The sequence below is a fragment of the Sciurus vulgaris genome (genome assembly GCF_902686455.1).
Source record: "Sciurus vulgaris genome assembly, chromosome: 5".
Lineage (NCBI taxonomy): Eukaryota > Metazoa > Chordata > Mammalia > Rodentia > Sciuridae > Sciurus > Sciurus vulgaris.
Genome location: NC_136465.1, coordinates 41,119,458 through 41,191,546, shown reverse-complemented (window position 1 = coordinate 41,191,546; position 72,089 = coordinate 41,119,458).

Below are 72,089 nucleotides of genomic sequence, written 5' to 3'. Positions count from 1 at the left end.
TAATAAATTAGATATCTGAAACTGTTACATGATATTGACTAACATTAGAACATGGTAATGAGGATTGGAAATGTTGGGGTGAGGAATTAACACTTTCAATGGGCTTCTTAGAGTAGGTTTCACTGGTAATATAATATTTGAGCAAAGACTTAAATATTATGCAAGAGTTGGATGTAAAATTTTGTTGAACAGTGTGCCAGGAATCATAATGATTCCCTTTTCAGCTCTCTTAGTGACTTGGCACTGGCCACTGGCAGCAATCATACTCTTAAATGCTGTGTAAAGCTTACCCTGAGCTGGTTTGTGTTTGCTTCTCTAGGTCCATCTTATTCTTTTTCTCATCTGCTTTATATCCAATAATACCAACTGTGTAGTCCATAAACACCAATTTTTTGCCCATTTAATACTATGTTATACTTTTTCTTCAGATTTCGTATGTTCCTTTCCTATGACTACATAATTTTAATCACACTTCATCCCTAACAACTCCCAAAGAGATTATATTTAATGCAGCTCCTTTTATCAATCCATGCCAATCTCTAATATTGCCCTTGTTAACTATGTGATAAATGTGTCTGCATGTATACACACACACATGCACACACACACACACACACACACACACACACACACATATATACACATAAAGAATATGTGCCTTGTACATATTGCCCTTATTAACTAAGTGATAACTGTGTCTGTATGTATACACATACACACACACATATATTTTTAAAGAATATGTGCCTTGTACATACTAGATGCCCAGTGACAATGGTAGATGAATGATTATTATCATTTCTTACCTCCTATAAAGTAAAATAAGATTTCATTTGGACTTTAAGTTGAACTTTTATTACCTACTGTTTCAGGATAAAATTGTAATTATTTTGCCTGTCATGGTCCTCAACTCTTTGATTCTATTTGTCTTTCAAATTGAATATGTGTGTGCGATTTCACTGATCTTTTTAAACATTTTTACTAGGTATCTACCATGCATGAAGCACACATACTTTAAACTTGAGGTAGGGGATGGGATGCATTATATATATACTTTAAATTTATGAATAGAATGGAATTAAGTCTTTCATCAACATAACTTCTATACCCTGATTTCTCAGAGGGTTTTTCTTCTCACAAACACACTATGTGAATTCTAGTCTCCATACTTCCACTTTAATAATCTCACATTCTCCTATGTGTTCTTTTCTGTCTAAATCTTGTCTTGTGACCAACTACAACTATAGCTCCACTTCTTCATTAAAACTGTTTTACTCCCCAAATCCTATGAATTCTCCTTTCTACCTTTTCTCTCATAGCATTAGTGTCTCTAACATCCATTTGATACACATAACTTGGGGGCCTTTTATTATTTGCTATCTGACTTGTGTCTTGCCTTCATGGTCTCCTGAATTTAAGATGTAAGAAGAAAACATTATGTGTTATACTTATCTTACATACTATACTGTCAATAGAGGGAACTTCTGCTGAAGAATCCGGGGTGCTTAATTCTAGAATGAGCTTAAGAGGTCTGTTGGTTATTTGCATTTGGAGATGGTTAATTAAAAAATTAACACTCATTTCCCCAAGACTGTTTAGAATTCATTTCTGTATATATAGAGTACTGAGCAAAATAAATCACTAAAATAAATTCTTAATTTAAGATTCTTACCAGAAGATTCAAAATGAAACAAAGTAAGTGAACATACCTTAATAAAGAGGGTAATAAATGAAAAGACAATGGTCATGGGGGTTTGTTTATATGATCATGGAGAATAACTTCATTTCCTTTCTATGTTTCTTTTCCCTTCTATCTGTTTAGAAGCTCTTAGTTTTAGTTACTCTCTTCTGACTAGTTGCAATTGGTTAGTATTGATTAAGGGCAATACAAACCAAGTAACAAAATAGGAATTTATTCTTGACGTGAAGGTTTTGTAGTTTTTTTCTCTTATGTTCACTCCCCTTTGACAATTCTGAATACTCAGAATTGAAATACTCTGTGTCCTGATTTGCCATAACTTTATTTCATACCAGAATCCCTGCACTAACAATATATAGAAAGAAAAGAAATCAATGAGACATTGTGATACATTTCTCCCAAGAGCAGCATTATTATGTACCATAAACATGTAGAGAAGAACCACTGACCATGAACCCAATGATCTAATTTGCAAGTGACTTTGTTTGAAAAGTTGATACTTTCTATCAACTCTTATTAGAAATCTCAATGTTTTAGAAGTTATGAGAATAACAATAATAAAATTCTTGCCTTGCAAAGTGGACATTGGTAATATTTATTTCATTTCATAAGGGAAAAAATCTTACAATATGTTTTTTCTCAGATAGAAAATTTGTTATTTTTGTCCCTTTACCATTTCCTAATCATTGTAATATGATTGATTTTAATGATCAAATGTTTTAATTCGTTGGTTAATTTTCCTCAAAGTGACATAAGACATTGTGATGTCTGTCTCTTATTGGTTTATTGGCTTTAAGTTTCGATAAGTTAGCCTCAATTTGTTTTAAAGACTTGTATGTCTCCCACGGAATTAGTTCCAGTATTAAGCAGTTAGCCACATGGTATTTTTTGGAGCTTACTCCTTCTTTTGTCCAATACAATTGCACTCACAAAAATAGCAATACCTGAAAAGTTTCCAAGGGAAATGATGTGGCCCAGAGATCAAGTGCAGAAGCTCTCACATGGGTTCTTGTGTAACATGCCTCATCTCATTGTTTACTATCTCTTTGCCTTGCTTTTTATATCTGTAGAGAAAAATGATATGAAGGAGAAATTTCCCATCATATAAAGGAGAATTCCTTAGGGTTAAATGAAACAATATATGTAACCTACTTATGGCTATACCTGATCAATGATAAATGCTGTATGACTTTAACTATTGTTACTATCATAAAAAGATATGATAAAATATTCATCATTTTGACCATATCTGTACCCTGTAGCTCATGAAGATAAAACTATAAAGGAATTCACACTAACATGGTAGTTCCTTATCCAATGAACTAGCATCTGGATTATCTTCATAAACTGTGAAGTTCTTTGTAAAAATAAGAAATAAAGTAACTAGCATTTTAGATGGCAATGTGAGGACATAAATGGTTTTGGAACAACAGGGATAACACAGAAAGACTGAAAGAAAATACACCTATTTCAGTGCCTTCCTTTGTAATGTATTAGAGAATTGAATCTAAGTTAATCTCCATGCGTGATTAACACACCACCTTGGCTGAGCTGAACGAGTGAGTTAGCCCTGCACAAGGGGTAGAGGGAATTGTTGGCTGGATCAACACAACAATGACCAACTAGTTAAGTCTGCTAAGGGGATGGTGCATTTCTGTGAACTGAGGGGACAGGACCATGGAAAGTTCTGGGTGTGAACAGCGTTGGTTGCAAACAGAATAAGAGTGCCTCCGATACCATTCACCTGCTTTGAGGTTGCTTGGCAACCCCTGACCCTACTTAGTGGAGGTTAGACCTGATGCCGGAGATAAAAGGTGTAGGTGCCCAGCTCCACTGTAAACATCTTCAGGTGGTTTTAAAGCCATTTGCAAAGGGCATAACCTGGACTGAGAAACGATGCTTGAGGGGTTTGGATCTACTGTAATTTTAAGTGTTGGTGTAAATAGATGTTCACAGGATGTTCACTGTGATTTCTCTAGTATTTCTATCTAAATCAGAGAACTTACTAGATGCTATCTTAACAAAATAAGTCCCAAGTTTTCTGTTCTGTGACTAATTCAATGAAAAACACAGATATGTTAAAATAGATTGAAAATGCTAATCTAGATCTTATATATATTATTATATTAATATAATCATATAACTTATGATTATATCATACAATCATATATTATATACTATTTTTAAAGTTTTTATAGGCACTCCACATCTGGGGAGATGGCACAAAATGGATTAATTGTTCCTGAAAATTTTTAGACTTCATAAATACCATCAACCTAGAAAAGACAGCTTTCCTACGAAGAACCATTCAAATGCTTTTATAAATGACAAAGCATTTCTTAAGACGCTATTTTCTTCTTCTATTATTCTCCTGTGAGTGACATATATCCAATATTTTAAGTAAACACTGACTTTTAAAGTGTACAATAACATATATGCATAATAAAAGTGTACTAATATAAAATCCTTTCTCATACAAAGCCTGAAAATTTTTATAATTATGCAAAATAATATAGTTAGGTATATTTGAAGTTCATTAAGCAAAATAAATAATTATTACATTTTATATTTATGCATAGAAAAATTGCAGTACGTGGAGACTATATGTATATAGATAACTGATTTTTCATTGCAATGAGTCTTCTCAGAGGGAAATACACTATAAATATAAAGTATTAATGACACAACATGATTTGTATTATGATACAGTATGCATACACAATCGAGTTGAACAAAACAATTTCAACTTTTTATTTTATAGATATATCTTTCTGTATCTAAAGAGAAAGGGTCCTGCCAATTATTTTATATGACTATCATTCTAAAACCTCTCACATTAAGTATTTATGCTTTTGGATTGGTCATCACGTTCTTGTAACATGTAGTCATCTTTAAAATCTGTTCAGAAGCTCTAAAAACAGAAATTATTATTCAAAATTTAAATTATTTGAATTTTAATTTTGTCAAAATGAAGATGTTATGGCCAAATAGAAGTACATGTATATCCTACATGGCCTTTAGTTTAAGAAAGAAAGAAGGAATGAAGAAAAGAAAGAGGTAGGGGGAGGAGAGACAGGACTTGGATCTAGCTAATATGCAAGAGACTTAGATATTTGGTATTTGGTCTCCTAGTTCACCTCAAATTCAAAAATTTCATGAATTTTAAAGGAGATTTGTAAAACTGGAATGTTCCCTATTTCCTCTCCACAAAAACCTTCCGAGAGTAGAGGAAAGGGAAAAATTGTCTAGAGACCCAATATGCATTTTACTATGGATTTAAATCTAATTTCTGTTGTATTCCATCCCACTTATTTCTGAAATTTGTACTTAAACTCAACAAGTATTACATGTCTCTCTTGTACTTGAGCCCAGTTCTTTTTTTTTTTTTTTTTTGCTGTCAATGGATCTTTTCTTTTTTTTTTAATTCATTTATTTACATGTGGTACTGAGGATTGAATCCAGGGCCTCACACATACAAGCGCTCTACAACTGAGCCACAACTCCAGCCCTTGAGCCCAGCTTTTCTTTACCCCTTTCTTTCCTTTCCTCCTTTCATTTATTTTTCCATTCCTTCCCTACCTTTTCTTTCTTGTTTTCACCAAATAGATTCTTTGCATTTCACCAACTGTTTCAACCTTCAACTTAGGAAGCATAGTTTAATCACAACTAATAGCTCTTATTCTTTGCCTACATTTTGATCAAGAACTCCCCATGCCCTCTCTCCCACCCCTATTGCACGGCAGAATTTCTACAATCAAAATATATTTGAAAATAAGTAGGAGAAGATTTCAAATGTCTCACCATAAAAAAAGATAGGTAAGTGAAGTAATAGATATTTTAGTGAACTCCACTTAATCACTCCACACTGTGTGCATATATCAAAATATCACATTGTACCCCACAAATGTATACACTTATCATTTGTCAATTAAAAATAATATTAATAAAAAGAATCCCCAAACAGGAAAAAAAAAAAATCCTCTCACTTGACACATTCTTAGCTCTGATACAAACACTTTCTCTGAGTTCAAAGTTTTGCCAGTGACCATCTAAAACAGTGTTTCCAAAGCTGCCAGGATCAAAGAAAAAATATCTTTTACTAATCTCCCTAAGATTCTATAATGAGAAAACTTTGAAAAAAAACTAATTTGCCCCCCTCCTTCAAGTCTGTGCAGGATTTTTCTCATTGCCATTCTGACCTGTGGTCATTCATTCAACACTGGATTCAGAGCAACGATAAATACAAGAGAGAACCTATTCTATTGTTAGAGTGCTCTAATTATAGAAAAAGGTTTTCTTACATTGTTCTTAAATCGATTTCCTATTTCACAGGAAACCATTTTATCATGGGCACATACTGCTATCATTAAAAAAAATAGATGAATTATAGAGAAAATCAAAAGCACTCTAATATATATGATTTGACATGAACAGGTTTTTGCCAGCAGGAAAGCAATGAAAATGGGATCAAGTCTTCCCAGCAAAGGAAATTAACCAACAGGAGTCTGACAATTGCAGGCTTATTTTAAGGGAGCAGTGATATGTTTTGAAGGTTATTAAGATGTAACCTCCTATTCATCTAGAAACTTAAATGCTTCTCCTTGAGAGAAATTTTTTGGAAAGTTGCAAATTGTTGTTGCCTTAACAGGTGAATTGGCAAAGACTACTGCTGATACCACATGATCTTAATTAGAAAACTCAGTTTAATTTCTAATTAAGACACATAGCAAACAATCTTGCCACCTTGGTGAGCCAATTTAACTTCTCTGAGAATGAATGAAATATAATAAGTTGTAATAAGGAGTGAAGATGATCATTTCATCTTTCATGAAATGATCACGAAAAGGTTAGTTCAATAAATACTTGAAATGTTAAGAAATTTCACATGAAGTCTAGTTAGATATGTCTCTGGTAGAATTCTATTGTCAATTAATTGGAAAAAAAGAAAAACAAGTTAATTGCCAGGTGTGTATCTAAAATGACGTGTTTCTGGAAGTCACATCCACAACTCTTGAAATATGGTTCCAACAGCAGATTTCCGTTTGTCCTAATTAGGTGTGTGTATTTGTTAGGGTGGGAAATAGAGGTAAAGGAATGTGAAAAAAAAAAATTAGTCATTACTTCTTTACACTGGTCAAGTAACACAGAAGAACTAGAGATCAAATTGATGCTTTTGCTTTATGAATTTAAAAGATAGCTGGGTGTGGTGGTACACGCGAGTAATCCCAGCAACTCCGGGGGGTGGGAGGGGCTGGAACAGGAGGATTGCAAGTTCGAGTCTAGCCTCAGCCACTCAGCGAGACCCGCTACAACATAGTGAGAACCTGTCTCGAAATAAAAAATAAAAAGGGCTGGGGATGCAGCTCAGTGGTGGTAAATCTCCCTAGGTTAGGTCCCCAATACCAAATAAAACAAAGACAATGTAGGAAAGTGAGTGAATTATTGAAGGTTTCTGAATTCATCTTAAATAGGAAAGGAATGTATTCAGGGCAGTTGTGTTATTGCATGTTTTGGGTGTAGTTTATTGTATTGAACAAGTCTGTTGTTTGGAAGACACACTAATGTTCTATTTTCTCTTTATATGCAAAGTATTGATAAATATATCCAAGACAATACATTAGAATTTGAAATTTTTCATGGAAGAGAAACATAGGGCCTAGGAAAAAATCAAGCCCTGGTTCTGATTTTTTTTGGGGGGTGGGTACAGGGATTGAACTCAGGGGCACTTGACCACTGATCCCCATCCCCAGCCCTATTTTGTATTTTATTTAGAGACAAGGTCTCACTGAGTTGCTTAGTGCCTAGCTTTTGCTGAGGCTGGCTTTGAACTTAGGATCCTCCTGCCTCAGCCTCCTGATCCACTGGGATTTCAGATGTATGGTCCCTGGTTCCAATATTGACTAGCTACCTACTGTTTATAAAGAAACACTGTCCAAAACATCCTTTGGCTTTTCTTAAAATGAGGTAGTTGTGCAGATGATTACTGAAAGGTGTATCTGGTTTCAACCTTGAAATACTTTGTATACACAAACATAAGATGAAAAGGATTTAAAGGAATTGAACACTAACTTTGCACCAAAGCAGGTTGAATAATTTTATATGGGCATAAAAATTGCTCTTGAGAACATAAAAATACTGACATTTAATAAGTTTTGCCTCTGCTATTTTGATTGCCCTTTGTCAAGTCACCAAACTTGGACTCAGTTTCCTCTTGCTAACTTTCAGGACTGGTGTAAGGATTAATGAGATATTCTGCAGTAACAAAAGTTTATTATGTATCTTGTTTTAGGCATGTTATTTAATTTCGGTGAGGGAGCTGCAGAAATCTGATGAGACTCAAATGTCTAAGTTCCTTTCACATTCAAGGTACCAGAGCAAGAAGAAGGAGGATACAAGGTTCAGTGTAGTTATTCAACAAATGCTGAATAAGTTTCTCATACGTGGCAAGGAAGACAAATCCATAGTAGAATGGTTATGTAAGTGCTCTAAAAGAGATATAAACAATGTGCTCATGGAAGAAAATGAAATCGAATTAAGCCCAGCAATGAATCTCTGAAAAGGTTTTGGTGGGAAATGATATATGAATGCACTCATCAGCAAATACCTGGGCGACTCACCAAAATCGTACTCAGCTGAGCGTGCAAATGAAGAAAATTAATGAGTTCACGGGGATACACATGCATAGGGGATTTTTTTCTGTATTTAATTTTGTAATCCATATGCATAACATAATTGAAATCTTCCAAATAAACTAGGTTTATCTGAGAATCATTGCACATGTTGTATGTTTTAAAACATTTTCTTTTATTTTTTCTTATGATACATAATGTAAGTGAAACATTTTGCTGGGATTTTTTTTTTTGTGGAGGGGATGGCAAAGTTTATAAAATTAACATTTTTTAATTTTTATTGGCCAATTGGGCTGATTTTGCTTTATTTTTAATTGTCAAAAATATATAAAAAATATCAGAAGTTATGAGCTGCAGGTTGCTCTGAATAAGTGAAATGGTATATTTAATTTTCCAGCAATGTTTTTATGATTTTGCTCCTCATTATGTTATTTGAAGCCATTGTATAGCAAATTTCCTTCTATATTTTAAGGAATGTGCTAGGTTGAAAAAATTTGGAATACTTGTCCTTTTAATTAATTTATTTTCATCATTCAAATTTTTAATTCCATGAAATGACCTGTCTTTATTCTTTTTTATTTATTTATTTATTTTACTTGTATATGTACACAATACCTTTATTATCTTTTATTTATTTATTTATATGCAGTGCTGAGGCTCAAACCCAGTGCCTCACACATGCTAGGCAAGTGCTCTACCACTGAGTCACAACCCAGCCCCTGGGTTATTCTTATCTACTCTTTATTCATAATAACAATAATAGCACAGCTATGATCAGATACTATAGATCATCAGAGATAGAACTTCATTTCATTTTCTTGTCTCTTAAATAATACAATTCCACTTCTGAACTCCTTTGAGTGAACTCTAGTACTACCAATCTATAATTTTGCTGATCCAGGATTTTACTTATAAAAATTAGATGGGATACTTCCTATTTGTATTTAAATATATCACCTGTCCAGTTACTTGTGTCAATTTCCTTTCTTGAATTTCTGAAGCAGTCTCTGATGACATTTCACTGCATAAAACCTAAAAATCTCTATCTTTGTTCTAGACTTCATGCCTCATATAGCTCAATTTTGACAACCCTAGATCCAAAATCTCATTTCTGAATGCAGGGTTTGCTTTATATATTGATTTTAAATTTTGATTTCTTTGTGAACATTTATTGAGCACATATTATATGCAGTGCACTTTTGGCCTCTTTCATCTCATTGTACTTTTCAGAAAATTATAGACACATTTCCTCTTAAGTATTTAAATTATGCTTATTTGTTGCTTAAATGGCAGTTCATAAAAAATTAAAGGGAAGTACAATGAATTGAAAATTACAGTAAGTACAAAGAGAAAAGTATTCTGACACTTTCCATTTTGAAATTCACTAGAGGCAGTCTGTCACTATATTCAGTCATTATTTCTTCCAAAATGTGTCTCAAATGTACCTTTCCTCTCAATTCTGACTTCCAAGACTGAAGCCCAGACTTTCATCACTTCATGCTTAAAATACTATAACTCTTCAACTGACTAGTGTGTCCCTATGCATTTCTTTAATCCTTGCTTCCATTGCAATAATCTTCCTACAACACTGAAATTGATCCACCCCTCTGCTCAGGAAACTCCCACACCCTACTTTCTTCTGCATGAAGACCAAAATCTTCACTGTATCATTAATGCTAACTTGTAACCTGGGGCTTTTCTACGAACAAAACTTCATTTTCTAATTTTTCTCAGTCCACATACTCTACTTCTATCAGAATCAGCAAATCATTTTCTTTCCAACTGTGTTGATCAGATGTCTACAGAGAAATATCAACAGCAGCAACAACAACGATACACACACACACACACACACACACACACACACACACACGCAATGAATTATGAGAGATGGCTACATGATCATGGAACCAAGCCAAGTAGTCCCACAATCTGCCATCTGCAAACTGGAGAAAAAAGAAAATCTATGGTGTAAATCAATCCGAGTTCGTAAGCCTGAGCTCTAGGAGAATTGATGTTGTAACTGCCAGCATGACTTAGAACCAGGGAAAAGGGATGGGGAAATCTTGGAGTTGCAAAGCCAACAACCAGAATCTCCAATAACCAAGGACAGGGGAAGATGGATGTCCCAACTCAAGAAGACAAATGAGTCATCCCTCCTTTACCTTTTTCTTGTATTCAGGATTCTCTAAAAATGGAAGAATTGAAGTCCATGTTAAGGAGAACAGATCTTTTATTTATTCTACTGATTCAAATGCTGATCTACTTCAGAAACATCCCTGAAGACACATCCAGACATAATGTTTTGTCAACCATCTTTGTGCCCCTTTCTGAGTTGACATACAAAATTATCACATCAACACGGTTTCTTGCTAAGACCATTCTTTTCAAGCATACTCTTTCTCTCCTGCACCTCCAACCATTGATCCATTCTCTACATCCAAAATTAAATCTCACTTACTTTAATAGCTCCAGCATATCTGAAATATTCTTTCCTTTTCTGAATTCCAATAACTTTTTCAGAAAAATCAAATGCTCATCCATTGTTGAGCATTAAAACTGTTTGTTCCTCCCCTTTCTTACTCTATGACCCAGTGATCTCAGTAATACTAGTATTACAATAATGGATTATATTTCTTTCTTTTCCACCATTTTTGGAAGTCCCTGAGATACACAAAACTGTTAGCTTCCCACTCTCAGTGCACCTCAAATCATACCTGATAGTGACCTATCAAGGTTTGTTTGAAAATTGAACGTCTGCCATGAAAAACATTCTGCTCCTGAAAACTACAAGTAATAAGATCTACCTACTTTGTTCCAAGATTATTTTGAGTTGAAGAAAAGGTAAGGAAATTCTTTGGAATTGGTATCACTATGGAAATATTAAATGACAATATTTTATGATAGCAGTATATGGTTCTATTTAATAGTAGTTTCCTAACTATACACTTTGAGGCTAGAAACTTATTTATTTTGACATAGATTTATTGATTGAATAGAGAATATAACATTAAAAGTCACCTATTTTTATATTAATATATCTGAGTGCTTGTGTTCTATATATTCTGGGACTGAAATAATAAGATCTTTTAAATTCTGTTTCTGGACAACCTGAGCATTTCCATTAATTATAAGAGTTTATCTTATATCCTCTCCCAAAAAGAATGGAACAAAGTAAAATTTAACATAAAAAGTAATTAGGATTTTAACCATCTGGGGTAGATAACAGAGTTAGAGAACTTTTGTTTTAGGAAAATTATTACTTTGACAATAGAAGATATAAGAAAAACTAGGTTTCAATATCAGTTCTACATTCTTACTAACTAGGCAGATGGTCTTGCAAATCACTTAAACCTTCTCAGAATTTCACTTTCTTCTGCTGGAAGATAGAGATATTATTATAATGCTTGCTTCCATATTTATCTCACAGATTAATGTGAATAAAATAAGATAATATATGTTGATGTGTTTATGAATACATCAAAATAAAACTTTAAAAGTTCTTAAAATAAATTTATTTATCTATCCATCTGAATATCTCACACTCTATGCTAACATATGCTTAAGATTATACAATAAAATGTTTTTATAATGATGACTATAAACTATTGATTACTGGAAAACTTTGAGATGGTAAGCACATTGTATGAATCAGCTTTCTGTTACTATGACAAAAACCTGAGAAAAATTTGAAAATGGTAAAAGGTTTATTTTGTCTTACAGTTTCAAGATTTTTATCCATCGCAACGTGACCTTGTTTTGGGCCTGTGTTGGCCCAGCACACCATGGTGGTAGCATGTGACAGAGGAGGCCTATTTACCTCATGGCACTCTTGGAAGCAATAAAAAGCCAGAGTCCCCATATCCCTTTCAGGAGTATGCTCTGGGTGACTTCACTTCCTTTTGCTAGGTCCTTCCTCCTATAGATTCTACCACCTTCTGACAGTGCCACAGCTGGGACCAAATTTAACACCTAGACCTTTGGGAGAGGTTTAAGATCTAAACTATAGTTCATATAAATGTATTTCATTTTGTTCCTGGGTACTTTTAGTGACACACATTAATTTGACTAAATGACAATAGATCATGTTTACAAATCAAAATGCCTTGTACACAGGGACTTTTCTCTCCTAGGTGGATTTGAGGAAGTAAGTCAATGTCAGTTTATTTTTCCCTTGTGTGAATAGGTGTTAGGTGTGAACAAGCCAATGACGTATAATTGTGAACTTTTCACGGAACAATTTTTATAGAAATGAATGACACAAAAGTCATTCCCATGGAAGAGAATAAGAATAGAGTAAAAAAAAAATTAAACACTACAAAAAAATACACAAAGACACAAAGAATATGTTTAAGGTATGAAAACAGAGTGGAATTTAAATTTAAAATTTGTACACATCTCTGGGCAATCAGAATGGGTGGTAGCAGAGCCAACTGTTCTCATAATCTTTTTTTATGTCATTTTTATCAATCTGTACTCCATTAAAGTCTGTATTTCACAGACTTCCTTGCAGCTAAACCTAACTAAAACTAGTGAGACGTTAATGGAAGTGATATTTGCTACTGTCAAGTAATTTCTTAGTCTCTTTAAAGATGTTTGTCCTAAGGGGCTTTTTCTCATTTTCTGGATTAAATTTGATGATGATCAGAGAAATCTTGGAAGCCATTTGTTAAAAATGGAAGAATCGACCCACCAGATCTTTACCACTTCTCTCAGAAATGCTCCATGAGAGGAAGATACATTTCCCTTATATTTTTTGCTCTGATCCTAACAGAAGCTTGCCATCTAACCAAGTTGGCACCTCAAAACTGAAGCCTATTTCTACTATTCCTCAACAAAAGAAAAAAGAAAAAGATGGACGTCTTGGATCTAGAGTAGGTAATTCACCCAAATGGTGATTTAATAGAAGCTACCACGTCTTTTGACATCAGAGTCCATGTGAGAAAATACATGAATACTTCATATACCATTGTAATAAAGAATGCATCATTGGTGCAACCATTATGGAAAGCAGTGTGGAGATTCCTCAGAAAACTTGGAATGGAATCACCATTTGACTCAGCTATCCCACTCCTCAGTTTATAACCAAGGGACTTAAAATCAGCATGCTACAGGGTCATAGCCACATCAATATTTACAGCAGCTCAATTCACAATAGCTAGATTGTGGAACCAACCTAGATGTTCTTCAACAGATGAATGGATAAAGAAACTGTGGCATATATATATACAACAGAATATTATTCAGCCTTAAGGAAGAATAAAATTATGGCATTTGCAAGTAAATGGATGGAGCTGGAAAATATAAGGCTAAGTAAAATGAGCCAATCCCAAAAAACCCAAAGGCCAAATGTTTTCTCTGATATGTGGATACTAATTCACAATAAAGGAGGGACTAGGGAAAAATAGAGGCACTTTGGCTAGAGAGGAGGTATGGAGGTAGGAAGGATATTAGAATGAATCAGAGATTATTACCCTATGTGCATGTATGACTCTAGGACAAGTGTGTTTCTACATCATGTGCAATGAGAAGAATGATAAATTATACTCCATTTATGTAAGATATGTTAAAATGCGTTCTACTGTCATGTATAACTAATTAGAACAAATGAAAAAATAAAGAATGGATCATCAATGCCACTTCTTTCTTTGAACAACACAGCTCTCAATTATTCCTCTTTTACTTTTTTTAATATGTGTCTGCTTTTCTTTTTTTTTTTTTTTTAACAGTTATAGAGTTTATTTTTGCCACATGTAGTTCTGGAAACTGTATAACCTTGTGAACTTAATACTACTAAACTGTACAATTAAAATGGATATATGGTCAACTTTATTTTTTGTAAATTTTACTACAATTTTTAGATAGCTAAAGATAGTAGGCAAATTTTTATTTCTTTTTTTTTTTCTTGTAAACAAATGGGATACATGTTGTTTCTCTGTTTGTACATGGCGTAAAGGCATACCATTTGTGTAATCATAAATTTACATAGAGCAATGTTGTTTGATTCATTCTGTTATTTTTTCCCTTCCCCCCACCTCTCCCACCCCTCTTTACCCTCTATACAGTAGTTCCTTCCTCCATACTTGCCCTCCTCCCTAACCCTAACTCTAACCCTAACCCTTCCCTCCCCCCCATTATGTGTCATCCTCCACTTATTAGTGATATCATTCGTCCTTTGGCTTTTTGAGATTGGCTTATCTCACTTAGCATGATATTCTCCAATTTCATCCATTTGCCTGCAAATGTCATAATTTTATCATTCTTTATGGCTAAGTAATATTCCATTGTATATATATACCACAGTTTCTTTATCCACTCATCAATTGAAGGGCATCTAGGTTGGTTCCACAGTCTGGCTATTGTGAATTGAGCAGCTATGAACATTGATGTGGCTGTATCTCTGTAGTATGCAGATTTTAAGTCCTTTGGGTATAGGCCAAGGAGTGGGATAGCTGGGTCAAATGGTGGTTCCATTCCAAATTTTCTAAGGAATCTCCACACTGCTTTCCAGAGTGGCTGCACTAATTTGCAGCCCCACCAGCAGTGTATGAGTGTACCTTTCTCCCCACATCCTCGCCAACACCTGTTGTTGCTCGTATTCTTGATAATCGCCATTCTAATTGGGGTGAGATGGAATCTTAGGGTGGTTTTGATTTGCATTTCTCTTATTACTAGAGATGTTGAACATTTTTCCATATGTTTGTTGATTGCTTGTAGATCTTCTTCTGTGAAGTGTCTATTCATTTCCTTAGCCCATTTGTTGACTGGACTATTTGAATTCTTGGAGTAGAGTTTTTTGAGTTCTTTATAGATTCTGGAGATTAGTGCTCTATCTGAAGTATGATTGGCAAAGATATTCTCCCACTCTGTAGGCTCTTTCTTCGCATTGCTGATACTTTCCTTTGCTGAGAGAAAGCTTTTTAGTTTGAATCTATCCCAGTGGTTGATTCTAGCTTTTATTTCTTGTGCTATGGGAGTCCTGTTAAGGAAGTCTGGTCCTAGACCAACAAGGTGAAGATTTGGACCTACTTTTTCTTCTATAAGATGCAGGGTCTCTGGTCTGATTCCGAGGTCCTTAATCCATTTTGAGTTTAGTTTCGTGCATGGTGAGAGATATGGGTTTAGTTTCATTCTGTTGCATATGGATTTCCAATTCTCCCAGCACCATTTGTTGAAGAGGCTATCTTTTCTCCATTGCATATTTTTGGCCCCTTTGTCTAGTATGAGAAAATTGTATTTATTTGGGTTTGTGTCCGTGTCCTCTATTCTGTACCATTGATCTACCTTTCTATTTTGGTACCAATACCATGCCGTTTTTGTTACTATTGCTTTGTAGTAGAGTTGAAGATCTGGTATTGCAATACCCCCTGTTTCACTCTTCCTGCGAAGGATTGCTTTAGCTATTCTGGGTTTCTTATTCTTCCAGATGAATTTCATAATTGCTTGCTCTATTTCTGTAAGGTACACAATTGGGATTTTAATTGGAATTGCATTGAATTTGTATAGCACTTTAGGTAGTATGGCCATTTTGACAATATTAATTCTTCCTATCCAAGAACATGGAAGATCTTTCCATCTTCTAAGGTGTTCTTTAATTTCTTTCTTTAGTGTTGTATAGTTCTCATTGTAGAGGTCTTTCACCTCTTTTGTGAGATTGATTCCCAAGTATTTTATTTTTTTCGAGGCTATTTTGAATGGGGTAGTTTTCCTAATTTCTCTTTCTGAAGATTCATCACTTATGTATAAAAATGCGTTGGATTATGGGCATTGATCTTGTAACCTGCTACTTTACTGAATTCACTTATGAGTTCTAAGAGTTTTCTGGTGGAATTTCCAGGTTCCTCTAAATATATAATCATGTCATCAGCGAACAGGGATAGTTTGAGTTCTTCTTTTCCAATTCGTATCCCTTTAATTTCTTTGGTTTGTCTAATTGCTCTGGCTAGAGTCTCAAGAACGATGTTGAATAGAAGTGGTGAAAGAGGGCATCCCTGCCTTGTTCCAGTTTTTAGGGGGAATGCTTTCAGTTTTTCACCATTTAGAATGATATTAGCCATGGGCTTAGCATAAATGGCCTTTACAATGTTAAGGAATGTTCCCACTATCCCTATTTTTTCTAGTGTTTTGAGCATGAAGAGGTGCTGTATTTTATCAAATGCTTTTCTGCATCTATTGAAATAATCATGTGATTCTTGACTTTAAGTCTATTAATATGGTGAATTACGTTTATTGATTTCCTGATGTTGAACCAACCTTGCATCCCTAGGCTGAAACCCACTTGATCATGGTGCACTATCTTTTTAATATGTTTTTGTATGCGATTTGCTAAAATTTTGTTGAGAATTTTTGCGTCGATGTTCATTAAGGATATTGGTCTGAAATTTTCTTTCCTTGATGAGTCTCTGTCTGCTTTAGGTATCAGTGTGATATTGGCTTCATAGAATGAGTTTGGGAGGGTTCCCTCCTCTTCTATTTTATGGAATACTTTGAGAAGTATTGGAATGAGCTCTTCCTTAAAGGTTTTGTAGAACTCAGCTGAGAACCCATCTGGTCCCGGACTTTTCTTTGTTGGTAGGCTTTTGATGACTTCTTCTATTTCAGTACTTGAAATTGGTCTATTTAAATTGTTTATGTCCTCCTCATTCAGTTTAGGCAATTCATATGTCTCTAGAAACCTGTTGATGTCTTCGAAATTTTCTATTTTGTTGGAGTATAGATTTTCAAAATAGCTTCTAATTATGTTTTGTATTTCCATCCTGTCTGTTGTGATATTTCCTTGTTCATTCCGAATTTTAGTGATTTGGGTTTTCTCTTGTCTTCTCTTTGTTAGTGTGGCTAAAGGTTTATCAATTTTGTTTATTTTTTCGAAGAACCAACTATTTATTTTGTCAATTTTTTGTATTGTTTCTTTTGTTTCAATTTCATTGATTTCAGCTCTGAGTTTAACTATTTCCTGTCTTCTACTACTTTGGGTGCTGTTCTGTTCTTCTTTTTCTAGGGCTTTGAGCTGTAGTGTTAGGTTGTTTATTTGTTGAGTTTTACTTCTTTTATTACATGCGCTCCATGAAATAAATTTCCCTCTAAGTACTGCTTTCATAGTGTCCCAGAGATTTTGATATGATGTTTCTTTGTTCTCATTTACCTCTAAGAATTTTTTAATGTCCTTCCTAATATCTTCTGTTATCCATTCATCATATAATAGCATATTGTTTAATCTCCAGATGTTGGAATAGTTTCTGTGTTTTACACTTTCATTTATTTCTAACTTCAATCCATTATGATCTGATAGAATACATGCTAGTGTCTCTATCTTCTTGTACTTGCTAACATTAGCTTTGTGGCATAATATATGGTCTATTTTAGAGAAGGATCCATGTGCTGCTGAGAAGAAAGTGTATTCACTCTTGGTTGGATGGTATATTCTATAAATGTCCGTTAAGTCTAAATTATTGATTGTGTTATTGAGATCTATGGTTTCTTTCTTCAATTTTTGTCTGGAAGATCTGTCCAGTGGTGAGAGCGGCGTGTTAAAATCACCTAGTATTATTGTGTTGTGGTCTATTTGGTTTCTGAAATTGAGAAGGATTTGTTTGACATACATAGATGAGCCACTGTTTGGGGCATAGATGTTTATGATTGTTATATCTTGCTGATTTATGCTTCCCTTAAGCAGTATGAAATGACCTTCTTTATCCCTTCTGACTAACTTTGGCTTGAAGTCCACATTATCGGAAATGAGGATGGATACTCCAGCTTTTTTGCTGAGTCCATGTGAATGGTATGTTTTTCCCCATCCTTTCACCTTTAGTCTATGGGTATCTTTTTCTATGAGGTGAGTCTCTTGCAGGCAACATATTGTTGGATCTTTCTTTTTAATCCAGTCTGCCAGTCTATGTCTTTTGATTGATGAATTCAGGCCATTAACATTCAGGGTTATTATAGAGAAATGATTTGGTTTCCCGGTCATTTGGTTCATTTTTAAAAATTTGTTTATTTATTTGTTTGACACAACTTGTTTCCTCCTTTATTTGACAATTCCTTTAGGATAATTCCTCCCTTTGCTGATTTGCTTCTTTGTTTTTCATCTCTTCCTCATGGAATATTTTGTTGAGAATGTTCTGTAATGCTGGCTTTCTTTTTGTAAATTCTTTTAGCTTTTGTTTATCATGGAAGGATTTTATTTCATCGTCAAATTTGAAGGTAAGTTTTGCTGGGTATAAGATTCTTGGTTGGCATCCATTTTCTTTCAGGGCTTGAAAAATGTTGTTCCAGGACCTTGTAGCTTTTAGGGTCTGGATTGAAAAATCTGCTGATATGCGTATTGGTTTCCCCCTGAATGTAATTTGGTTCTTTTCTCTCACAGCCTTTAAAATTCTGTCTTTATTTTGTATGTTAGGTATTTTCATTATAATGTGCCTTGGTGTGGGTCTGTTGTAATTTTGTGTATTTGGAGTCCTATAAGCCTCTTGAACTTGATTTTCCATTTCATTCTTCAGATTTGGGAAGTTTTCTGATATTATTTCATTGAATAGGTTGTTCATTCCTTTGGCTTGTTTCTCTAGGCCTTCCTCAATCCCAATAATTCTTAAATTTGGCCTTTTCATGATATCCCATAGTTCTTGTAGATTCTGTTCATGATTTCTTACCATCTTCTCTGTTTGTTCAACTTTGTTTTCAAGGTTAAATATTTTGTCTTCAATGTCTGAGGTTCTGTCTTCCAGGTGTTCTATCCTATTGGATATGCTTTCTATGGAGTTCTTAATTTGGTTTATTGTTTCCTTCATGTCAAGGATTTCTGTTTGGTTTTTTTTCAATATCTCTAACTCTTTATTGAAATGATCTTTTGCTTCCTGTATTTGCTCTTTTAACTGTCGATTGGTGCGATCATTCAATGCTTGCATTTGCTCTTTCATCTCATCGTTTGCTTCTCTGATCATTTTAATTATGTACATTCTGAACTCCTTTTCTGTCATTTCTTCTGCCATGCTGTCATTGGGTTTTATTGATGTAACATCTAGATTTGTTTGCAGCATTTTCTTTCCTTGTTTTCTCATATTGTTCAGATATCAGTGGACCGCTGAGATATTGCAGATTTCCTCTGTTGATTTACAATGTCCCTGAAGATTTCTATATATATCCCCTCTTAGCCTTCAGTAGGCTGACGTCTTGGAGGAAGTTGATAATGCGGTGCTCCACAAGGAAGCTGCCTCTCTAGGAGTGGTGGCCTTCAGGTGGGGTATATTCCCTGCTAGTGGGCAGAGGTTCCTCCACTTGTTGACCAATGGTCATCCAAAGGGGACCTAGGCTGTGGGCTGAGGCAAGGCCTGTTTGGGCCTGTGACTCTGGTTTTACCGTCCTTGTGGGGAAACCTCACCCAGCAGGGAAGACTCACCCGGTGGGGAGGTCTCGCTGGTCAGTTTCCTCCTAGAGGTTCCCCTCAATTTACAGCTACTGCCTGGGCTGGGCTGCCTTCCTCTGCAAAGTTTCCAGGGGCCCGGCCCTACCTCCTGGGCCTGGGAGCCTCACCCTTCGCAGATGAATCTCCTTAGGCTGCCCCTCCTCAGAGAATCTGCCCGCAGGCCTGGAACCTTCGCTCCGCCCTAAGCCTGTCTCTGTGCGGCTCTTCCACCCAGAAGCCTCCTAGATCCTGGGACCCTGTTCTGCACCTAATCGCCTGGCTGTGTGGCCCCTCCTCTGAGCAGCCACCTGTGGCCCCGAACAATCGCTCTGAGTCCCAGAGACCCGCCACAGGCCTCTTCCTCCAGACAGCCGCCCAGTATGCCGGTGCGGTCACTAGGAGTCCAAGAAACTCACTTCGTGCCTCCTCCTCCCACCAACCACCCGTAGCCCGGGGCAATCAATCACTCCGAGTCGAAGTGACCCTCCCCGTTCCTCCTCCTTCTCCAGATAACCCCCCGGGTGTTCAGGAGCAGTCCCTCTGAGTGGCTCTGAATCCACGTGACCCGCTGCACGGGTCCTCTGGGCACCGCCCGGAGCTCAGGTGCAGCCACTCAAGACCAAGCGTCCCACCAAGCTTCTCCTCCAGGCAGCCCCCCTGTGTTCAGGAGCTGTCACTTTAAGACCAAACAACTCACCACTCGCCTTCTCCTCTGAGCAGCCGCCTGGAGCGCTAATGCAGTCACTGCGAGTCCAAAGGACCCGCCGCGCTCCTTCTCCTCCTTCTCCTACTCCTCCGGGCAGGCCCCGGGGTTCAGAAGTGGTCAGAGTCCAAACAGCTCGCCACGCAGCCCCTTCTCTGGCAACCGCCTGTAGCTCTGGTGTAGTCACCCGAATCCAAGCGGCCGCTCCTCTTCCTCCTCGTCCTCAGGGCAGGCCCCGGTGTTCAGAAGTGTCGTTCTGATTCCAAACAGCTCGCCGCGCAGCTTCTCCTCTGGCAACCGCCTGTAGCTCTGGTGCAGTCTCTCCGAATCCAAGTGGCCACGCTCCTCTCCTCCTCCTCAGGGCAGGCCCCGGTGTCCTGAGTCCACACAGTTCTCCTCGCCACTCTTCCCCTGGGCAGCCGCCGGAGCCCCAGTGGTTGCTCCGAGTCCCAGCGCTGTGCCGAGCGGCCTCCTTTACAGCGCTCCCAGCTGTCCGAGTTCACTGCTCCAGCGGGGGGAGGGGCGTCTCGCCGGCAGTTCTACTTCACAAAGTTTCCTGCATTCCGGGACCCCCGTCCCATCCGGGATGCCCCCCCAGGGGGTGAGAGTCACCTGGCTGCTTTGAGTTGGTCCCAAGCGTCTCAATATCTCCTCTTTTGAATCCTGAGTCCTGGAGCAACATGAAATGCAGCCATCCTCTAGGCCGACATCTTGAAAACCCATGTGTCTGCTTTTAAGTGCAAAATTGAACCATAGATCACAGATTGATTAAAATCGTTTAAGATAGAATAGCTTTACTTCCTGTAGTTACCAGAGAAGCAATCTATGCTGTTTAATAATAACCAAATGATGAATGCCCCTCTGAATCATTAAAAAGAGTGTATTTATTTAGTGAAGTTTGAAATATATGTATTATTTACTTTGTAAAAACTCACAACTCATGGCATATATTACTTTGTATACCAAAAATATAAAACAGAAAATCACCATTTCTCTTCATAGTTGGAAGAGAAAGCAAAGAATCCTGAGTTTTGCATTTACCTGACTTCCCACCCGTTTAGAGTAGCCTCTTCATAGCAAGAAAAGCAGATATTTCCATTGATTATTCTTTTGTCTCTTTGTCTTTTTTTCCCAATTAATGTGGTTAGCCAAGATCCTTCTACCTACTGTTTTTCCAACAACCTATTAGTCAGCATCTTGCTTTGCACTGATTTATGTAATCTATCCAATTGAATGGCTCTGTAGAGGGGGTGAACATAGAATCAATTCACCACTTACCCCAAACCCCAGTAAAATCTAATATAGAGGAGATGGCAGTGTCTGAGGAGAGATGTCACAAATCAAGGTCTACACAATCTATCCAAATTATTTTATAGATAGAGAGTAAAAATATAGGCATAGAATATAATTGCTCCACTTCAGTCCCTAGTACTTCCTCTTTCCCACCTGACTCCCTCTCCTGGTCCCCTTCTATACTCTACTGGCTTTCTTTCCATTTATTTATGGTTTTTTAAATTGGTGTTTTATAGACGTACATAAAGGTGAAACTCACTGTTCTATGCATATATGATTCCACCAAAAGAAATCCCAATATTATGTATCTGCAGAATGCACTAATCAAAACATTATTTAAAAGAATGAATAGGTGAGGAAAATGTGGCATACATACATACATGATGGAGTTTTATTCAGTCACAAAGAAGAAGGAAACTATATATGGAACTTGAGAACATAATGTAAAATGAAATAAGTCAGACACAGAAAGTAGAGAGTTATGTATATTCTCTCATATGTGGAAACTGAAAAGAAAAAAGAGGGAGCAGGGGACAGGTCTCACAAAAATAGCAGAGAGGAAGGAGACAAAGAAAAGGGAAGGGAATGGGGAAATATTGGGGAACAAAATTGACCAAATTATGCTATGTGCATGTATAAATAGGTCACAAAGAATCTCATTACTGAGTATAATTATAATGTACCAATAAAAATTCATCAAAACTATATACACATATAGATACAAAGATATAGGAAGGTAGGCATAGGTATTTATAGAAAGATAGGTAAAGAAATAGGTATAAATATTTACTGTTACTTAAACATATCACTAATATTGGATTGGGATAATGGATGTTCAACATTTTTGATATGGAACTGCTGGCAATAAAAGAAACAGTTCATCTGGAAAAAATCTCATGGACTTAATTACTTGTAGAAATAATTATATATGTGTTTGGAGGGGTGTATACACACTACTAATTCTAAGTCAGCATTTTTACTTTATCAGATATCTCATTCCTCAACCATTCTAGATCAATAAGAGCTTACTCTTTTGCTCACCATGGGTCACTGATCAATATTATTGATCTTAAACTTTGAAATTTTCCTTTCTAACAAGCCATTTTACTTTCCACCTTTTCTACACCTTCATTAGCAACTAACTTGAACTTTGTTCTCTCTGTGAAGTCTGATCCCTTGAGCCAATCTTCTATTTCTGATGTATCCACCTCTGTGTGTCTTCATTTTTCTCCTTAACTTCCATTGGGAGATCCATATTGAGTCTATTTAATTGTCTACTCATTAACGATCCTCTAATCTCTTACCCATTTGACTCTTGCTCTCTGGATTCTAATAAACCCCTACCCTGAACAGTCCTTAGAGTTTCCCCCTCACCCCACTCCTGCCATGACTTTTGGATCATTTTAGCACTGTTGAAGAAAGTAGGGAAGGCAACATGCTCACTCCTCTACAATCTCTACTGCCCATCCTACAGAAATTCCTGCATTACTGTTTCCTGACTCAACATCACATCATCTTCTAAAGGCATTTCAACCCCTTGCTTCTATTTCCTCCTTCTCATGCTGAGATTCCCACCTTTCATCTGTTTATCAACACCACCTCAGATGATATGTGTTGACTCTCCTCTATCAAAGACTTCGCACATCTGAAATCTTACTCTTCCTTTCTCAAAGGAAAAAGAGACAGACATGGTTCCAACACATTTTAGCTCTAAACCCTTTACCTGAACTTGGATGTTAACTCTTTCTTCCTTTCTTGAAAACTCATTCCATTGAGTCACCATTTCCTGTGTTTTCCCTTTCTTTCTGCATTTGTTCTGTCTACAAACATGCTTATGTTTTGTTTTTCCTTCTGAATAAGTCTCTCCTTGTTCTGGCAGTTTCTCAAGGTGACACTTTATCTTGTCTTCTTCCTTCTTGAAAGAGTGGCAGTGGTACTTTCCCCTTAGCCTTTTACTTCATGTAACTCTCTACAGAGCATTTTTCACCACTTTTATTGACTTGCTTGAATATTCGATCGTGGTAACCACATCCCTCTTTCACTCCCTTCTCTGTTCCTTATGCATCAGTCTTAACTTGCAAATATTCCACAGACTTTCTGCACAGAGTGAATGCTATCAAACTCATTTACAGAGTTTATGCTTGAATTTAGGGTGTTTTGTTTTGTTTTGTTTTGTTTTTGTTCTGGAGATGGAATCCATGGCCTCAAGAATGCTTGGCAAGCACTCTACCACTGAGCTTCATCCCCAGCCCAGGCGGTTGAGATATTTCAAAATGCACTCAAACAACCATTATCCCCCCATAATCACGGTCTAAGATCCATCTTCATGTCTTATCCTCTCTGTTTTCATGCTGCCATGACTTGAGATAATCTGGTTTCTTTATCTCAATCCCAGGAGGTCTCTTAACCTCCAAACTCAAATATCCACCACCAACATGGTCAATACAGATATTTAAATATTCTGATCTGAGCAACATAGCCCAAACAAATGTCATTTATGGAGTCCTTGTCTCCAAATTAGGTTTTCATTCTGACTTTCTATTGATAATCACAGCACCGTCTTTTAGCAATTGCCAAAGTAAAACTTATCCTTCGTGACCTTTTCTTGTTTTCTTCCTCTACATTAGTGAGTTAAAATTGTTTCCTTTTGTGGTGACTTTCTTGTAACCTTTCTTCTCTCTCAGTCTCACGACCCATCAAAGTTTTCCTTCTCCTTTTCCTTGACTTGAATGGTGTCCAAACTCCCCAACCAAAGCCCCTGCCTTTAGCCATTCTCTTCCTAACATGCAACTTGAAAGCATGTCTGTGTAGTTTCAATAGAAAGCAAATCTTTCAGATCTCTAAATTCTAGCAGAAATTCACCTTTCCACCTCATTTCCTGTTATTTGTCTATATGTACTTGAATTTTTAAAGGCTTTTGCTCTTTCTCTGCACATATCCCATGAGTGTGTGGTGCCCTTAGTTTTGTTTGTGCTTTTTCTTGCCTAAGATGCCCTCCTCTAAAACATCTGCCCTTTGTGTTCTACACATTCCTTAAAACATTTTTCATCTGCTGGCAAAAGTTCTCCTTTCCTTCTTTGGTTATTTATTTTAGATTTTTGATAATATCGTGCCTTATGGTGATACTTACTCTAGTTCTTGACTGCTCTCTCTCAATCTCTTTGAGTGTAGGGAACTTATCTCTTTATCGTTGCATCCTCTGTAGCACCTAAAACACATATATTGTGTTTTCTCTATATATACACACTTATCTATGTTGAATAGATAATGAATGAATGAATGACAAACCACTTCAAGGGCTGAGAGTGTAGTGCAGTGGTAGAGTCCTTGCCTAGCATGTGGGAGATCCGAGGTTCGATCCCCAGTTCTGCAAAAAAATTATAAAACATTTCAAGTTTTTTGAATAGTATTTTGAAAGATCTTCTTGTAGTGCATTCATATGATCTCTTTTACACTTTATTTGGTGGTTATTATTAAGAATAATCATAAACTGTCTATGCTTCCATTCCACTGTATTTTTCAATTTATGCTTATTTTAAAATTTTATTTTCTTTAGTAGATCTTTTATAAAAAAAACACATATTTTTAACATTTATGGAATTTCTTTGATTCAGTTGTTATTTATGTGTCCTAATACATCCATGTGATTTGATCCCAACCTCCGAAGTGTCTTCTGGGTGAGTTTTCATGAAAACTTCAGGAGGTCACATTCGTGTTTTCTTTTTGCAGTGTAACTGTTTTACAGATGTTTTACTTTTATCAATGAGACACTCTGTAGTATGACTCTTAATTTAAATAAACATAATAAATATACACAGAGAAGTTTGGATAATACTGTCATTTTCTGCCTCAGGAAGAATCCGACTGTGAGAAATTAAAGATGAATCCCTATTAGTAAAAGCACAGTGATCTGCTTTATTCAGCTTGTCAAAAAGTACGTCTGCATGCCCCTCCCATATGACATTCCCAAGATGAACCCTGTTGGCTTTGTTAAGGACCACCAGACATCTGCTCTTAGAACCATTTCCCTGAGTGGCAAGCCCTAGTGTGGACCTTATCTCTTTTGTTTCCTGCTTACTTAAAGGAGGTCCATTCACCAGAAGGTTGGAACCCAAAGGAATTTGATTCTACCCACTTTGCTCCTCATGTATGGCATGGATTTTGACCTTCAATTACACCACACTCTTAATAAAACTACCTACTTCTCTTTGGTGTCAAGGATCGACTTAAAAGGTTTTCTGAGCTAATAGATTAAATTACTCTTTAGGCCAAAGGGCTGTGGTGTGGAATTATTTCTGATGTAAGGAAGAAATAAATTATTAAGAGGATATGAAGGTAATAAATCTTCTTTATAAGTAACACATGAAGTGCTTATTTTATTGCTGAGACTGAAATATTAATATAAGTTTTCTTGAAGGGGCACCTGCACCTAACCCATAATTCTCCATACTGCTAGAAATGTGATAGTTAATGCTCATTGGTCTACTAATATATATTTGATGAAATAGTATTTATATTGCCACCTCTTAGTATACATTTTTTTTAAATCAGGCACTTAATAATTTCAGTGAGTGAAAGAAAAATAATTAAGTTTGTCCAAGTGCTTTCCAGGTTGTTCTTACAGTGAGTGCTTAAGTTCATAAAATCAGTGACATCATAAAATTGTTCTTTTTATAGCGTTCATTTCAATAGAATTTGTCTTGATGTTGGAGAAGAGAATTAGGAAGTATAGGGCTATGAGATGCTCAAGGGGAAGGATTCCGTCTTGCTGCCTGATTTCTCTAGCCCCTGGCACAGCATACAGTAGGCAACCTTAGACATTTATTGAGAAAATTTAACTAGAAAAATCATTTTACAATCAATTTTCAAATATAGAAATTTGGATGTATCAGATATCACTGCAATGTCTCTTAAATTGATTTTCATGTCTGAACTCAGATTACACTTTCAGGCGCAATGGCACACTCCTGTAATCCCAGCAGTTCAGGAGACTGAGGCAGGAGGATCGTGAGTTCAAAGCTAACCTCAGCAAATGTGAGGGGCTAAGAAGCTAAGGGAGACCCTGTCTCTAAATAAAATACTAACTAGGGCTGGGGATGTGGCTCAGTGGTCAAGTGCCCCTGAGTTCAATCCCCAGGACCAATAAATAAATAAATAAATAAAACAAAATGACCTAGATTTGTGTTCCTCTGCAAAAGCTGCTAAGTACTTGGATTTCAGTTTTGGGAATAGGGGGAGATAAAGAGGTATAAAGTACACAGAATGCTTTTAGACATCATATTTTCAACTGAGTCGTGACCAGCACGACCAAACTCTTGGGTCCAGTGAGGGGCAAAGGAAGATTGGAAAATAAAGATTCACAGACACAGATCTTGAAGATTATGCTGGGATCAGGTACAGCCTGCTCTCTGATGGAGATGCAGATCTGAAGAGTTACACCAGCAATCTTTAGTTATATACGTCTCATTATCAGGTTAAAGACTATGCAACCATCATTCTTTGTATTCAGGAAAGTTACAGAAACTAGGACATCTATGTAGCTTTTCCACAGTTGCAATCTACTGTTGCAAAGTGTAATGTTAGGAGCTTTGTGTAGCTCTCAAGAAAGTCCATTGTTTAAAGTTACTGTAAGGCGGGCAGGAACTGGAGAAGCGGAGCTGGTGAAACATTGTGGTTGCCTAGCATAGAATTGAAAAATGGTGGAATAAGACAGACATCATTACCCTATGTACGTGTATGATTACACAGATGGTATGACTCTACATGGTGCACAACCATAGAAATGAAATGATGTATCCCATTTGTGTACAATGAATCAAAATGCAGTCTGTAAAAAATTAAAAAATAAATTAATTTAAAAAAAAAAATTTCTTCCTTCCTGTGAGGTGTGTGCCTGAGATCAAGGTTAGAACTGATAGGGCTCTTGCATACAGCCTCCTCATAAAGGGCACTGCTGCAGCAGCTAGGCATCCTGTGCCCTTGCACAGAAATATTCCCAGGAACCCGGCATGCCATAGCCATGAGGGCATCAGAGACCCCTGATCTCAGTAACTGCTCTCCCCTTCTCCATCACCACTCTCAACACAACTGTCCAGTTTATTTTATAAATGAACATATATATATATATATATATATATACATATAATATATATAAAATCATATCACATTCCACAATACATACGTACATCCTCACCACCTTCTCCCAGCAATTATAATCCACACCAAGTTCTCTTTCCCAGGGTCTTGGTCACTGAGAAAGGTCTAATTCTAATACAGTGTAATACAAAGCACTTTCATTAACTTACCCCATTCAGGAGCAACTCTCAATCCAAAGCTAAATTATGCAAATGAGACTTTGTAAAGAAAAATGTCCTTTTCCTGAAAACTATACTGCATTAAAACACTCCAAGGAATTGGTTTGTAGAAATCAGACTCCTTTGCTGAGTCTTCTAGGTGCACTTCCATCAAGCTCATCCAGGATCTAAGCTCCACTTGTGCTGTTCGATGAAGGAAGGAACTGGCGAATATTTCTGAGAAGTCAGCTTGAGAAGTGATTACCAAGAAGAAAGAATGATTGTGGGGAAGAAACTGTGAACAACGATTTTTATTTATTTGCTTTCTTAAATATCCCTACATAAATCACAATTGATTATTATGAGGGTCAAACTTTAGTAGTGCACATGAATCATGCTGTTTATCTTTTTAAAATATAGATTATTGAGTTCTACAACCATTCTCAGAATGTCCAGTATTAGGGTGCATAAACTAATACTTTAAAACTTCTTAAAATTTTCTTGTGAATAAAACGTTCATAGAGACAGAATTTGAACCTCATTCTTTGACAGTTTGAGGGAAGAAAGAATAGTTCGATGGGATTCAATAAAGTTTAATGGTTTCTAAAATATTTTGATCATTTATGGATATTCTACAATAGACCTTTAATCAAGTAGTGTCTTGAATCTCTGGCCCAAAGTATCTTAAAAATGATTCATGCCCTGACTTATCACACAAACATACATATACAAACACACATCAATATGCAAATCATTATGGAAAATGGAGTAAGTACAAACTCATATTTTGTATGAGTGATTTCTTTAAAAAAATTTTTTTTAGTGGTAGATGGAAACAATATCTTTATTTTATTTATTTATTTATTATTAGGTGGTGCTGAGGATCAAACCCAGTGCCTCCCATGTGCTAGGCAAGCACTCAACACTGAGCTAAAACCTCAGCCCCTGTATGAATGATTTCCAATCACAATTACTTTCTTCAGAAAATTACATTATTTTAATGTTTATCACATATGATGATTTAATGTTGCTCATTAACGATGGGATAATAATGTAATTGCCAACGTTATGTATCTTGGTGTCACTGCTTTAAAGACAGAACTAACTAGTAAAGAGAGAAATCTAAAAATAATGATGGGGATGAAATACATAAAGTATTATTCTGATATTATAATTGAAGGGTACTTATACTTTATAAGTCTATTTTTCCTTCAAATATGAAACTCTTACAGGACTATGAGAAAATTAATGAACTGTCCAAAAAAATTTCCACCTTGACTTTAGATGACTGTATTTCATCAAAAATGGAATAAAAACCAAAGTCTACTCAAAATAGTTTGAGTTTAGACTTAATTTTCATCCCTACAATTGATTACCCTAGATTTTCTTTATCTAATACAGAACTTTGGTGATTATTATAATCGGTATTGTGTGTGAGTTTATGTTGTAATATGTAAGAAAAAAATGTACCATTTTTGATTAGTCAAAATATTTTTGTAGTACAGAAGGTACCTAAATAAACATAGAGAATTTTCAAATATTTTTAATTTATACATTCTGAAGCATCAGAGTTTCTCTTGTGAATAGAAAGGTATTTTTCTTCGAAGGTATTGCCAATTCTCCTGACAACACATGATTTAGAATTTTAATAGTCCATATTTATTGTTTAGAAACACAAAATGACTGCTCCCGTATTTAATTTACTATTTCATTATTATAAATTTTTTTCCTGCTGTTTTCAATGAAAGTGAAATCTAAAAGTAAGTTTCTCACTCCTCCTCACCATCCTTCAGGGAAGAACAAAAAACACCAGCATCAGTTATTTTCTCTTGTGCTTGAGGTTATGTTGGTGCTAGATTATTCAATTAAGCACATCCTGAGGGTACCATCAAAGGAACAGAGACAGAGTGAGAGATAGATACATATACACATAGATAAATTGGTACACAGATACCAATATAGTGATATAGATACGAGGAAAAATTTGATGTGTGGTATCACTAGGGAGTCATTATGAAAAAAATTAGAAGGATGGAAGTGATTGCTTTACACTTGTTTTACAAACCAGCTTAATTCAAAATTTGAGTAAGGGGGAATATCATTTTTTGTTCTAAGATCCTCTATAAGCCTAACTGGGTATGAATATATATATAATGAGAGAACAGCAGAAGCAGAAGGTCCCTCTTCCCCTTCCCCTTCTTCTCTGAAGTTGAGCACAGTGGGGAAGATCACCATCTAACCTTCTTCCTTCCCCCTCCCCTAAAGACTCTCCTTAATCACAGAAGGAAGGCATATCACAGAGCATCCTCAAAAGCATCTGAACAAATGACTTATTAAATTACCTTTAATTTATTACCATTGGATTAGAGAGTTTTGTTGTTGTTGTTGTTGTTGTTGTTCTGAAATCACACTTCAGCACAACTATCCGCAAAAATACACAGAATTTTTTCTCTTTATTTGTTCTTTAATTGTGAAGGCTTTTTTCTTGTTAATCTGTCTTCTGTTAGTGGAGTCCCAGGCACTAATTTTGCGACTGGTGACACAAAGGTATTACTTTCCCTCCCCTACAGGCCAAAGGTCCACATTGACTTTCATGGAATTTTGCTCTACATTATTTCACAGAAATATTTTTTCTCTATTATTGCAAATAATAGGTTTATGATATGAAATTAATTTAAAAATTCAACAACAATAATTTGAATAGATAACAGTGGAAGGCAAGCAGATCTATAGGTAATTAAAATGCAAGGCAGGGTGTAATTTTTTAAGGCTATAATTCTGATACATGTGATTGAAGATTTTATGTAGGAGGAAGCATTTGAGCTGAATGTGTGAAATCTTGACAGCCTGAATTTAAGAGAAAGGCAAAAAGCATAGAAGTGGAAAAATGGAGTATGCTTTAAGAAAAAGACAAGTTGCTTTTTATGCCAGAACTGAATCGTGGCTTGGTAGCATCAAGATGTAAAAAAATAAGGTGAGAGAGAATCATAGATCAAACTAAAAAGTATGCATTCCATTTTGTAGGCATTGTTGACCCATGTGAAATGTTTAGTAAGAGGATGACACGATGAGACCTGTGCTTTAGGAAACAAACTTGTGCATTTTCTAAAAGGGAATAAAGGTAGGAAAATCTTTACAAAGTCAACGCAGTAGCCTGGAAAGGGCCCTCACAGTAAACCAACAGGACACCAAGCACAACACACATATTCTTATCATTGTGTAAGTACTGTACAAGGAAATATATGATCTAAACTAAAACAGGACCTACTAGATAAAAGAATAAAAAAGACTGGAAAGGTATTACAGAGTGTTATTTTTCTATAATTATAACTTAATACCTGAGATAATCAACTTATAAAGAGGAATGTTCACTTTGGCTCACAGTTTGGGAAGTTATAGTCCATGGCTGGTCGTCCACGTAGTTTTGGGCCTATGGAAAAGCAACAGATCATGGCAGAAGTGCATAGCGAAGCCAAATGTCTCACCTCATGGCCTGGAAGCAAAAGAGAGTGAAAAAGAAGGAATTTGAGTCCCATAATCCCCTTGCAGGGTGTTGCCCCATAACCTGAAGACTTCCCACTAGACCTCACCTCTTAAAGGTTTTACTGCCTCCTAATAACACCACCCTGGGGACTAAGCATTCCACACAAGGGCTTTTGGTTCAAAATTCAAACTATTACAAAAAAGATAAAGGATGACACTTTTTGCAAATACTTCACTTCATCGAACCAATCAACAAAAAGTTCCCATGACCTTTTGTTTTTTTAATAGCTATGTTGAGATGTCATCCACATTCTACAAAGTACTTAAATCGTGCAATTAAATGGTTGTTAGTGTATCTAGAGTGCTGTATATCTATCACCATTATCTAACTTTAGAACATTTCATTAACCCCAAAAGATATTTTATATTCACTAGTGGTTACATACTATCCCTACCTACTTCTCCCAGTCATAAGCAACAGCTAACTCAGTCCTTATTTTTCTTGCTTATATTTTCTGTTGAGCTTTAGGCTGGTAGGGTAAACACTAAATCTTTTTTTTTTTTATTGTAAACAAATGGGATACATGTTGTTTCTCTGTTTGTACATGGCGCAAAGGCATACCATTTGTGTAATCATAAATTTACAAAGAGTAATGTTGTTTGATTCATTCTGTTATTTTTCCCTTCCCCCCACCCCTCCCACCCCTCCTTTCCCTCTATACAGTGCTTCCTTCCTCCATACTTGCCCCCTCCCAAACCCTAACTCTAACACTAACACTAACACTTCTCTCCCCCTATTATGTGTCATCATCCACTTATTAGCGATATCATTCGTCCTTTGGCTTTTTGAAATTGGCTTATCTCACTTAGCATGATATTCTCCAATTTCATCCATTTGCCTGCAAATGCCATAATTTTATCATTCTTTATGGCTGAGTAATATTCCATTGTATTTATATACCACAGTTTCTTTATCCACTCATCAATTGAAGGGCATCTAGGTTGGTTCCACAGTCTGGCTATTGTGAATTGAGCAGCTATGAACATTGATGTGGCTGTATCTCTGTAGTATGCTGATGTTAAGTCCTTTGGGTATAGGCCAAGGAGTGGGATAGCTGGGTCAAATGGAGGCTCCATTCCAAGTTTTCTAAGAAATCTCCACACTGCTTTCCAGAGTGGCTGCACTAATTTGCAGCCCCACCAGCAATGTATGAGTGTACCTTTTCCCCCACATCCTCGCCAACACCTATTGTTGCTTATGTTCTTGATAATCGCCATTCTAATTGGGGTGAGATGGAATGTTAGGATGGTTTTGATCTGCATTTCTCTTATTACTAGAGATGTTGAACATTTTTCCATATGTTTGTTGATTGCTTGTAGATCTTCTTCTGTGAAGTGTCTATTCATTTCCTTGGCCCATTTGTCGACTGGATTCTTTGAATTCTTGGAGTAGAGTTTTTTGAGTTCTTTATAGATTCTGGAGATTAGTGCTCTATCTGAAGTATGATTGGCAAAGATATTCTCCCACTCTGTAGGCTCTTTCTTCGCATTGCTGATAGTTTCCTTTGCTGAGAAAAAGCTTTTTAGTTTGAATCTATCCCAGTTATTGATTCTTGCTTTTATTTCTTGTGCTATGGGAGTTCTGTTAAGGAAGTCTGGTCCTAAGCCGACATGTTGAAGATCTGGACCTACTTTTTCTTCTATAATCTGCAGGGTCTCTGGTCTGATTCTCAGGTCCTTAATCCATTTTGAGTTTAGTTTCGTGCATGGTGAGAGATATGGGTTTAGTTTCATTCTGTTGCATATGGATTTCCAATTTTCTCAGCACCATTTGTTGAAGAGGCTATCTTTTCTCCATTGCATATTTTTGGCACCTTTGTCTAGTATGAGAAAATTGTATTTATTTGGGTTTGTGTCCGTGTCCTCTATTCTGTACCATTGATCTACCTTTCTATTTTGGTACCAATACCATGCCGTTTTTGTTACTATTGCTTTGTAGTAGAGTTGAAGATCTGGTATTGCAATACCCCCTGTTTCACTCTTCCTGCTAAGGATTGCTTTAGCTATTTTGGGTTTCTTACCCTTCCAGATGAATTTCATAATTGCTTGCTCTATTTCTGTAAGGTACGTCATTGGGATTTTAATTGGAATTGCATTGAATCTATATAGCACTTTTGGTAGTATGGCCATTTTGACAATATTAATTCTTCCTCTCCAAGAACAAGGAAGATCTTTCCATCTTCTAAGGTGTTCTTTAATTTCTTTTTTTAGTGTTCTGTAGTTCTCATTGTAGAGGTCTTTCACCTTTTTTGTGAGATTGATTCCCAAGTATTTTATTTTTTTCGAGGCTATTGTGAATGGGGTAGATTTCCTAATTTCTCTTTCTGAAGATTCATCACTTATGTATAAAAATGCATTGGATTTATGAGCATTGATCTTGTATCCTGCTACTTTACTAAATTCACTTATGAGTTCTAAGAGTTTTCTGGTGGAATTTCCAGGTTCCTCTAAATATATAATCATGTCATCAGCGAACAGGGATAGTTTGAGTTCTTCTTTTCCAATTCGTATCCCTTTAATTTCTTTGGTTTGTCTAATTGCTCTTGCTAGAGTCTCAAGAATGATGTTGAATACAAGTGATGAAAGAGGGCATCCCTGCCTTGTTCCAGTTTTTAGGGGGAATGCTTTCAGTCTTTCACCATTTAGAATGATATTAGCCATGGGCTTAGCATAAATGGCCTTTACAATGTTAAGGAATTTTCCCACTATCCCTATTTTTTCTAGTGTTTTGAGCATGAAGGGGTGCTGTATTTTATCAAATGCTTTTTCTGCATCGATTGAAATAATCATGTGATTCTTGACTTTAAGTCTATTGATATGGTGAATTACATTTATTGATTTCCTGATGTTGAACCAAACTTGCATCACTGGGATGAAACCCACTTGATCATGGTGCACTATCTTTTTAATATGCTTTTGTATGCGATTTGCTAAAATTTTGTTGAGAATTTTTGCGTTGATGTTCATTAAGGATATTGGTCTGAAATTTTCTTTCCTCGATGTGTCTCTGTCTGGTTTAGGCATCAGGGTGATATTGGCTTCATACAATGAGTTTGGGAGGGTTTCCTCCTCTTCTATTTTATGGAATACTTTGAGAAGTATTGAAATGAGCTCTTCTTTAAAGGTTTTGTAGAACTCAGCTGAGAATCCATCTGGTCCTGGACTTTTCTTTGTTGGTAGGCTTTTGATGACTTCTTCTATTTCAGTACTTGAAATTGGTCTATTTAAATTGTGTATGCCCTCCTCGTTCAGTTTAGGCAATTCATATGTCTCTAGAAACCTGTTGATGTCTTCGAAATTTTCTATTTTGTTGGAGTACAGATTTTCAAAATAGCTTCTAATTATGTTTTGTATTTCAATCCTGTCTATTGTGATATTTCCTTGTTCATTCCGAATTTTAGTGATTTGGGTTTTTCTTGTCTTCTCTTTGTTAGTGTGGCTAAAGGTTTATCAATTTTGTTTATTTTTTAGAAGAACCAACTATTTATTTTGTCAATTTTTTGTATTGTTTCTTTTGTTTCAATTTCGTTGATTTCAGCTCTGAGTTTAACTATTTCCTGTCTTCTATTACTTTTGGTGCTGGTCTGTTCTTCTTTTTCTAGGGCTTTGAGCTGTAGTGTTAGGTTGTTTATTTGTTGAGTTTTACTTCTTTTATTAAATGCGCTCCATGAAATAAATTTCCCTCTAAGTACTGCTTTCATAGTGTCCCAGAGATTTTGATATGATGTTTCTTTGTTCTCATTTACCTCTAAGAATTTTTTAATTTCCTTCCTAATATCTTCTGTTATCCATTCATCATATAATAGCATATTGTTTAATCTCTAGATGTTGGAATAGTTTCTGTGTTTTACTCTTTCATTTATTTCTAACTTCAATCCATTATGATCTGATAGAATACATGCTAGTGTCTCTATCTTCTTGTATTTGCTAACATTAGCTTTGTGGCATAATATATGGTCTATTTTAGAGAAGGATCCATGTGCTGCTGAGAAGAAAGTGTATTCGCTCTTGGTTGGATGGTATATTCTATAAATGTCTGTTAAATCTAAATTATTGATTGTGTTATTGAGATCTATGGTTTCTTTGTTCAATTTTTGTCTGGAGGATCTGTCCAGTGGTGAGAGAGGTGTGTTAAAATCACCTAGTATTATTGTGTTATGGTCTATTTGGTTTCTGAAATTGAGAAGGATTTGTTTGACATACATGGATGAGCCACTGTTTGGGGCATAGATGTTTATGATTGTTATATCTTGCTGATTTATGCTTCCCTTAAGCAGTATGAAATGACCTTCTTTATCCCTTCTGACTAACTTTGGCTTGAAGTCCACATTATCGGAAATGAGGAAGGATACTCCAGCTTTTTTGCTGAGTCCACGTGCATGGTATGTTTTTCCCCATCCTTTCACCTTTAGTCTATGGGTATCTTTTTCTATGAGGTGAGTCTCTTGCAGGCAACATATTGTTGGATCCTTCTTTTTAATCCAATCTGCCAGTCTATGTCTTTTGATTGATGAATTCAGGCCATTAACATTCAGGGTTATTATTGAGATATGATTTGGTTTCCCGGTCATTTGGTTCATTTTTAAAATTTTATTTATTTATTTGTTTGACACAACTTGGTTCCTCCTTTACTTGACAATTCCTTTAGGATAATTCCTCCCTTTGCTGATTTGCTTCTTTGTTTTTCATCTCTTCCTCATGGAATATTTTGCTGAGAATGTTCTGTAATGCTGGCTTTCTTTTTGTAAATTCTTTTAGCTTTTGTTTATCATGGAAAGATTTTATTTCATCATCAAATTTGAAGGTAAGTTTTTCTGGGTATAAGATTCTTGGTTGGCATCCATTTTCTTTCAGGGCTTGAAAAATGTTGTTCCAGGCCCTTCTAGCTTTTAGGGTCTGGATTGAAAAATATGCTGATATCCATATTGGTTTCCCCCGAATGTAATTTGGTTCTTTTCTCTCACAACCTTTAAAATTCTGTCTTCATTTTGTATGTTAGGCATTTTCATTATAATGTGCCTTGGTATGGGTCTGTTGTAATTTTGTGTATTTGGAGTCCTATAAGCCTCTTGAACTTGATTTTCCATTTCATTCTTCAGATTTGGGAAATTTTCTGATACTATTTCATTGAATAGATTGTTCATTCCTTTGGTTTGTTTCTCTAAGCCTTCCTCAATCCCAATAATTCTTAAATTTGGCCTTTTCATGATATCCCATAGTTCTTGTAGATTCTGTTCATGATTTCTTACCATCTTCTCTGTTTGTTCAACTTTGTTTTTAAGGTGAAATATTTTGTCTTCAATATCTGAGGTTCTAAAGAGGCGTGGGAGGGGTAGGGGGAAGGGAAAAAATAACAGAATCAATCAAACAACATTACTGTATGTAAATTTATGATTACACAAATGGTATGCCTTTACGCCATGTACAAACAGAGAAACAACATGTATCCCATTTGTTTACAATAAAAAAAAAAAAAATGTCTGAGGTTCTGTCTTCCAGGTGTTCTATCCTACTGGATATGCTTTCTATGGAGTTCTTAATTTGGTTTATTGTTTCCTTCATATAAAAGATTTCTGTTTGTTTTTTTTTCAATATCTCTAACTCTTTATTGAAATGATCTTTTGCTTCCTGTATTTGCTCTTTTAATTGTCGATTGATGCGATCATTCAATGCCTGCATTTGCTCTTTCATCTCATCGTTTGCTTCCCTGATCATTTTAATTATGTACATTCTGAACTCCTTTTCTGTCATTTCTTCTGTCATGCTGTCATTGGGTTTTATTGATGTAACATCTAGATGTGTTTGCAGCATTTTCTTTCCTTGTTTTCTCCTATTGTTCAGGTATCAGTGGACCGCTGAGATATTGCAGATTTCCTCTATTGACTTACAATGTCCCTGAAGATTTCTATATATATCCCCTCTTAGCCTTCAGCAGGCTGAAGTCTTGGAGGAAGTTGATAATGCGGTGCTCCACAAGGAAGCTGCCTCTCTAGGAGTGGTGGCCTTCAGGTGGGGTATATTCCCTGCTAGTGGGCAGAGGTGCCTCCTCTTGTTGACCAGTGGTCATCCAAAGGGGAACTAGGCTGCGGGCTGAGGCAAGGCCTGTTTGGGCCTGTGTCTCTGCTTTTACCGTCCAAGTGGGGAAACCTCACCCGGCAGGGACGACTCACACGGTCGGGAGGTCTCACTGCTCAGTTCCCCTCCTAGAGGTTCCCCTCAATTTACAGCTACCGCCTGGGCTGGGCTGCCTTCCTCTGCAAAGTTCCCAGGGGCCCAGCCCTACCTCCTGGGCCTGGGAGCCTCACCCTTCGCAGATGAATCTCCTTAGGCTGCCCCTCCTCAGAGAATCTGCCCGCAGTCCTGGAACCTTCGCTCCGCCCCTAAGCGTGTCTCTGTGCGGCTCTTCTACCAAGAAGCCTCCTAGATCCTGGGATCCTGCTCTGCACCTAATCGCCTGGCTATGCGGCCCCTCCTCTGAGCAGCCACCTGGGGCCCCATACAATAGCTCTGAGTCCCAGAGACCCGCCGCACGCCTCTTCCTCCAGACAGCCGCCCAGTATCCCAGTGTGGTCACTAGGAGTCCAAGCAACTCACTGCGTGCCTCCTCCTCCCGCCAACCACCCGTTGCCCTGGGCAATCACTCTGAGTTGAAGTGACCCGCTCCATTCCTTCCCCTCCTCCAGGTAACCCCCTGGGTGTTCAGGAGCAGTTGCTCTGAGTGGCTCTGAATCCACATGACCCGCTGCACGCCTCCTCTGGGCAACCGCCCAGAGCTCTGGTGCGGCCACTCGAGACCAAGCGACCCACCGCGCTTCTCCTCTAGGCAGCCCCCCTGTGTTCAGGAGCTGTCGCTTTAAGTCCAAACAACTCACCAATCGCCTCCTCCTCTGAGCAGCCGCCTGGAGCTCTAATGCAGTCACTGTGAGTCCAAACAACTCGCCATGCTCCTCCTCCTCCTCCTCCTACTCCTCCGGGCAGGCCCCGGTGTTCCGAAGTGGTCTTAGTCCAAACAGCTAGCTGCGCAGGCCCTCCTCTGGCAACCGCCTGTAGCTCTTGTATAGCCACTCCGAATCCAAGCGGCCACGCTCCTCCTCCTCCTCCTCCTCAGGGCAGGCCCCGGTGTCCTGAGTCCACACAGCTCTCCTCGCCGCTCCTCCCCTGGGCAGCCACCAGAGCCCCAGTGGTTGCTCTGAGTCCCAGCGCTGTGCTGAGCGGCCTCCTACTACGCTCCCAGTTGTCCGAGTTCACTGCTCCAGCGGCGGGGAGGGGTGTCTCGCCAACAGCTCTACTTCACAAAGTTCCCTGCATTCTGGGACTACCGTCCCATTCGGGACGCCTCCCCTTTGGGAGAGACTCACCTGGCTGCTTTGAGTTGGTCCCAAGTCCCTCAATATCTCCTCTTTTGAATCCTGAGTCCTGGAGCAACATGAAATGCAGCCACCCTCTAGGCCGCCATCTTGAAACCAACACTAAGTCTTTAATGATAAATATTTGCTTATGTAAAATATTATTTTTGAACTCATTTCCCCTTAACACCTTTTGTCACACACACACACACACACACACACACACACACACACACTCTAGAAGTATATTGGGGCATATCGCCCATACATTCTACTTCTCTTGTACTTGATAGACAATAAAGCTCCTGGTGCCTCTGCAAAGGTCAGAAAAAACGAACTAAGTAGGAACTAAGTGATTCTAGAAGCTTAAAAGTCCCTTACTCTTTCCTATTTCTCTCTGTGTAGATTTTAATACTATCTCTGGAAGGAGGTGATGTAATACTATCTGATGAGGGCAGTACAATTCTGGAAGTCTAGGTACCCTAGGTCCACATCAGATTTTGAGGCATACTTGATTTAGGTATAGAAAACTCAGTCTGGACTAAGTCATACTTCTATTGAAAGTGTGGTGGATCTGGCATGAATCTGCCCAAAGTCCCATTTGAAATTGAGCATACAGATAGTCCCTGCAAAATTCTTCTCTTTTATCGAGGAGGTAAAAACTTTCTGACATTTTCAAGTTGGTGCTTGATCCTAGGGTTTTATGGAGCTTGATTAGATATATTGGTACATATTTTATGATTATAATAGTAATAAGAAAGAAATGGCGAATATCATTGACAGCATCTTTACAAATGAGGAATTTGTTAGGCAAGCCTCGTAGCTGGTTCACAATAATACTCAACCATCTTCCATATGAACTTATCAAGTCAAACTTCTGTCAACCCTCAAAGATTATCTGTTCAAGATTGTTTTTGAGGATTTAAAAAGACAATGAATGGGAACTATGAATGGGAACACACAGTGTAAACATACAGTGATACATCGTGGAAATGTAGTTTTTTCTGTGTAAAGGAGTCCAGATCACCTTGGCCTTACTAACAGGAGAATGATGTCTCATTCTTTGAATTTTTCTGGTGTCAATGAAACTTTTCAATGCACAAAGCACTGTACATCTTACTGAAGCCATTGGGTCTTTATTAGCCCTGGATGGTTCTGAATCAAACCACTAACTCCCTATTCATTCACACTCTTCTCAGGAATGGTAATTTTACATTGGACTTAAATTCTCCAGCTGCAAAAGGCAACTTAATACCAATGCCACTAGTTGCCTTTCTTCTCTGCATATATAGTGAGCTCTTGGTCTATGATTCCCTATATGTGCACAGTCCTTTTATCTAGGTTTCAGAGTCAAAGGATTTTTACAAACATAATTTCATATTACTTTTCTATAGAACTGATTTCTTACAGACATCGAAAATAAATTATTTAGTATTCACACAATATTCATAATCATTAACTGGTTTATGATTATATAAACATATTGACATTTAGCTGGCTTGATATTTAGTTGACTTGTAACAGTGTAGAACTATGGAAACTTCTGGATTTAGTAAGGTCCTTTCACAAATGTTTATCCAGTAATTGAATTGGTTTTATTTATTTGCAGTGTTTGAAGCTGTTCAGTAAAGAAAATTCAGTTGTATTCTCAGATGAATCAACTATTTACAGAACTCCAAGTTCTTAAAGTCTATTATATTTAATGTTAAAATAGCTTAGTCTTTTTGTTTTCTTAAAAAAAATCTAGAAACTGTGTGAACTCCGATGTTTCTTTCAAAGGTTGTAATTTCTTTTATGATAATAGAACCCATTATATTCAGAGCAAGTCATAATTAAAGGTTTTTATATAAGAACTTTTTAAAGAGTCTGTTGTACTATACACACAAAATACTTGATTTTATGCCTACTTAATGTTTCCAATAGTATTAGAAATTAAACAGTTGACTTACATTACTTAGTGTTTCCTTAAAGGGTTCTGAGGGAAATAAAAGCAAATATATATGGAACAATAGGGTTATAGTAGCAGAGTTGTTAACTGTTTTTTTTGTTTGTTTGTTTGTTTGTTTTTTTTTGTGGGGCTGGGGATCGAACCCAGGGCCTTGTGCAAGCAAGTCAAACACTCTACTGACTGAGCTATCGCCCCAGCCCCATTAACTGTTATTGAGTGAACCTTTTCATATATATTTTATAAACCCTGTTTACTTGTCATATGCAAGGTAGAATTTACTTGCATAGTATCAATACCTACAGCTCATAAATATTAAAGTTAAATCCTGATCAACTACACTGCCTGTGATAGCCATAGCATAGAAACTATGAAAGTTGTGTGGTTTGTCTATGATTTCCAGGTAGCTTCATTGAGATTAAGTAGTTTTCCCTAAGCATTAGAAACTAACAAATTTAACCCTGTAAACACAAACTAACATGACTCTGTATATCCTGATTGTCTCTGTGACCACAATTCTGTGCAGGGTCACATTTGCTAAAAGTAGAAATCAGGCCATTGAAGGAACCCTTGGATTGCTTCCAATAGAGAATTCTTACAAAACTGATTGCCAGCAACACTATCTGAAATCTTTCGGAGAAGGTAAGAATGTAAGAAGTAAAGTGAATTTGAACTTAGTTTACTGATATCACATAAGGTAGGCTACCATTCACAAAGTATTATGGACACTGGACTTTATTTTTAGTATGTCACCTCTGTAAGAATGTTTTAAAAGTCCCTATTTTAGAAAACAGTTCATATTTCTTAGAAGCCAGGTCTTTTGATAATATTCCTCATTAGTTCTGCATTTTGTGAGTTAACTGTCATGTCAGACTGTTGCTGTTATTTGTGTGTGTGTGTGTGTGTGTGTGTGTGTGTGTGTGTGTGTGTGTTTTAATTTTAAAATATTTTTGTAGTGGGTATTGAATGCAGAGGTACTTAACCCCTGAACCACATCCCAAAACCTTTTTATTTTTTATCTTGAGACAAGGTCTTGCTAAGTTGCTTGGACATCACTAAGTTGCAAAGGCTGACTTTAAACTTGAGATCCTCCTGCTTCAGCCTCCTATGCCACTGGGATTGCAGGTGTGTGCCACTGCACCCAGCCTGTTATTATGTTTTATGTGATTGGATTATACTATTCATTTCCTTTCTACTATTTCATGCTTGCTTTGTCTTGGAAACATTTCTAAGGATCCTTCCTATCTAATCAATTTTGTTTCTTGATTGCCTCCTCAAAACGATTTCTTCATAAGGTAATATGTGCACTTAATCTTTTCCCTGTGATTTTTTTTTTTCATTTATCTTTTGCTACTCAAAAATTCTTTTCATTTCACTTTGCTAACACAAACCCTCTCTCTTCTTTCGGGTCCATATCATATGAGAAGTCCACTTCTGTTTTAACCACATACCTGTTCAAGACATCAAGACATCAAGAGAGTTAAATGTCATTTTCTGTCATAAGTCAGGAATAGCATTGCTGTGTTTGTTTCTCAAACATTAAGTGAGGTAAGCTAATGGTTTTTATATTCTCAAGTTAAGTAGAAGCTCTAAAAGAAATAATAATTTGCAGTCTTTAATATTCATAAACCTTTAAAATTTTAGGTAATTTCCATTTAAGAAATAAACAAAAAACTCTACTAACTAGCAAAGGATAAAATAGAAGCTATTCATTTTTCTAATAAGCAAAGAAGCACACGTTTATTCCAAATCTGTCCCAGTTTACTCACAAAATGGAAACAAGAGCTCCGCAGCATGCATTTAAATACAAACCAATCATCAGAAAAATGTCCAGAGGAAAGAGACCTTTCCTGTGGCATCACCAGGTTACCAGGAAAGTTTTGCTCTCTATTTCTAAGCACAAAGACTTTGACCCATCTTCATTTTTGAGAAAAGATGGAAATAGCATCTGAAATGGGAAGAAACACTCCAACATATATATTGACTTTCTATGAAATTGCCAAAATTTGTTACGATGACTTCACAAGAACTGGAAATCTCTTTGCCAATAAAATCAGATGTTACCTAGATGACAAGTTTCAAGTCATTTTTTATACTCATTCAACAATTCCCTATCATTAAAGCATCTGCTCTCGTACCTCAAAATATTATTTATCATGCATCTCTGTTAAAAAAAAAAAAAAACACTTTTGCGTGTGCTCTATGTGTAAGCCTCTGACCTCACTGCCCTTAGCACATGCATGTACAGAACAAAGCAAGACCATTATCCACTCCAGATTATGGCTAAACTATAATATCTATAGCAATGTGAGTATATGTTCTTTCAACTTACTTCCTCCAAGGCCTATAGAAAATTGCTAGTTGTATAAGAAAATCATCAAAATTCTTTTTGAATAATTTTTAAAAATGCATGAAAAATACTTTTCTCAGATATGACATATTTTTTATGTTAACTTTTTTTAGAAAGTCACTTAAAATGGCTCTTTTATAATATAATATATTATATTATAATATATTATAGCCAGTTAGATAATCCAACTCCCAGAAATATTTGTAACATAACAATGTCAGCCTGAAAGGAGATGCCTAGAGGTATGCTTTTGACCCTATCTGGTTAAAAATCTTTATTAATGGCTAAGGTAAGGGTGACATTTTCAAAAGCAGAATTTTTGCATGTGACACAAAAATGGAAGTATTAAATATAGCAGGTGATAAAATCATTATCAAAAAAATTCTCTAACTTAATAACATGTCTGATCAAAATGGATAGAAAATATAACAATGATAAAATATTTGACCCTGTTCTTGGGTCTAAGACATGAATTCCAAGTGTTCAACAAAAGATAGTCTAATTCAGAAAACAAACAAACAAAACAAACCTCTATAAAAACGGAATGAATCTGACATAATTTTTCTATGTACAAATATGAATACACAAGAGTTAATCTCACCATTGTGTACATTCACAAGACTGTTATCGTAATTAGAATAGTATATACTCCATGTTTTATAAGCATGTCAAAATAGACTTTACTGTCATGTATAACTAAAAAAGAATGTACAAAAATTTTTAAAAATGTTTTGGTTGCATATCAATTCACCATGAATGAATACAGTCATTTGGTTTTCCCCAAATCGATGGGAGTCAGTAAAAAACTGAAAAGGGCCTCTTAGCATACATAACACTCTACTAGCCTCCCTCTAGACATCATGCTTCTAAAGTGGTATCAAAAAGCAAAAGAATTACAGGAAGCATTAGATGATGGAAACAGGACTTGAAAAACATTGATATAAGAAATTTATAATGTTTAACACTGTAGAGCAGGAACTAAGATCTATAGTGTCTTAAAATATTTATAGATCAACTAGGTAGAATAGTGGTAATTGCATGTGGAATTGTAGATCAAGAGGGAGAAATCTCAGGAATATAGATTTTACTTTGAAAGGCAGGGGAGGGGGCGGGAGAGATCTTAGCGATATGGAATTATGAAATGGAGGACTGACAACCTTAAGAAGTATCATTTCACAGAGCTTGGAGGAATTCACACAAAAAGTTGATGTCCTCTGAGGGAGAGTGGTTAAAAACTTCAAGCATCATTCAAACATTAGTTGGGTGGCTTAACTAGACAAAATGTTAGATCTTATCTAACACTGAAACTTATAGAAGAGCAAATCTTACTTGACAAGATATATTTTTGTTTGTTTGAAATCCCAGTCAAGAGAGATGAATTCCTTATCCATTCTAAGAGAAAATCAAAATTTATATAATGGATAACCGTCTAACTTGTTAAACAAGAAAACTATAGTTTACCTTTATTATTACTATGGCAAAAGTGCAAGTAGCTGCCTTTGAGCAATAGGACTTGTGGTGTAGTACTGAGGGCAACAGTAAATAAGATACTTTTACTGCCATCTATGTAACTTTATTCTGAAGTTGCCATGACAATAATTTCTGAATAAAAAAGTATTGATAAAAATGTCAATAGAAAAGGAGAAATACTGCTGTATTCATATTTTAGTGAGTATCTTATTTCAAAATATTATCTGTAGTACTTAGATTTTTTTTCTTTCTTTCTTTCTTTTTTCCACTTATTCACACTGAACTTCAAATAAACCTGTAGTGTTTCATGTAGATTCAGAACTGGGATATACTCAAATAACATTATGTTTACCTTTTTCCAGAACTTGCGATAGAGGGCCATTGAAGTAGTAAGTGCAAAGAACTAAATGGTTCACTCTCAGACTGCTTTGGCAAACTTGGATTGTTTTAATTTTATCCTGGTTTCCAACAATGCAGCCAAGTTCTGCAAAGAGCAAAAGGGGGTTAAAAAAAAAAAAAGCTGGCTTATGTGCTGTGAAAATAATATAATCATAAACAAAGAAAATTTATTAAGCAATTTACCTCTAGTATATATCACAGTTTCTCCATGGTAATGGGAAATTTTTTCTCAGTCTATGGCATGATTTTTATTCCACTGTTTTGCTTTATGTTACTCAGTAAAACATTATGATTCTGTCTTCTTCTAGTATTATTCAAATCTATTTAGAATGGGTGATAAGTAGATGATAAACAGATAAATATGACAGACGCACACACACGTAGATGCATGCACTCCAATTTGAAAATACCTACTAAATTCTACCATTATAAGTTTATTTTATGAGTTGGACAGTTTTCTGTATTTGGGAGAAACCTATCAAAATATCAATGCCTTTGGGACTGCTAGCACCTTAAGCTAGTATAAAGTACAACTCCATGAGAGATTAAAAGGTTAAAAACATCAGTGAGTTTCAGGCAAAACAGAAAGCTTTTGTGTGTAGGTTTTAAGAGGCTGTAGTTTGGCTTAAGGCATCTGGATAAGTGGAGAGCTAGGGACTGGAACCTGGGAACTAGTCTAGTGAGGACTGAACAAATGGTGACTTTAGTAGTGGCTTTGTCATGAGAGCAGCATGTCAGGTGAAGGGCAGAAGAAAACCATGCAATGTGCATGTAGGGGAGAAAATTCAGAGGATCCCGGCCACAGGAAGTAATAAACATATTTTTCTTTTGGATAGGAACTACCTACCTTATAAAAGGATCCCAATTACATAGACCGGGGTTCAAAACAAAAGTATATCTCACCTGGAAAAAGAAGACGTGTTGATACTTGTTAGAATGGAATCAAGCATGCTGAAAACATGGAAAATGATGAGCCAGAACTATCTCAATTTTTCACAATGTTGGTCCCTGATTATCTATGGTAATGACAATTGAGGAATACTAAAATATGTTACAAACTAGAATGAAATTCATTGTTCTTTGTTACAGGTAAATTTTAATGATGGAGTTAAAATCATAACAAGCTAATGACAATAATAAATATTCATTCAGAGCTGGTTCTAGGACAAGGATACTGTTCATTTATACTTGTTTTCATTTTTTTCACTATTTTTAGTATTTCACATTTTTTCAAATGGACATATTTTCTATAAGCAAGTATGAAACAAATGCCTTCGAAATTGAAAATGTAGTAAGATTTTCTAATAATTGAATGATAAGAATTTCTTATAGGTGTCATTGACCAATGAGAAATTTGCTAGTTTGTTTCATTTATAATATTGCCATAGCATGAAGTTATTCATGTGCTGAAATGTAGCTTTGGAAGAGAGGAAGAAAATATATAGGGAGAAGTAAGTGGGGAGTACAAATTAATAAATACCAAAATTAGCATTTTTGATGGTCACTGTCATTTGATTCATCCATTGAAATACCTGGGATCATTGCTACATAATTAGACAGAATATTAATTTTAACTGGGAAGAGAAGGATAAAGTGGTCTGTGATGGGCTGTGTTTTCTTCAAATGCTAACCAACACATTATGTAGGACATGTGTGAAACCTTCTGTGAAGGACAATGGCTTCAGCACCCAATTAGCAAAATTGATTTGTAGCTTCAATGAAGTCTTTTCTCAACATTTTTGAGTAGAATCCTCCAGTGATCTGGATCCCTAAGTACCATAAAAGTTTAGATAATCTGGAATAAGCAGACTTGGCATGTGTCTGGACATTCACATAATAAGCAGCACAGCAGCCTTAATTCTCCAGAAACCAGAGCTAAAGCAAAGCTTAAGAAAGAGTATTTTTTTGGGAAGTGTGATCTAGGAGGTAGGGGAACAAAATAGGGAAGAAGAGAGAGCAAACCCAAAGGTAGACTTGCAATTCAGGCATAGCTATTGGTAACCAATTTCTCTGTCCTGAGGTGTTTTCTAGCAGGGTACACAGAATGTCTCAAGACTGGAGAAGACATAAGAAAATGTTTATCCAAGTTCTCCCAAGTTCCTTTGGTTAACAATTTCTCCACAGGATTAACTCTCTACACTTCCAGATAGCCTATTCTTGGGCACACAATAGCTCTTCATGACATCTTCCTATGCCAACAGGAAAGTCCAGAATTGGTGAGCAGTGCAAGATTAAAGGTAAGAGTTCATGTGCTACATGAAGTACAACAGAACACTTTGGCTGGTCTGGACTTCTTTTCTGTGGGGTTTACTTAAACTATCATCCCCGAAGTGTGTGAACCAATTTTTCCTTCCTCTTGGACCATAACTGCTGTAATTGTCCATTCATTGTTATTACTGAGCTCAGAAGCAAAAGGAGGTGACCTTGTTAATCATTTTCATTCTATATTTGCACAGTTTCTATCATATAAAAAGAACCTTAATTCCTCATGGTATTTTTGACCCCATTACCTCCTGTGTTAGTCAGCTTTTTGTTGCTGTGATCAAAAAGAACCTGACAAGAACAACTTAGTAGTGAAAAAGTGTATTTGGGGTTCAGGGTTTCAGAGGATCAGTTCATGGTCAGCTGATTCCATTGCTCTGATTCTAAGGTGAGGTAGAACATCCTTGCAGAAGAACATAGTGGAGGAAAGCTGCTCAGTTCATGGCAGTGGGGGAGTAGAGGGAGAGAGCGAGAGAGAGAGAGAAAAAAAAGGGGGGCAAAATACAGGTATAGTTCAAGGCCATGCCCCAGTGATCTCCTTTCTCCAGCCATGCCCCACTTCCCTATAGTTACCATCTAGTAATCTATTCAGATTATTAATTCATCAAAAGGATTAATCCAGTAACTCTCTTCATTGCTTAAAATCCTAACTTCTGAAACTTGCTGCACTGAAGATCAATGGATTTGATGCATTAACTTTGGGGTACAGTCTGAACCCAAACCACAACACCTCTCTAGTATAACTCCTTTATGTGCCTGTGGGTATATTGGTAGGAGAACTACAAAGTAATCAGCTGGCAGTTCCAACTTCAAATTCAATGGAATCCTTTCCACATCCCCTATGGAAGAATTTCTTCCTCGGCAACCATTTTCTCTAATCCAGATTGTGGAAATGGGAAGCACAAATGAATCTACAGGCAACTCACTTATTCGTGATGGTAAGAGGGAACAATTCTACTTTCACCCCATTGTTTTGAGACTTATGTATGCTAGAATTATATTATATAAGGTTTATATAAATATATATATATACACATACACATACATGTATATATATATAACTATATATCAATACATATACATGTATTTATATATTCTTGGCACCATTTGGTAACTGTTAGTTCATAAAATATTTTGCATAAAATAATAGACGAGAGATTTTCAAACATACAGAGCTGCATTCCTGAGCTCCACAATTGCTGAGACATTTTCAAGCTATTTTATCTACCTTTCTAGACGTTACTTCTTTGCCTGTGTGCCTTATGACCATGCACACATTGTCATGCTTCCTTTACTCCTATATGAATCCTGAAGAAACATGTAGAATACCATGGATTCTTTCTTCATCTATTATTTGATCAAAGGGTGTCTCCCCTGAAGCCTTTATAAGCTGAGGAAAAGGTATGGTGCTACCAGGGTGTATATTATAGCTCCAAGACTACTAATGCAAGCAATTCACTTATCCTTTCTGAATCTTCCTATGACCTCTCCCTTTTGGTGTTCATGCCTTGTGTAATTTCCTCCCATTAAGTGCCAATGGAACCTGTTACTGACTTCTAATAGAATATGGCTAATGTGATGGAATGCAACTTACATGATTATGTTCCTCTGTCTTGGTAGGTAACTTGCCATGGAAATTCTCCTTGCTTGCTTGATGAAGCATAAACAATTGTGAGACAGAAATTGCAGGTCACTTCTAGAAAGTACAAGCAATCTCTAGAAGCTGAAGCTAGCCTCCAGCTAGCTAGAAGCTGTGACTCTCTTCCCTACAACTGCACGGAAATGAATTCTTCTAACCATCTGAGTGGATTTGGAAAGTGGATTTTTTCCCCCAGTAATTTTCAGATGATAACAGTCCAGCTGACACCTTGATCCCCTAAGCAGAGGAACTGGTTATCCCACGCCCAGACACTTGAAACTATTCACACTATTCACAGAAACTGAAATAATGTGTGTTGTATGAGACACTAAGTTGGTAGTGATTTGTTAAATAGCAAATAAAAATTAACACAATACATTTTCCATTATGTGATGAATGAATGTTGCAAATTCTCAGTGTCATAAATTTCAGGATCTGAAAATATAGTCAATTCAAAACCAGATCATCTGATTGCATGATCATTTGAAGTTCGATCGTAAAATGCTCACTTTCCTGGGGTGCAGTTACATACTACAGCAGAAATGGCTTATATCCAGAACCCTAGACTACTGTGCTGTCACCCTTATATTTGGGCTTTCAGAGATTCCATATGGCATCATTATATATTATAGATATATTTATCACCATTAAATTTATGGAGTCATATGCCCCATGAAGCACAGCAGATTGTACTACAGTGCCCTCTGTCTATTTAGACCCCATTTAAAACTGGAAGCCTTCCAGATTACCCAATAAGAAATATTATTTCCAACATCCAAAAAGACAGTTGCTATGCTGGTCAGTATAAACTGGGGAAGTACCTAAAAAGGACAGTCTGTCCCCACAAACTTCTCTTGAGACTAGAGCAGACCCAGATACCTTATTCATAGTCACCAACCTATAATCAGGCACGGCAAGATTTTAAAGCCAGGCAGAATCATTGTGGCAGAACCAAACCCAGGCTCCTGTGCCACACTTGTGGTCACCAGGTCTGCTAAGAGGAGCACAGGGCTGGCTAGAGTTAATGTTCACACTGTTGTGGGCTGCTTACTGGTGAGGCGGCCTCATGGTCCCACACTATTATCAAAGAACCTATCCAAAGCTGGACTTCACCTGGACATGGTATTATAGGCCTGTACTTCCAGTGACTCAGGAGACTGAGTCAGAAAGATCACTTCAAGTCCAACCTAGGTAACTTAGTGAGACTCTGTCTCAAAATAAAAAATAAGAAAGAAACCTGATGAGAAAAACGTAGAGAAGGAAAAGTTTATCAGTGCCTATAGTTTCAGTGATCTCAGTCCATGAATGATCGACTCCTTGGGCCCAAGTTGAAGCAAAATATCAAAGTGGAAGCATGTGGCTTAGGAATACAGCTCAGGACATGACAAGGAAGCAGAGCGAGAACTCTTCATACAAACAAACCAAAAAAAAAAAAAAAAATTGCCCCCAGTGACCTGCCTCCTTCAGTCATACCCTTCCTTCCTACCCGTCACCCAGTTAACCCACTCAAGTGGATTAATGCTATGATTCAGTTAAGGCTTTCACACCTCAATTATTCCACTTCTAAACTTTTTTGTGTTGTTTCCTACATGAGTTTTGGGGGGACACCTCACATCTAAACCATAACAGCTGGATTCATAGTAGTAGAAGGTAAATAGGCGAAGGGTTTTTCTCAGCCTCACAGCATACCTCAGTTCCACTGGACCACTAACACCCATCATCAACTTGGGAAAACTCCTGACTCTCCAGGAGGTTTACCTGACACCCTTTACTGATGCTTGTCATCTTACTAGGGCAGCTTTTATCAAGTTTAATAAAGATAATATTATCAATGAATGTAAACACAACACTTGGTCTAATGTCTCGATGACCAAGGTCTCTGTAAAGTATTTTCGGATGGAGAGCAGGAGAGTGGACACAGTCTCCTGAATTTGTACTTCTGCCCTCACATTGTAAATACAATTGATTTTGGAACCTCCTCTCTGATGTAAATTGCTCTTCCCTAGAGGTGACTCGCCTCTGCTCCTCTCACATGGGAATCTTCCCCAGTCTGTGTCTCCAAGCTGCTGCTTTACCTGATAAGCCTTTCCTACTTCTTTCTTCCGCCTTCATGTGGTTCAACCTCTAATCCATTCTGATCCCAAAATACATCATCTTTTTCTTCTCTTAATTTCATATTGTATGTTTAAAACTTATTTCCAAAACTCAAATCATTAATAAAAACAAATTTGGGGCTCTATTTTTTTTTTCCTTGAGGAAAAGGAAACATTAATTTTAAATCACCAGAAAGAGTTGTTCTTAGTTAGCAAAGGAAATGGAAAAATAAAAGAAGGCCAATTTCCAGATTATGCATATTGAACATTCATATTCTGTCATTGATGTTTTAAATATTTTCCTTGAAGACATGCTAGTTTTACAGAATAGAAGTGATTTGAAATTTGGACTCAGGTAGCTCTGGATTTGGCTTGTATGAAGTTTGGGAAAACTTCATAACAATAAGTTATGTCACATAATATCTCTTTTCAGTTATTACAAGGATAAATGATATCTATATAAAAATATATTACATGATAGTCTTCAATGAATTCAAATTTACATCTACTTATACATGTATTCTCAAAGTATATTATAACTAATTATCAAAATTATGCTGCTGTGTACTTGCATTTAAGAAAAAAATATTATTTTCTTAGAGAAATACTTAAATCATCAGGGAAGCTGTAAGTTTAGTACTTTCAGTCTAAAACAGAATCAAATGTGTATGATTTTGTATTTTTCTTATCAGTTAAAATAAGAAAATAAATCAATTAATAAAATAAATCTGTTCACAAGGCTTAGAAACAATACTGAAAAAATATATATCAAATATGACTCCTAGGAAATCATCCCACAGAGTATATCTGCCATAGTCCATCTAAAACATAAGAATTAAAAACAAACAAACAAACAAACAAAAACTACGTACTGTATTTGAAACAAGGAAAATTTAGTGCTGATAATTGTTTGCCAGGGAGATCAATAAGCCATGAAGCCAGTCAAGCTATGAGAGGAAATGCAGAGATCAGGAAGACCTGAAAGGCAGGCTTCCCTTTAGGCTTGCATCTGAAAACAAAGAAATCAAGGTCGGGGTCAACTGGTGGAACAGAAGTTACATTGGATTTTTCTGGAGGGATCCACAGCAAACTATAACAAGTATCTGAGTTTCTCCTTGAGGAAGAGGTCAGAGCAGGATGGACAGGTGAGGAGGTGGGGGTCACCCTTCCTCCTTCCAACACTTGCCAGTGCCCCACAACAGTTGAGCCTAGACTGAAGCTAATTGGCAAAACAGTCTGGGCAATGCAGTGGACTGGGAATGACTTGACAGCAAACACAGTCCCACTCACAATCAAGAAATTCATGCCCAGGGGCAATGTGCAGAGTAGCAGTCCAGATGATGTACATGGGATTGTGTCAGCATGGACGCAGTGAGCTTCTGACTGAAAGTCAATTAATAGATAGTTGAGATTAAAGTTGAAGATATGGATCAATGTTTTGACTTGTTTATGTTGATGTCATAATGTGTTTCCCCAGAAATAAATACTAACACTTGCATTTCACCATGAATTAAATTATAAGGAAAATTAGATCATTCATCTTAATGTTTGGCAGTTAGTATGCAGAGCACTAGGGAAAAAACTTTACTAGCTATTTGTCTTTGAAAAATATATTTTATTGTTGTAAGAACACCTAATATAAAATCTATTCCCTAAATAAATAAATTTTTAAGTATACAACATAGTATTGTTGCCTTAGGTATAGTGTTGTATAAGAGATCTCTAGAATTTATTTACCTTGTTTACTGAAACTCTATGTCCACAGATTAGTAACATTTCATGCAATGGAGACCAGCCCTAGGAAAGTATTTGGAACCATCATGCTGACATGAATAGACCCTGGACTAGATGAATTAACACACACACACACACACACACAGAACACTTAGGTATAAATCAAGGAAATATATACAAGATCTATATGAGAAAACTATGAACTCTGAGGAAGGAAATCCAAGAAATAAATAAATAGAAAGATGTTTCACATTCTCAGATGAACATAGTCAATATTGTCAATTCTTCTCAAATTGAATTATAGATTCAATGAAATTTCAATCAAAATACCAACAAGATATTTTTTTTTGGATATTGAAACACTGCTTGTAAAATATTTTTTAAAAAATCAAAAACTTTATCTATAATAACTACCATAATACTGAGGATGTAGAACTGATATCACCTAACTTTGAGACTTTCAATAAAGCTACAATAATAAAGAGTGTGATACTGGTGAAAGAATAAACACATAGATCAATGGAACAAAATAAGAGTTTAGAAATAGATTCAGGCTTTACACCTATCCATCACCCAATGCACGAGGTTCACCTCACAATCATCTGACAACAGGCAGCAAACTGATCGTGGACCGCCAGTGGAGCACAAGCTGCCTGCAGTTGCCTAGAAGTTCACCGTGACAGTACCTGCAGGTTTGATTACATGTGGCTGCTGCCATTTTGAGACAACAGCCAGGCCCCTGTCTCCAGGACCCTTCAGCCCTACTGATCACTTCCTGCCTCTGGGGCCCTCACATTGACTGCTCCCTGCCACCAGGACCCCCAGACCAACTGACTGCACCCTATCACCAGGACCCAGAGCTGACTGATTGCACCCAGCCTCCAGGATCCTGCAAACACAACAAACACACCCAACCTCCAGGACCCCTGCCTGACCAACCGCATCCTGCCTCCAGGACCTCCAGCTGACCACATCCACCCCTGAGCTGCAGCTCCCCATTTGCAAACACATTTTGAAGCCAGAGCCGCCATCTTGGATAATCCTGGAAGCCTTAGCTCCGATCTTTAGGTGGGGCATATCCTATCCTGAGATGCCTGCTGAATGCTTGAAGCTCATTGTCAGGTACCTCTCATGCATCAGGCTACTGAACACTGGGAGGTTTCATTAGTATATGACTCTTATACTGTAGGTTTTCTTTTTTCTCCTTATTGAAAAAATTTGTTTTTATTTCTTTACTTTTCTTGCTCTCTTTTCCTTTTGTTTACCTGTTCCCTCAGAGTCTCTTTCTCCCTTTTTTGCATGCTAACATCCAATTTCTTTTGATTACACTTTCACCCTTTCTATTATCTAGAACTTCTATATAATCTTTTCTTTCTCATTAACAGCCACATTCTACATCCCTCTGCAAGCTCTTTGTCCTCCTTTAGAAACAGCGGAACTTATTGCAAATCTGTTTGTTTTACCGAAGATAATATTTGAACTCATTCTGTTTATTATGACAATTTTGTTATTATCCTCATAGGGGCTATTTGGTCTAGGATTGCATAGTGTCTGAATTGGGCACAGCTAATATTGATGTCCCCTTAAAGAAAGGGTTTTGGAAACCTATAGGGCCACTATAAGCCTATAGGGGGAAATCTGCAATACCCTAGATCTGCACTGCTAGAGGGGAAGATACTTGAACAGCATGAAAAAACAAGGGAAGAAAATGATCCAAACAAACCTAGATTCCATATTAATAGAATCCAATGACAATATGTTAGAAGAAATATCAGAAAAGGACTTCAGATTATACATGATTAAGATGATTCACAAAGCAAAGGATGACATAAGAGAGCAAATGCAGGCAATGAATGATAATACCAATAAGCTGAAAGAGCACCTACAGGAAGCAAAAGATCATTTCAACAAAGAGATAGAGATTCTCAAAAAAAAAAAATAAATAAATAAATAAAATGGAAATCCTTGAAATGAAGGAGACAATAAACCAAATAAAAAACTCAATGGAAAGCATCACCAAGAGACTAGACCACTTGGAAGACAAAACCTCAGACAATGAAGACAAAATATTTAATCTTGAAAATAAAGTTGCCCAAACAGAGAAGATGGTAAGAAATCATGAACAGAATCTACAAGGACTATGGGACATCATGAAAAGACCAAATTTAAGAATTTTGGGATTGAGGAAGGCACAGAGATACAAACCAAAGGAATGAGCAACCTATTCAATGAAATAATATCAGAAAATTTCCCAAAACTGAAGAATGAAATGGAAAATCAAATACAAGAGGCTTATAGAACACCAAATGCACAAAATCACAACAGATCCACACCAGGCACATTATAATGAAAACGCCTAACATTCAAAATAAAGATAGGATTTTGAAGGCCGCGAGAGGAAAGCATCAGATTACATATAGGGGGAGATGAATATGGATAGCATCCGACTTCTCAACCCAGACTCTAAAAGCTAAGAAGGTCTGGAACAACATATTTCAAGCTCTGAAAGAACATGGTTGCCAACCAAGAATCCTATACCCAGCAAAACTAACCTTCAGGTTTGAAGATGAAATAAAATCCTTCCATGATCAACAAAAGTTAAAAGAATTTACAAATAGAAAGGCTGCGCTACAGAATGTTCTCAACAAAATATTCCATGAGGAGGAAATGAAAAACAACAATGGAGGTCAGCAAAGGGAGGAACTACCTTAGAGAAAAAACACTCAAAGGAGAAACCAAGCCAACTTAAAAACCAAAAATAAGCCAAATGACTGGGAATACAAATCATATCTCAATAATAACCCTAAATATTAATGGCCTGAACTCATCAATCAAAAGACATAGACTGGCAGAATGAATTAAAAAGAAAAACCCAACAATATGCTGCTTGCAAGAGACTCATCTCATAGAAAAAGACATCCACAGACTAAAGGTGAAAGGATGGGAAAAAACCTACCACGCACATGGACTCAGTAAAAAAGCGGGGGTTTCCATCCTCATATCAGATAAAGTGGACTTCAAGCTAAAGTTAGTCAGAAGGGATAAAGAAGGACATTTCATACTGCTTAAGGGAACCATAAATCAGGAAGACATAATGATACTAAATATTTATGCCCCAAACAATGGTGCATCCCTGTATATCAAACAAATCCTTCTTAATTTTAGGAACCACATAGACCACAACACAATAATTTTGGGTGAATTTAACGCACCACTGTCACCACTAGATAGATCTTCCAAACAAAAACCAACCAAAGAAACCGTAGAAATTAATAACACAATCAATAACCTAGGCTTCATTGACATATATAGAATATTCCATCCATCAATGAGTGGATTCACTTTCTTCTCAGCAGCACATGGAACCTTCTCAAAAATAGACCATATGTTATGCCACAAAGCAGCCCTTAGGAAATGCAAACAACTAGAGATACTGCCTTGTGTTCTATCAGATCATAATGGACTGAGAATAGATAGCAATGACAAAATAAAAAACAGAAATTACTCCAACACCTGGAGACTAAATAATATGTTATTGAATGAACATCAGGGAGGAGATAAAAAAAAATCTTAGAGGTCAATGAGAATGATGATACAACATATCAAAATTTCTGGGAAACTATGAAAGCAGTACTAAGAGGAAAATTCATTGCATGGAGTGCATTACAGAAAAGAATGAAAAGTCAACAACTAAATGACCTAACATTACACGTCAAAGTCCTAGAAGAAGTAGAACAAAATAACAGCAAAAATAGTAGAAGACAGGAAATAATTAAAATCAGAGCCGAAATCAATGAAATCGAAACAAAAGAAACAATTAAAAAAATTGACAAAACAAAAAGTTGGTTCTTTGAGAAAGTAAACAAAATAGACAAACCCTTAGCCCACACTAACAAAGAGAAGGAGAGAGAAAACTCAAATTACTAAAATTTGTGATGAAAAAGGAAATATCACGACAGACACCACTGAGATACAGAACATAATAAGAAGCTACTTTGAAAATCTGTATTCCAACAAAATAGAAACTACCAAAGACATTGACAAATTTCTAGAGACATATGCTCCTCCCAAACTGAACCAGGAGGACATACACAATTTAAACAGATCAATTTCAAGCAATAAAATAGAAGAAGCCATTAAAAATCTACCATCCAAGAAAAGCCCAGGACCAGACGGATTCTCAGTAGAGTTCCACAAGACCTTCAAAGAAATCTCATTCCAATACTTCTCAAAGTATTCCAGGAAATAGAAAAAGAGGGTACCCTACCAAACTCATTCTATGAAGCTAATATCACCCTCATACCCAAACCAGGAAAAGACACATCAAGGAAAGAAAATTTTAGACCAATATCCTTGATGAATATAGATGTGAGGATCCTTAACAAAATATTGGCAAACCGTATCCAAAAACATATTAAGAAAATCGTACACCACGATAAAGTGGGGTTCATCCCTGGAATGCAAGGATGGTTTAACATCTGTAAATCAATAAATGTAATTCATCATGTCAATAGACTTAAGGATAAGAATCATATGGTTATTTCAATTGAAGCAGAAAAAGCATTCGGCAAAATAGAACACCCCTTCATGCTCAAAACACTAGAAAAAATAAGGATAGTAGGAAAATACCTGAACATTGTAAAGGCTATTTATGCTAAGCCCATGGCCAACATCATTCTAAGTGGAGAAAAACTGAAGCCATTCCCTCTAAAAAGAGGAACAAGACAGGGATGTCCTCTTTCATCACTTTTCTTCAACATTGTCCTCGAAACTCTAGCAAGAGCAATTAGGCAGACTAAAGAAATTAAAGGAATACGAATAGGAAAAGGAAACTTAAGCTGTCACTATTTGCTGATGACATGATTCTATATTTAGAGGATCCACAAACCTCCTCCAGAAAACCTCATCAATGAATTCAGCAAAATAGCAGGCTATAAAATCAACAGGCATAAATCTAAAGCATTTTTATATGCAAACGACGAAACAGCTGAAAGAGAGATGAGGAAAACAACTCCATTTGCAATAGCCTCAAAAAAATAAAATAAAATACTTGGGAATCAATCTAACCAAAGAGGTAAAAGATCTCTACAATGAAAACTAAAAAACATTGAAGAAAGAAATTGAGGAGGACCTTAGAAGATGGAAAGATCCCCCATGTTCTTGGATTGGCAGAATTAATATTGTCAAATGGCTGTACTATCAAAAGTGCTATACAGATTCAGTGGAATTCCAATTAAAATCCCAATAATGTACCTTACAGAAATAGAGCAAGCAATCATGAAATTCATCTGGAAGAATAAGAAACCCAGAATAGGTAAAGCAATCCTTAACAGGAAGAATGAAGCAGGGGATATTGTAATACCAGAACTTCAACTGTATTACAAAGCAATAGTAACAAAAACGGGATGGTATTGGTACCAAAATAGACAGGTAGATCAATGGTACAGAAGAGAGGACACAGACACAAACCCAAATAAATACAATTTTATCATACTAGACAAAGAGGCCAAAAATACTCAATGGAGAAAAGATAGCCTCTTCAACAAATGGTGCTGGGAAAACTGGAAAACCATATGCAACAGAATGAAACTAACCTCTATCTCTTACCCTGCACAAAACTCAACTCACAATGGATCAAGGACCTTGAAATCAGATCAGAGACCCTGCATCTTATAGAAGAAAAAGTAGGTCCAAATCTTCAACTTGTTGGCTTAGGATCAGACTTCTTTAACAGGACTCCCATAGCACAAGAAATAAAACAAGAATCAATAACTTGGATTGATTCCAACTAAATAGCTTTCTCTCAGCAAAGGAGACTATCAGCAATGGGAAGAGAGAGCATACAGAGTGGGAGAAAATCTTTGCCACTCATACTTCAGATAGAGAACTAATTTCCAGAATCTATAAAGAACTCAAAAAACTCTACACCAAGAATACAAATAACCCAATCATTAAATGGGCTAAGGAAATGAACAGATACTTCGCAGAAGAAGACGTACAAGCAATCAACAGATATATGAAAAAATGTTCACCATCTGATTAATAAGAGAAATGCAAATCAAAACTACACTAAGATTCCATCTCATCCCAATTAGAATGGCGATTATCAAGAATACAAGCAACAATAGGTGTTGGCAAGGATGTGGGGAAAAAGGTACACTCATACATTGCTAGTGGGGCTGCAAATTAGTACAGCCACTCTGGAAAGCAGTGTGGAGATTCCTTAGAAAACTTGGAATGGACCCACCATTTGACCCAGCTATCCCACTCCTCGGCCTATACCCAAAGGACTTAAAATCAGCATACTACAGAGATACAGCCACATCAATGTTCATAGCTTCATAGCTGCTCAATTCACAATAGCAGAATTGTGGAACCAACCTAGATGTCCTTCAATTGATGAATGGATAAAGAATGGTATATATATATATATATATATATATACACACACACAATGGAATATTACTCAAGTATAAAGAATAATAAAATTATGGCATTTGCAGGCAAATGGATGAAATTGGAGAATATCATGCTAAGTGAGTAAGCCAATCTCAAAAAACCAAAGGACAAATGATCTTGTTGGTAAGTGGATGATGACTTATAATGGGGGGTGGGAGGGGGGCAAGAATGGAGGAAGGAGGGACTGCATAGAGAGAAGAGAGGGGTGGGAGACATTGGGGGGGAGGAAAAAATAACAGAATGAATCAAACATCTTTGCCCTATGTAAATGTATGATTCTGCAAATGGTATGCTGTTACTCCATGTACAAGCAGAAACAAAATATTTCCCATTTGTTTACAATAAAAATAAATTAAAATTTAAAAAAAAATAGATTCGAACATATAGCTGTTCCTTACCACCTTGAAGTAAGATTACATTCAGAAAAAAACCACTATAGGTTGAAAATTTCACAAATCATTTGAAAATGCACTTAATGTACATGACCTACTGATTATCAACACAATGCATTGCAGAGGATCAAGTCTTTAACCTCAGGTTCAAGTGGCTGACTAGGAGCTGCAGCTTATTGTTTAGTACCTTACTGTTTATAACTAGTACAAGAAAAGAAATCAAAATTCACGTTTAGATCATGGCTTCTACTAAATGCATATTTGTGGGGGTTTCTGCCACTTCCCACACGGATGAGAAAAGTGTTAACTGACAGAGGACAATGTCAGCTATAAATCAATCAATTACCCACAAACTTATCTAACCAATAAACACACAAGAGCCAATACTCTTTTTATTTTTATTTTTTAAATTTATTTTTATTGTAAACAAATGAGACACATGTTGTTTCTCTGTTTGTACATGATGTAGAGGCATATCCTTTGTGTAATCATACATTTACATAGGATAATGGTGTTTGATTCATTCTGTTATTTTTTCATACCCCCCCACCCCTGCCACCCCTCTTTTTCCTCTGATTTCGAGGTCCAATACTCTTTTTAAATGATAGGGGGCGTGACAGATAGGGCCACACCAGATCTGGCCTTTAACAATTTAGAGCCCAACTCTCTTTTATTTATAGTCATACATGTAAAGGGGCCCAGAGTGGGAGGAACGTCCTTGATGGACAGGATGGTGTAGAGTTAAGGGAGCCATTTGCTCAGGGAAACTATCATAGCACCAGACAGGGACCACTTCCACACAGTGCCAAATACTCCCCAGAGATCTGGGACAGTCCTTCATGGCTGCCAGTTCCTAGATTCTAAATCAGGAGGCAATAAAAAGATCAATGTTTACAGGGATTAGAGGGAAAGAAGTAATGAATAGGTGGAGCACAGATAATTTTTACAGTAGTGAAACTATTTTATGTAATACAATAATATTTTATGTAATACAATAGGGAATATATATCATATATTGGTCTAAAACCATAGGAGGTACATCACCAAGAGTGAACCTTAATATAAACTATGGACTTTGGGGTCATAAAGACATGTCAGTCAGTGTAGGTTCATCAGTTTATCAAATGTTCCATTCTGGTGAGATTGGGAGCAATGAAGGAAGCTGTGCTTGCATAGGGGCTAGAGGTATATGAGACATTTGTGCCTCTGCTCAATTTTGCTGTGATTCTAAAACTTGTCTAAAAATAATGTCTATACAAATAAAAGTAAGAACATGCAAAATACATTGATGGATTCAGAAATCACAATATTCTACCTCTTCAGGAATTTGGTAGGGTTTCACACCTCATTCCAAGAAGCATCAATAACCTACAGTACTATAGTTGTTATAAAATGCATAGGAAAAAGGATCTTTTGGAGTCATACACTGATTTGCAACTGTATGTTTGACACTACTGATATTTTCTTTAGTTTTGTAGAAATGAATTTTGTGAGAATATTTTTTGGTGAACTTGGTATAGATCACAAAAAAGTGAGATAACACAATGTGTCACTTAAAAGTTAAGGTTATGGTTGGTGCTAATTTTGGGTTTTGATTTTGTTTGTTTATTGTTTTCCCAAGTTCTTTACCAGTTTCTTAGCAATTTCAGTACTGTTCATCAGGGGAAAATCAGAAATATATCTACCACTTTGTGTTTGTGTGTACGTGTGTGTGTTTGTGTGTGTGTGACTTGAACAAGTGCTAGCCTTCAACCTAGAATGGTCTTTTGAAAAAAGTTATTGCCTCTTTGACAGGAATATATACAAAAAAAAATATATATAAAAAAGTAATGGCATAGACTGTATGCTCATTTTACTGAGTACAAAATTGTTTTCCAGGGATCTGAAGAAGAGCTGATAATTAACTGTCTTTAAATTTAACATTTGAGAAGTGCTTGAGGGGAAAAAAAAGATTTAGGTTTTAGAAAAATAATTCATCTATTTATGTTCTTGTCTTCTCAGGAAACAGGCCAGGACAATTTACATTTTCTAAATCCTAGGGTCTTAGATCTAAATAGCAAAGGTTAGGTAGAAGGTCGTGACCCTTTCTTTTTGTTGTCGTGTAATCTGTCCATATGATAGAATTATAGTCTTAGAAAAAAATTCACAGAGAAAATGGCTACAATGTGGAGTACTCTGAGGAGCAGAATAAAATTGCTTTTAAATATGTGCCATTGTTATAAAATTATGTTTTTATTAACATCTAGTTGAAAGGATCACAATTAGAATAATTTTGCTTTTTCAAACTCTATGTAATTTTACAATAATTTAATTTAAATATATACATATTAATACTAGTGCCTATATACTTTTCAATCTATAATAAATGCTGTAAATTCTATGGACTTAACTGTATATAATGCTTATGATTTTATCTGACTGTTATAGTTATCAATTTATTTTAAACAAAAGTTATTTCCCCTGATTTTTAAGTTTTAGAGGATAATCTGAGTACATGCTCATGAAAATTATATACATATAAGCACATACATCTAGGTATGTACAAAAATATGAATGTATATGAACATGTATCTATTGCTGATTCCTTAAGAACCACCAAATTTCCATACATGAACATTTACTTTACTGCTATTAATTCAACAATAAGAGGTTTCAAGATGGCGGCCTAGAGGGTGGCTGCATTTCATGTTGCTCCAGGACTCAGGATTCAAAAGAGGAGATATTGAGAGACTTGGGACCAACTCAAAGCAGCCGGGTGAGTCTCTCCCATAGGGGAGGCATCCCGGATGGGACGGTAGTCCCGGAACGCAGGGAACGTTGTGAAGTAGAGCTGCCAGCGAGACACCCCTCCCCCCGCGGGAGCAGTGAACGCGGACAACTGGGAACATCGGAGGAAGCCGCTCAGCACAGCGCTGGGACTTGGAGCAACCACTGGGGCTCCCGTGGCTGCCCAGAGGAGGGGCTGTGAGGAGAGCTGTTTGGACTCAGAGTAACCACTTCTGAACACCGGGGCCTGAGCGGAGGAGGAGGAGAAGGAGGAGGAGGAGCAGTGCGGCGAGGCGCTTGGACTTGGAGCGACTGCTCCAGAGCTACAAGTGGTTGCCAGAGGAGGAGCTGCTCAGCGAGCTGTTCCGGAGCGACCATTCCTGAACACCAGGGCCTGCCCTGAGGAGGAGGAGGAGGAGCGTGGCTGCTTGGATTCGGAGTGACTATACCAGAGCTACGGGCGGTTGCCAGAGGAGGAACTGTGTGGCGAGCTGTTTGGACTCAAAGCGACCTTTCCTGAACACCGGGGCCTGCCCGGAGGAGAAGGAGGAGAAGGAAGAGGAGGAGGAGCGCGGTGGGTCGCGTGGACTTGCAGTGACTGTGTTGGAGCTCCAGGCGGCTGCTCAGAGGAGGAGGCGAGTGGTGAGTTGTTTGGACTTAAAGCAACCGCTCCTGAACACCGGGGGGCTGCCTGGAGGAGGAGCGTGGTGGGTCGCTTGGGCTCCAGTGGCCACACCAGAGCTCCGGGCGGCTGCCCGGAGGAGGTGTGCAGCGGGTCATGTGGACTCAGAGTGACTCAGAGTGACTCACAGTGACCGCTCCTGAACACCCGGGGGGGTTACCTGGAGGAGGAGGAGGAACAGGGCGGTTCACATGGACTTGGAGTGACTGCCCAGGGCTACAGGTGGTTGGTGGGAGGAGGAGGCTCGCAGTGAGTTTCTTGGACTCCTAGTGACCGCACCGGAACACCGGGCGTCTGTCTGGAAGAAGAGGTGTGTGGCGGGTCTCTGGGACTCAGAGCAATTATACGGGGCCCCAGGTGGCTGCTCAGAGGAGGGGCCGCATAGCCAGGCGATTAGGTGCAGAGCAGGGTCCCAGGACCTAGGAGTCTTCTTGGTGGAAGAGCCGCACAGAGACACGCTTAGGGCGGAGCAAAGGTTCCAGGCCTGCGGGCAGATTCTCTGAGGAGGGGCAGCCTAAGGAGATTCATCTGCGAAGGGTGAGGCTCCCAGGCCCTGGAGGTATGGCCTGGCCCCTGGGAATGTTGCAGAGGAAGGCAGGTCAGCCCAGGCAGTAGTTGTAGATTGAGGGGAAACTCTAGGAGGGGAGCTGACCAGCGAGACCTCCCCACCAGGTGAGTCTTCCCTGCCGGGTGAGGTTTTCCCACAAGGATGGTAAAACCAGAGACACAGGCCCAAACAGGCCTTGCCTCAGCCCACAGCCTAGTTCCCCTTTGGATGACCACTGGTCAACAAGTGGAGACACCTCTGCCCAATAGCAGGGAATATACCCCACCTGAAGGACACCACCCCTAGAGAGGCAGCTTCCTTGTGGAGCACCACATTATCAACCTCCTCCAAGACATCAGCCTACTGAAGGCTAAGAGGGGATATACTAGAAATCTTCAGGGACATTGTAAGTCAATAGAGGAAATCTGCAATATCTCAGTGGTCCACTGATACCTGAACAACATGAGAAAACAAGGTAAGAATATGCCCCAATCAAATCTAGATGTTACATCAATAAAACCCAATGACAGCATGGCAGAAAAAATGACAGAAAAGGAGTTCAGAATGTACACAATTAAAATGATCAGGGAAGCAAACGATGAGATGAAAGAGCAAATGACGCACTGAATGATGAGATGAAAGAGCAAATGCAGGCATTGAATGATGGCACCAATCGACAGTTAAAAGAGCAAATACAGGAAGCAAATATCATTTCAATAAAGAGTTAGAGATATTGAAAAAAAACCAAACAGAAATCCTTGACATGAAGGAAGCAATAAACCAAATTAAGAACTCCATAGAAAGCATATCCAATAGGATAGAACACCTGGAAGACAGAACCTCAGACATTGAAGACAAAATGTTTAACCTTGAAAACAAAGTTGAACAGAGAGGATGGTAAGAAATCATGAACAGAATCTCCAAGAACTATGGGATATTATGAAAAGGCCAAATTTAAGAATTATTGGGATTGACGAAGGCTTAGAGACACAAACCAACGGAATGAACAATCTATTCAATGAAATAATATCAGAAAATTTCCCAAATCTGAAGAATGAAATGGAAAATCAAGTTCAAGAGGCTTATAGAACTCAAAATACACAAAATTACAACAGACCCATACCAAGGCACATTATAATGAAAATGCCTAACATAGAAAATAAAGACAAATTTTAAAGGCTGTGAGAGAAAAGAACCAAATTACATTCAGGGGGAAACCAATACGGATATCAGCAGATTTTTCAATCCAGACCCTAAAAGCTAGAAGGGCCTGGAACAACATTTTTCGAGCTCTGAAAGAAAATGGATGCCCACCAAGAATCTTATACCCAGCGAAACTTACCTTCAAATTTGACGATGAAATAAAATCCTTCCATGATAAACAAAAGCTAAAAGAATTTACAAAAAGAATTCCAGCACTACAGAACATTCTCAGCAAAATATTCCATGAGGAAGAGATGAAGAACAAAGAAGCAAATCAGCAAAGGGAGGAATTATCCTAAAGGAATTGTCATTTAAAGGAGGAACCAAGTCATGTCAAATAAATAAATAAATAAATAAATAAAATTTAAAAAATGAACCAAACGAACGGGAAACCAAATCATATCTCAATAATAACCCTGAATGTTAATGGCCTGAATTCATCAATCAAAAGACATAGACTGGCAGATTGGATTAAAAAGAAGGATCCAACAATATGTTGCCTGCAAGAGACTCACCTCATAGAAAAAGATACCCATAGACTAAAGGTGAAAGGATGGGGAAAAACATACCATGCACATGGACTCAGCAAAAAAGCTGGAGTATCCATCCTCATTTCAGACAATGTGGACTTCAAGCCAAAGTTAGTCAGAAGGGATAAAGAAGGTCATTTCATACTGCTTAAGGGAAGCATAAATCAGCAAGATATAACAATCATAAACATCTATGCCCCAAATACTGGCTCATCCATGAATGTCAAACAAATCCTTCTCAATTTCAGAAACCAAATAGACCATAACACAATGATACTAGGTGATTTTAACACACCTCTCTCACCACTGGACAGATCCTCCAAACAAAAATTGAAGAAAGAAACCATAGATCTCAATAACACAATCAATAATTTAGACTTAACGGATATTTATAGAATATACCATCCAACCAAGAGTGAATACACTTTCTTCTCAGCAGCACATGGATCCTTCTCTAAAATAGACCATATATTATGCCACAAAGCTAATGTTAGCAAATACAAGAGGATAGAGACACTACCTTGTATTCTATCAGATCATAATGGATTGAAGTTGGAAATAAATGAAAGAGTAAAAACAGAAACTATTCCAACACCTGGAGATTAAACAATATGCTCTTATATGATGAATGGATAACAGAAGATATTAGGAAGGAAATTAAAAAATTCTTAGAGGTAAATGAGAACAAAGAAACATCATATCAAAATCTCTGGGACACTATGAAAGCAGTACTTAGAGGGAAATTTATTTCATGGAGCGCATTTAAAAAAAGAAGTAAAACTCAACAAATAAACAACCTAACACTACAGCTCAAAGCCCTAGAAAAAGAAGAACAGACCAGCACCAAAAGTAGTAGAACACAGGAAATAGTTAAACTCAGAGCTGAAATCAACGAAATTGAAACAAAAGAAACAATACAAAAAATTGACAAAATAAATAGTTGGTTCTTCTAAAAATAAACAAAATTGATAAACCTTTAGCCACACTAACAAGGAGAAGATGAGAGAAAACCCAAAATAACTAAAATTCGGAATGAACAAGGAATATCACAACAGACAGGATTGAAATACAAAACATAATTAGAAGCTATTTTGAAAATCTATAGTCCCAAAAAATAGAAAATTTCGAACATCAACAGGTTTCTAGAGACATATGAATTGCCTAAACTGAATGAGGAGACATACAAAATTAAATGGACCAATTTCAAGTAATGAAATAGAAGAGGTCATCAAAGCCTACCAACAAAGGAATGTCCGGGACCAGAGGGTTCTCAGCTGAGTTCTACAAACCTTTAAGGAAGAGCTCATTCCAATACTTCTCAAAGTATTCCATAAAATAGAAGAGGAGGGAACCCTCCCAAACTCATTCTATGAAGCCAATATCACCCTGATACCTAAAACCAGACAGAGACACATCGAGGAAGAAAATTTCAGACCAATATCCTTAATGAACATCGACGCAAAAATTCTCAACAAAATTTTAGCAAATCACATACAAAAACATATTAAAAAGATAGTGCACCATGATCAAGTGGGTTTCATCCCAGGGATGCAAGGTTGGTTCAACATCTGGAAATCAATAAATGTAATTCACCATATCAATAGACTTAAAGTCAAGAATCACATGATTATTTCAATTGATGCAGAAAAAACATTGGTAAAATACAGCACCCCTTCATGCTCAAAACACTAGAAAAAATAGGGATAGTGGGAACATTCCTTAACATTGTAAAGGCCATTTATGCTAAGCCCATGGCTAATATCATTCTAAATGGTGAAAAACTGAAAGGCATTCCCCCTAAAAAACTGGAACAAGGCAGGGATGCCCTCTTTCACCACTTGTATTCAATATTGTCCTTGAAACTCTAGCCAGAGCAATTAGACAGACCAAAGAAATTAAAGGGATACAAATAGGAAAAGAAGAACTCAAACTATCCCTATTTGCTGTTGATATGATTATATACTTAGAGGAACCAGGAAATTCCACCAGAAAACTTTTGGAACTCATAAGTGAATTCAGTAAAGTAGCGGAATATAAGATCAATGCACATAAATCTAATGCATTTTTATATATATGTGATGAATCTTTGGAAGGAATAATCAGGAAAACTACTCCATTCACAATAGCCTCAAAAAAATAAAATACTTGGGAATCAATCTCACAAAAGAGGTGAAAGACTTCTACAATGAGATCTACAGAACACTAAAGAAAGAAATTAAAGAAAACCTTAGAAGATGGAAAGATCTCCCATGTTCTTGGATAGGAAGAATTAATATTGTCAAAATGGCCATACTATCAAAAGTTCTATATAGATTCAATGCAATTCCAATTAAAATCTCAATGATGTACCTTACAGAAATAGAGCAAGCAATTATGAAATTCATCTGGAAGAATAAGAAACCCAGAATAGCTAAAGCAATCCTTAGCAGGAAGAGTGAAACGGGGTATCACAATACCAGATCTTCAACTCTACTACAAAGTAATAGTAACAAAAACGGCATGGTATTGGTACCAAAATAGAAAGGTAGATCAATGGTACAGAATAGAGGACATGGACACAAACCCAAATAAATACAATTTTCTCATACTAGACAAAGGGGCCAAAAATATGCAATGGAGAAAAGATAGCCTCTTCAACAAATGGGGCTGGGAGAATTGGAAAATCCATATGCAACAGAATGAAACTAAACCCCTATCTCTCACCATGCACGAAACTAAACTCAAAATGGATTAAGGACCTCGGAATCAGACCAGAGACCCTGCAGATTATAGAAGAAAAAGTAGGTCCAGATCTTCAACATGTTGCCTAGGACCAGACTTCCTCAACAGACTGCCATAGCACAAGAATAAAAGCAAGAATCAATAACTGGGATAGATTCAAACTAAAAAGCGTTCTCTTAGCAAAGGAAACTATCAGCAATGTGAAGAAAGAGCCTACAGAGTGGGAGAAAATCTTTGCCAATCATACTTCAGATAGAGCACGAATCTCCGGAATCTATAAAGAACTCAAAAAACTCTACACCAAGAATGCAAATAATCCAGTCGACAAATGGGCTAAGGAAATGAATAGACACTTCACAGAAGAAGATCTGCAAGCAATCAACAAACATATGGAAAAATGTTCAACATCTCTAGTAATAAGAGAAATGCAAATCAAAACCACCCTAAGATTCCATCTCACCCCAATTAGAATGGCGATTATCAAGAATACAAGCAACAACAGGTGTTGGCAAGGATGTGGGGAAAAAGGTACACTCATACATTGCTGGTGGGGGTTGCAAGTTAGTGCAGCCACTCTGGAAAGCAGTGTGGAGATTCCTTAGAAAACTTGGAATGGAACCACCATTTGACCCAGCTATCTCACTCCTTGGCCTATACTCAAAGGACTTAAAATCAGCATACTACAGGGATACAGCCACATCAATGTTCATAGCTGCTCAATTCACAATAGCCAGATTGTGGAACCAACCTAGATGTCCTTCAATTGATGAATGGATAAAGAAACTGTGGTATATATATATACAATGGAATATTACTCAGCCATAAAGAATGATAAAACTATGGCATTTGCAGGCAAATGGATGAAATTGGAGAATATCATGCTGAATGAGATAAGCCAATCTCAAAATACCAAAGTTTGAATGATATCACTAATAAGTGGATGAGGACACATAAATGGGGGAGGGAAGGGTTAGTGTTAGGGTTAGAGTTAGGGTTAGGGAGGGGGGCAAGAATGGAGGAAGGAAGGACTGTATAGAGGGAAAAGAGGGGTGGGAGGGGTGGAAGGGGTGGGGGGAAGGGAAAAATAACAGAATGAATCAAACAACATTACCATATGTAAATTTATGATTACACAAATGGTATGCCTTTATGCCATGTACAACATGTATCCCATTTGTTTACAATAAAAAAAAATTCAACAATAATTGGTACAGATAGAAGTTTGCTGCTTAGAAAATTTCTTTTTATTTTAGAGGCCATCATGAAAGAAGGATGGAGAGAAAAGAAGAAAGAGAGATAAAGGCAGGTGGTACTCAAATGAGTGTATCTCTTTACAAATAGGACAATGTTTTAGAAATATCATTTTATATTTATATTATATATTTTATTGGTATTTGCTTTATTTTGGGGGTTGTTTTTAAAATTTATTTTAATCGTCTATGTGGCACATAACATGATGTTTTATATGTATAAACATTATGAAATTATTAAGCTAATTAACATATCCATCACCTCCTACACTTATAGTTTTTTGGTGGTAGAACATTGAAAATCTACTCTCAGCAATTTTCAAGTCTATAGAGCATTATTATTAATCATAGTTGCTATGCAGTACACTGTATCTCCAGATACTATTCCTCCTAAAGTTTTGTACACTTAAATCAGTATTTTACCATTTGCTCCTCCTTGCTCCTGATAGCCATTCTTCCACTCTGTTTCTAAGTGCTGGACCTTTTTAGATTCCATGTATAGTGAGATGATGCATTATTCGTCTTTTTTTAACCGACTTCTTTCAAATGGTATAGTGTCCTCCATATTCACCCATGGTGGTTCTATTTTTGACTTTTGGCGGACTCATCATGCTGTTTTCCATAATAGTTATACTAATCTACATGCCCACAACAGTGTAGAAGTTTTCTTTTCTCTTGGATTTTTTTTTTTTTTTTTAATGAATGTATTACATTATCATAGTCACTTGTCTGGTGACCTATATTCCATCTTAACAAATATATGGGCAAAATGTTAGAAACAATCACAACAAATTCTCCTATCAATGTATGGTTCTACTCATTATCCATTGATACCATGACGTATAAATTTGGTTCTGTTATCCATTGAACTCTGTTCTTCTAGGAAAGATAAATTGGGTCCTAACTTACGGCACCTTAGAATGTAAACTTGCTCAAAGATGGAATCTTTATAGAGATAATCAAGTTAAAATGAAGCCACTAGGGTGATCCCTCATCTAATATGGCTAGTTTCTTTATAAAAAGGAGAAATCTAGACACAGAGACAGACACACATAGTGAAAATGTGATGTAAAGATACCTGGGAAGAAGACAAGTGAAGAGAAAAGCCTGGAACAAATCCTTTCTTCACAGCCTCATAAAGAGTCAAATCTGGAGAGACTTGAACTTCTAGTCTCCAGAAGGCAAAATATTTTTGTTGTTTAAACCACTTGATTTGTGGCACTTGGTTACAGTAATGCCAAGGAATTAATACAGGTACATTTAAAAAAAAAAAAAATTCTGTGTTAAAACTATTAGCTGTGGTTGGCCTCCAGGGTCTGTAACAAGGACCTCTTCCAGCAGGGGTTCCTTAAACAAGTTTATCTGACACATACATCTTAGGCCTGAATGTTCCCATACAAGAGAAAATTCAAAGACAAATTTGTTCCTAATCTTTCACAGGGTTACTGTTCAAATTTGTCATTATAGCATTGTTGAGAATCATGAAGTATGGGATATAATCTGAATGTCAGTAGGGAACTGGGTAAATGAACTGTGGTATATTCATAAAATTGAATACTGTACTGTAACTTAAGTGAACTGGAGCTCTATGTGCTGATGTGGATCAATCTCAAATTTTTATATTAATTAAAAAGAAAACACAAATAGAACTTTATTATACCATTTCTGCATTATCAAATCACATACATATATACATATCTATGTAGACATATATACATTAATATATATGAATGTATACCCATATATATAAATAACATTTTGTGAATATTTACATATGAAATAAAAGTATAAAAATATGGGTTGAAAGATAAAGCACTAAATTCTTGATGGTATCTGCCTCTGGGAAGAGAAAACAACAAATTGGGGAAGGGATCATAAGGAAACTCAATTTTAATATTAGTATTTCATTGTATTCATTAAAAGATTTGTGCAGTGTGGGAAAACAACTCAAACCATTAGCTATAAAATCTAATCCTTATTATGATACTATTTTTTATTATTTAAATTATTAATTAAAAATGAATATTTAGTATAGACATTATGTTTAAACATACCTACTTACAGACATGAAAAATTTTCCTTGCTTTTCTTAGATACCTGTTATAATTCTTCCTCTCTGGTCCCTTATTCTCTGATTCTTCCACTGAGTTCTGTTACTCAACAATTCACATGGAAACTCCTTTTTTTGTTCATCTCCTCTTCCTTTTGACCATCCTACATACATGTCACATGTAGTTACATAGTTACAAAGTCAATTTCTTACTAATTCTCCTGGAGAAGAGATAGTCTGAGCCTATAATGCTGACTCATGGAACCCGGACAGAGAGGGGCAGGATCAGAGAATGAGTTAAAATATGATCGTACTCCATGGGACCCAGCACCAGAAACCTGTGAGAAATATAGGAAAATAAAAAGCTTTGAAATGTACACAATTGATGATTCTTCCAATATTGAAAGAATAAAATAGAAAATTTATCTCACAAGCAATAGAAATATTCTTTTCAGGAAACATAATATACAAAGAAGTATATACAAGATAAACATATCAACCAAATTTTTTCAGTGGCAATTATATAAAATAGAATTTCTGCATTTGTAGAGCACAAACCTGAAGAACTACTAAAACCAGAGAACATGGCATTAACAATTTCCATATAAAAAAGGTAAAGGTTAGCCGGGCACAGTGGCACACACCTGTAATTCCAGCAGCTTGGGAGGCTGAGGCAAGGGTATCATAAGTTCG